This window comes from Pygocentrus nattereri, chromosome 2 (genome assembly GCF_015220715.1).
Source record: "Pygocentrus nattereri isolate fPygNat1 chromosome 2, fPygNat1.pri, whole genome shotgun sequence".
In the NCBI taxonomy this organism is placed as follows: domain Eukaryota; kingdom Metazoa; phylum Chordata; class Actinopteri; order Characiformes; family Serrasalmidae; genus Pygocentrus; species Pygocentrus nattereri.
The window spans coordinates 51330265-51402353 of NC_051212.1; the positions used below are offsets into that span (position 1 = coordinate 51330265).

Below are 72089 nucleotides of genomic sequence, written 5' to 3' on the forward strand. Positions count from 1 at the left end.
GGGTTACAAATCCTGATATCTGAGAAATGATTTTATGACAGCTTTGAGTAAAGGTTTTAATCTAAAATGTATAATATGGGAACGTCCAGGGTGTCGTAAGCCAAAGTGCCCAAAGAAAACCTTTTTTTTCCAGATTTATCACTATTTTACCATCATCAGTGTTACATTTACGGCATTTGGCTGATGCTCTAGTCCAGAGCGACTTACAATTTTGATCATTTTTAAACAGGTAAGCCAAGGTAGTGTTAGGAGTCTTGCCCAAGGACTATTATTGGTATAGTGTAAGGTGCTTGTCCTGGCAGGGGATTGAACCCCAGTTTACAGCATAAAAGGCAGAGGTGTTAACCACTACACTGTCCAACCACATCTGCCTATACATAAACCGCATATACAAATTCAGAAGGCACGTGAAGGTTCACCAGTCATTCTGGATAGTAAATAAAATGGCTATATTTGTGTTGCAGACATGTTTACCAAGAAAAGCCTAATTCAAACCAAGCATTGTGAACTTTCTGTTTGCTGGTCTCACTTAAAAGGGAACTCCACCTATTTTTAAAAATTCTGTGTAATTCAGTGGACGAGATGTAAACAGAGGCATTCCGAGTGGTTTGATGTAAAACTGTTCCTTTACAGTGGTGGTGATAGGAACCAGACGTCACCATGTCTGTAAACTCAAATACAGCCATTTTATGTACTATCCAAAACCGCGAATGAACCGACACGTGTCTTCTGAGTTTTTTATGTAATGCTGTAATGGTAAAACAGTGGAAAATCTGAAAAATACTTTTTCTTTGGGGATTATTTTGCCTCAGACGACCTCTCATGTATTCCTCCACTGTGGATTGATGAAAATAAATCAATTAAAATGCATTTCAGACAAAAGCTTTATCATAAAACTACTGCAGAAATGTTGCACACATCAGGCTTCGCATTCATGCAATAACTTCCTGTGATGGAGCTTTTAGAGGTGGACGTCTGGTTCCTATCACCACCACTGTGAATAATTCTCTGCACACAAGTTTCTCTAGAAGGGAGCATTTCACACCAAACCACTCTGAACGACTTTGTTTACATCTTAAACACTTAATAATGCGGAAATTCTGAAAAGCGGTGGAGGCCCCCTTCATTCCAAGGGTCTGCATTTTCACCGCTTCTTCGTGGCCGCCACTAGAGGCCGCCACAATCCAAATAAAGATACAGCGTTCGCAGCCCGCCGGTCTCGGTCAGGAGCAACGAGATTCCACAGCGTCTAAATACACAGCATTAAACAGAACAGTTATACAGGCTTTCTACTGTATTCCTATCCAATAAATATCATTATTAATTATATTATTTATTTATATATTATTAATTATATGAATTATAAGTATTCTACTTTTCATCCAAACAAGACGAATAATTGTTCAAATAATGATTTGAAATGTAATTTGACATTTACAAAAAAAAATAATAATAAATAAATAAAATAAAATAAAATACATGCAGGCAAAATGCTCTTTACTGTTTTATTTGTAGTGGTATATTTATAGAGTTTATGCTATGAATGAAACATAAATTAGTGTAGCTGAGCTGTGAAACAATGTAAATCATTTCCTTTTCATGATCTTATATATATATATATATATATATATATATATATATATATATATATATATATATATATATATATATATATATATATAGTCAAAGATCATTAACTAAACATACATTGCCAGGGCTTGAGAGGAAAAAAGAAGGGGGTGCAGATATTATTGGACATTTTTTAAGGAAAGTCAAATAAACAAACAAATAAAAAAATAAATAAAATAAAGAATGAATGAATAAATAAATGAATGGCTCATTTAAACGTGCAGCCCAGCTGTACAGCGCGTTTACTGTAAAATAGTGAAATGAGTGGGAGGGGCCTGGGGGCGTGGTATGCGAAAGGGCGGGGCGTAACCAGCATCACCTAGTAACCAGCAGCTCACGTAAAGGCGCCGAAAGAGTCGTAATGCACGAGAGTGGAGCGGAGGAGTGTGAGCGGGAGGGGGGGTCTCCTCGCGCAGCTGCTTCAGGAGGACTGAACTCGGATTAGAGGGAAAGCAGCCTCCGCTCGACCGGCCCGAGGAGTAGAAACAGAGAGAGGAATAAAGACGAAAAGGAGTTACACTGAGCCGAAACAATAGAGGAGAAGAGGGACGGACACGTCGGCCTGCAGACAGACAGACAGACAGAGAGAGAGAGAGAGAGAGAGAGAGAGAGAGGAGTTGAGAGAAGAGCGGAGAGCGAATGTTTGTTCTCCGAGCTGCCAGCGGCGGAGTTTCCCCCCCTCAGACTCGGTGTGTATCGGCTGTTTTTGGGGCTCGTCCTCAGTCCATATAAACCTTCTGCTTTGCGTTTAATGCTGTGTATGCAGTTCGGGGCGCCCGTCATGTACGAACGGACCTGTTTTGCGTCGCTTGTGTGAAAGCGAAGCGTATTTTTTTCAGCACAGTTCAAGTTAAACTGTTTAACTTCGGTCGCGACGTTGAATTTCCCCTCACGTTTCTGCGAGTTGACCGTTTTTTCCGTTAGCGTTGAATTACCTTTAGGTTAGCTCGGCGGTGCTGAGCTCTGACAGACTTTGCGCCGTTTCTCCCGTGTTGTTTTAGCACTTTTCAGCAGGTTTTCTCGTCGGAATCTTGTTTTTAAAGTTGCTGTGCTTCTCGTTTACACTTTTTACCTCAGTTTCTGTCCGTTTGTGAACTGGTTTTGCTCACAGAAGGTCTCTTTTCTTTTCAAGCGTTTAACGGCGACGGTAACTTGGAACGGGTTGGCGTTTATCCGTATATTTATTAAAGAAAAGGCGGTTAAAATGTTGGTTCTCAAGCAAAAAAAATGCCTGTTCGTAATGAAAAAACATCTCAAAAAGAGGTAAAAGTGCCAACAAAGAAGTATCAGGTTCAAAAACTCCTCCAGTCCAGTGCTGAATTCCCTGTAGGACTGCAGTGGAACTTCTTCCCGAGGCTGAATTTGGCTGCTTTATTCGGATTTTCCGTTCCACCTTAAATAGTCCAGCAGTAACTGTCCCATTTAAGGTGGAACGGAAAATTCGAATGAAGACGCCAGGTTCAGCCCTGCGATTTCTCGCCGTGTCGGGTAGCTGATATTATTCCGGTCCTGTTATTGTGTGTTTGGTATGGTTTTATTCTGAAACAAAATGCTGAAGCTCAGCAGTCAGATGTGTGAGCAAGAGCAACAGCCTAAACTACGTTATTTGGACTAAAGTAGAACTCAGGACTGGCTTTTTATACATGAATAGAAGTAAATGTATTGTATAAGTATAAATCAGCCAAAAGCAGTGTGTGGAGGTGGGTAGGTGTACCTGGACAGGCCTGTCTTGTGTCCTAGGGGTGGGCAGTATGGTAGAAATGTAATATTAAGCCAAGTTAAGCTGTTTTTAAGATGCACTGTATTTATTTTTTGGACATCCGATCAGCTGGAACAGAGGAAAAAGAACCAGTAGTACTGTGTTTAAAAAATAAAATGCAAATAAAACTGAACACAATGATTTTTATCCAGTATTTGACTCTAAATCCAGTTAAACTGGACCAGTTTTGCTCTCTTTATGCTGAAACGGGCAGTTGGGCAGGTACTCACGACAGCCACAGCATTAAAATGTGGTATAATTTAGGACGATAACAATATATGTTGTCGTGTTGCCCATCCCTACTCCAGTCTGATCATGTCCCTGATTGTGGTGGTGCTAATTAAACTTTGTGAGTCATAAGTTGGGCAGTTCTGTATGGCGGAGAGTTTGGCTCTAACCCTAATCTGCTATACCTGCTCGAACTAATGAACGTCTTCAGTTGTGCTTTCTAGGCTGGATGGGTTGCAGTACTGTCGGGTGAATAAGGAGCTCATCCAGCTTGTTAGATGTGGTTTGAAACCAAATTCTGCACAATTAGCGCTGTGGTCGAGCGTGTCCTTCTGTTCTACGAATCACTGAGACTTCCTCTGTCGCAAGGAGCAGTCAGAGACTGAGGAGGAACGCAGGTGATAAATATGTAAATATATCGTCTGACAGATGATACTGTAGCTCATACAGCCAAACTAATATGGTTAATCTAAATCAGACTGTGGAAGAGGTTGCTTCATTAGAGCCGGTGGCAATGTGAGATTTGTAAGGTCATTTTTTCTCATGGTTCTGATCCTAGACTTCAGATTTTGACTTCTAAGTCTTTTTTAAGTGCGTGTACAGCTTCCTTTTGTTGTTGCCGCAAGCCTGAGGTTTCTTAGGGATTAATAGTTTCTAATCCGCGTCTGCCGTAGCTAGAGATGGCGTTCCGTATTGATCGGTATCGGGATGCTATCAAGCAAAAATGCTGGATTGGATATCGAAAGGAAAAAATAATCCGAGCCAGACGTATCCAGAGCTGATCGGTCCTGAAACAGCACACACTCTGACTGTAACGTGATATGGTAAGCTGTGCATTTCTTCCTGTGGGGCTCTACAGTGGTGGAGTAGTTTGAGCATAATCGACTACTTTTAGACGCTTTTACACCTGGTTATATTATGTGTCTGGAGTATTGTGATTATATCCAGCTAGAGATAATCTAGGTGTTAAACCACCAAGGCATATTCAAAGCAGAAGCACAGCCAATTGGTTGTTGTATGTGAGCTGATTTCCATATCGCTGCTGTCCTATCTCCAAACTGGTAACTTTACAGGAGAAGGAAAAAGCTTCCTTTACTTTTAATGCAAGTCAATGGAACCAGATTTGTTTTCCAAGTCATTTTGTGCCGTTTCTTTTAGTCCATTCATCGTGAAATTTACACTCAATCCAAAGGGTAATGGGCGTTTTAAAATGGGCAAAAACAGAAAAATGACAAACGTGGAGATACAAGGTTTTGTCCTAAAAACAGCGATATGCTGCACATAGCAGTTGGGTTGCAGTCTGACTAGCTGGTAATGCATTTGACTGCCAAGTGAACAGACTGAAAGGGAAATTTCATTGATTTCCTAATTCTGTTCAAGATCGTTCCGAGTGGTTTGGTGTGAAATGTTTCATTCTTGATCAACACAATCAGAATTGTCCACAGTGGTGGTGATAGGAACCAGACGTCTGAAGAGACGCCCAGACGTTTAATGCCTCTAAAAGCTCCCTCACAATGACGGTTATAAATACGCTGTCTAAAGGCCCAAGACCTCATTAAATGATGGTTTTGAGGAACATTTCTGGCTTGGAAAAATATCCATTTCAAAAAGTCCATTCATGGTCAAGGGACATGCAGGAAGTTCGGTGGCAAAGTAGTTCCCAAGAAAAACTCTTTTGTTTCTCCTATTACATCATTATCAGCAGGATGAAAGGCCAGACAGCACATATGTAGCACTGGAAAACGAAGTCGGTTTTCCCGCAGTGAGCCATTTAACATCAACTTGCTCTTAACAACTTTACGTCTCAGCAGTGGAGTTGAACAATCAGTGAAACTCCTGTTTGTGTCGCTTTGCTGTTTTGAAAGACGAAATACCAGATCGGTACTCAGGCGTTCAGTGTGAGTAAAGCAGTTTTGTGCCGTCTCTAATTGTAGCCTTTAGTTTTTCTTTATTTTCCTTGCTTTGATGCACCTGACTGCTCTCAACAGCTCATTACGAGACACTTTATGAGGTTAAAATGATGTATTAAGGCAGGGAAAGCACTGAAATGTGTAGTGCAGAGGCGCAGGATTGGGAAATACTGCACCAGCCTGCTATATTTTACGTATTAGATCCGCCTGACAGACAGTGAGTGGGGGTCATGCTCTGGCCTACATACAGACGCATTGTTTGCATTGAGAGCACTCGGTGGAAGTTCCAAGCGCTTTCTTGGAAGTCATAACTCGGCCTGCTGCACATACAGAGTAACTTCAGAAAGCGGTGTAATTATTTCTCAGCTGCGGGAGATGAATCGCTCTGCTAGCTCTGTTTCATTTAAGACCTAAGAGGGGAAAAACGCAGGGAAGGTGTGCCGAGAGTTGTGAGGGGGTTTTAAGCCAATTCACTGCACGTTAATTGTTAGTCCTGCTTGTGCCTAAATGCCCCAGCCATGGACAATAGAGAATAGTCTGTTCTCCTGGTGGCTGACTGTTGTACTGGCAGCGTAATGCTGGTGTGATCAAACATTATTGACTGGAGCAGTCAATAACCATGACAGCTGCGGTTTTTCATTTTCAGGCCGAACTCCAGAGGAGCCCAGCGCAACTCGAGGCGATGCAAGATGCAATAAATGTTCAGCCACTTAAAACACCGTCTTTTATGTGCTACAGCGGAATAATTCTTACGGGAGCATGACTCTGGAAATCGCATTAAGGAGTTGTTTTATTCATGTTCTCCAGTCATTATGCTTACACAGGGGCTCCTTTTTGTTATGCTCTAATAAGTGGTGGCTTTCAAAAAGAAAATCTGGCTGATTGGGCTTGTTTTTTGTGGTTTTCTTTCGGAATTTCCCCTTCATTTCGCCTTCAGAAGAGTACTCCATGCTGGAGTTTTCTCTGGCGGAACGGGAGATCTTGGAGGAATTTTGCAATGAGGACGGTAATATGTTGGGCACACAAGTTTTCCAGTGCTGTCTTTTCTACAGGCTGTGTCGAGAATCGTGTAGCCTACTTTGGGTTTTTAAAGTTTGGACGCAGACTTTGTTCTACGTGTTGCTGCCCAGTTTTCAGCTGGAGCGTCTGAAATCGGTTTTGATGAGTCATCCTGAAAGCTGTCACCATCTGCCAAACTTCAGTGCTTTAAACACCACAGACGTGTCTCACACCCTTTGATAGAAGTCCTAGCTGTCTGTTCTCTACCTGCAGCAAACGTCTGCAAGGAGACTGAGCTTAGTATGTGGTGGTAATGAAGCGAGCTTTCTGTTTTGTTCAAAGAGAAGAGCTTTGCTGTTTGAGTTCACTTCCTCCACTGTATTAGACTTTCTTTTATTGCTCATAAACCTTTGTGGTTGAAGAGGGACAGCAATGAGAGCCCATTCTGGTCTTCCTGTTGAGCTGTGCCAATGATTAATGGTGCACTTGGCCAACCCAAGGTGTTAGTCATCAGTCACAGTTTAGTTATGCATATTTTGTGGCTTAAAATTTAAAGAGTGATCTGTTTTCAAAAGTTGCGCATAGTCAGGTCGCTAAGATGGAAACTAAGTCCAGAGTAGTTTGGTGTGAAACGCTCTGTTCCGAGTAGGGCTGCACGATTTGGGCAAAATATCGAATTGCGATTTTTCCACAGAATATTGCGATTGCGATTTAAATTGTGGTGATTTTTAATCCGTTAAATCCTAAACCTTTATTAGTGTTTCAAATATCTATCAAATATAATTATAAACCTCTACATAAAAAGATTTTCCCAGGGTTGTCCGATTAAATGCAGTTGTCAGTTTTATTTTTAAAACTCAGAAATTCACATAAAGGTTTAACTGCAACATCAGTAACTGACTAGTCAGCAGTGGACAGCCATGCATCAGTAGAAATGCTGAAATAAGCAAAATATCACAGCTATATGTTAAAATCTTTAAGTTAAAGATGCATTTTTACAAAATAAACTTGGCAGTAAATCACATTAAGTGTAAAAGTAGCATCATCAAATGTTTGCATGTACAGACGGAAACCAGTGATCACAGGTTTCTTGCCAAAAAGATGAGCATGTCCACCTTATGTGGGTTGAGGCATGAACGCTGACAGTGCACAATGTTGCCTCCTGCACTAAAGAGCCTTTCTGAGGGTGAACTTGTTGCTGTTGCACAAAGATATTTGCGGGCCTGCCTGCTCCGTCTCGGAAAGTTCACTTGGTGAAGTTTCCACCACCCCAGGGGATTTTCTTCTCCATCAATGGTGGGTGTTAAGAAGTGGCTGCTTAGCTGTGTTTCAATGGCATCATTAAGCTGAACAGATGAGTCCGGAGACATGGTAGTACTCTTGAAGTAGCTGCCAAGCGACCTCTTTGGCTTTTCAGGTGAGGCTGTTAAACTCTGTATTTTTTAATGATACTGGAGAAGAGATCACGTGTTACAGAGACACAACCAAATATTTTTATATTAATTTTGAAAACATGCACAGATTATGATTGATAACTGTATTTGGTAGTATTACTTCTGTAGAAGGCATCATCTTTACAAACCCCAACCATCTATTTACCTTCCTTGCTCCTTCTTCCATCTCTGCCTTCATTCTTGCTTGGTCTTGAATCGGGGGTCTAAAAATGATGCAATATCAGGCAGTTCTTGTGTGATCGGATCGTTGTATTTATCCTGGAGGTAGCCAGTGACTCTACATTTGATTGACTTTGTCACGTCTGTGTCCTCTGGATCCTCTGCCAGGGTTTTTGTCTTTAAAAGATGGAGCACTGGCTTCAGATATGAGATACTGACATACTCTTCTCCTAAATTCTTGGATAGGATGCAGTGCCTTGTGAATTGACTCTAGAACCTCTTGTGTCTTGCCAGGTGAGCAGTAGGTGGCACGTCCTCCTATCAGCTGACAGCACATGAATTAGGGCCTTACTTTGCTCCAGAATCCTTTCGATCATCTTCTCTTTGGTTCCCCATCTTGTCTGGCACTCCGTAATTAGTGAATGTTCAGGAAGGTTGAATTCTTTCTGGGCTGCTGTCAGAGCCGACTTCTTCTTCCAGCTGGCAGAGAAATGGCCAACCAGCTTCTTACAAACACCAACTGCTCGGTCAACTCTGTCATCTTTAAGTGCATTTTCTGAAAAATAGTAGTTAAGGGGGGAAAATTATTTGAAAAATACTAAAATGTAATCCATAATAAAAGCAAACAAAAAGTGTCGTCTGTCTTGATTACTGTTATTCATATGAATGAATTTTATTTTCATAATAATCTTTAAATCACATTTATCAAAGTGTCACAGCTTTTATTTATTATTGGACAGAACTAAATGATAAAGCACATATTAAGACATTTTTTCAGAGTAAACTAACATTCTTTTTGTCTTCACAGCATAATCAAGATCACATAGAGATCGTTATTTTAAAGAGAGAGAGAGAGAGAGAGAGATCTTTATTTAATGTGACACCGATCATCTAAACCCCAGTTGGCCAACGCGTCTTTTAATCCATTCGCGATGTTCTCTCCCGTGTGGTCAAGAGGAAAGTACGACGTCTGTAGACAACGGCTCTTTAATTCAAAATGTTCATTTACGAATTGAACAGTGAGGCTTTGGTAAGGTTCAGCGGTTCGGCTCGACCACATATCTGTCGCGTAGTACTCCACACTTCTCAGCTCCGTTTCAACTTTGTTCCTATCTAGTGTACAGTTCTGGAATGGCGACTTGGCTGAAGGGATGCGGGATGGAAGCTGGTATCTTTTGTCAAGAGTCGAGAAGGTTTTGAAAGCCATTTTTGGACACTGTGTAAATCGGTACCATGTCTTTATTTTTATCTCGCGGTTATCTTGCGGTGCCTTCGCGAGCTTTTTTCATATGGCGCAATGCGGTCGAACGCCTGTGTAACAGAAGTTTGCCTGGCCGTGGTACCGGATAATTGTGCCTGAGGTAGGGATTCATCCCTGGACCGTTTTAACATGCACTCATCGTACAGCTGTCGATGATGTTTCTTCAGGTGTTGATGGAGGTTAGTGGTGTTACCTCGTGAGGTTAGCACCGATGCTCGACACGTCTTGCACAGTACCTGTTTTTGGCCAATGTCAGTTTTCCTAAAACCAAAATGCTCCCACACACACGATGTGCCATTCATGGCAGGTTCATGGTCCAGTGCAAGCTGTGGACTGGTATATGGACGGGTAAATGGATCAGCCCTGTCCATCCCATATCTGATGAGTGAATTACGTCAATATCAGTCCCGATACCGATATTGGATCGAATCGATCCTGTCTCTAGCATGTACCCTTGATTTCTCGCAGCAGTATAACCTGGATGTGTTACATTGCCCAACTATTGTGTAGTGTCTGTCTTCATATAGCCAAACTGAAAAGGCACCAGACTAAATAAAGCCAAAGCCATCCTAACCTGAACATAACACCTAACCAACATCTGGCAAGGTTGAATGCTGTAGTTCAGGCATTTTGCTAACTTGTGCTACAACCAGCCACCAATCAGATTCATCGCTTTCAGTTCCAGAAAAGCAGAGATGGTAAGATGAGTGATTGTACTGTGTTGACCAGCATAGATTTAGGTAGATATGAAGACAAAGCAGTTCATTCCATGGAGAACAATACTACACATTGGAATACTGACGCAGTGCCTGAGAAACGATTCGTTTCATTTGGATGAAATGTGGTCAGCATGCCAGAGTTTGCCTTCAGTCGCCAGCCTGAATTGCTTGCTCAGTTTGTCTACCCTTTTTTTTTTTTTTGTTTGTTTGTTTCTCTCAAGCATTATTTTATGTGACGGCAGCAAACAGACTGTTTTCTAAGAAGTTGAAGTCTTTTCCAAATGGAGAACTGAGGCAGTGTGGCGTGAGATGGATGATGACTCATTGGTGTGAGGCAATTACACAGTAGCCCATTTAGATGGAATGTAGGACTAATTTGTAGATGTGTAAAGTCTCTTTGAGGTGTGTGTAAATGGTGGTGAATGGAGAACAAAAGCCGTCCCAATTGTTTTTTTAATGTAATTAAATTTCCTTGTCAAGGAAGTCAGGACAAGAACGAGATATGTACACTATTGTCCGGCCTTATCAAATTGCTCTTGGAACACATCCTAATATCCTTGGGGTTTCTCGTTATCTCGCTAATTATTGTACCCAATTAAATTTAATTTTGAGGGATCATACAAATGAGATTCGCCAGGGCCCCGTTTATGCAGTTGACTCAGCTGAATTCATTTAAGACTTAAAATAAAAGGAAGCGGAGAGTGATAAAGGACACCGAAGCGGGCAGTAATTTCCTTGTCATGCACTGGGCCTTTTGTAGGGTTTAAGGGGAAACTTTGCATAATTAACTTTTAATTGAGGAATAGTAGAGAAGCTGTCTTTGCTGTGCGTCTAATGACTTGTCAAACTCGGAGAGCTGGCGTTTTTCGCTTCTCTTCTAAGAAATTCTGTTTTTTATTCTTCATTGTAAAATGTGAATAATGTGCTGCACAATCAGAATCTCCAGATATTTGCTCTAAACAAGGAACTGGCAGTCAGGCCATTTGTTTTTCTTCTGTTTTGGCTAATTTGTGTTGCACTTTTATGATGTAAATAAAGTGAGTGCGCTGTGTTTGAATGCTGCTGCACCTATGCTGAAATGTGGTAGCATAATTATGCATGACTCATTGTGCTAAATAGCCAGCGGCCTCTTATCTTTTATGTAGCCCTTTATTTGATTCATGCAGCAGATTTGCTTATGGCTGATTCCAAAAAGTGTCTCTTTCTGCCCTTTAATCTGTTAAAAATGAACATTTTAAAATAACATTTATTATCACAAACTATTTAAACAAGAAAATTCATAAATAGGAACATGTCACGTGTCAGTCTTGTCGTAAAACTACTTTGAAAAACACGACGCATCCAACAACAAAGGAAGCCTCTTGCATCTTTTATACAATAATAGAAAACATGGTACACAGGAAGCTCCAATTCTACACGCTAAACTTTATAACACGATGTTGTTGCAGACTTGCCGTGCAGGTTCTGTAGCTCCTCTGGCAGCATATTTAAAAGAGCTACACCCTTTTTTTTGTGGGGTGGAGCTCAGTACTGTTCCTGTCAGGTTAATAGGATTAAAAATTTTTAAAAGCAGTTTGGCCCATTTAAAGACCAGATAGTGTTATCTGTATTGCAAGGTTGGCTAATAGAAAGCACCGGAGCACCGTAGCCCACATTAAATGTGTGTCACGTATTTGATGGGATCAGGACCTTTTGCTAAAACTTTTATCAGATTCAACTGATGCATTGCTTTCTCTTGCAAATGAGGCATATCAAGTATTTGTCTGGGTCTCCAGATCCTTGTTCTTCTTTCAGCAGGCCTACTTATACTAGTCTCAGTCATTTGTCACAGCTTTTTTCCATTTAGATGGATGTAGCCTAATTTCTTCTTAATGGGCTCCATCTAGTTCCTGCTTAGGCATCCATTCTGTCAAATGAGAGATGCTGCTGACAAAGACCTTAGAGCAGCTCTGTGGGTGTGCACATTTAGCGTTTCTCTTGGTCAGGGCGAATGCCTGAATGTCCTAAAGGAGTTTCGTTAGGCATGAATCATGAACGTATATCATCTTTCTCAGGGAATTCATTCAAAATGAGTTGGCTTGAGTGCTCTGCTTTTACATGCCATGTGCATCTTCTGCTCTCATTTAAATCTATAGTGCTCCGTTAATGTGTAGTGCTTTGATTTATTTGTGAATCTTAAGCCTGAAATGTCATCTCTCTTGTCTTTTCAAGGTGAAGCCGACTCCTAAGGAGGAAGATTGATATGAAAGCTTGAGAGACTCAGCACCAGACATGGGGACAATGGCTCTTGTGCCTGACGGCATAGGCCGACAGCTGGGCTGTCAGCGTGGATTGCTCTAGGTGATGAGAATGCTCATGACGAAGCAGGTGACGAGGATGAGACGGTGGCGTTGAGGAAGACTGAACTACCCTGATCGTCCTCGTGCCACAGGATGTTGCGTTTCGTTTCACTGAAGTTTGCCCGCGTCTACCGGTGTGGCAAATTCCTCTTCATCGTGGCTCTGTTCGTCATCCTGCTCATGAACACCCACAATCTTTTTGCCTCCTTCCAAAGGAACGAGCTCACGGATCGCCGCTTCATCGGCCTCAACAAGTGCCCGGCCTGCTTCGGGACCAGCTGGTGCCGCAAGTTCATGAACAGCCAGGTCACTTTTGAGACCTGGGGCCGGCTGCGCTTCCTGGACTTCTTCAACGTGAAAAACGTCTATTTCGGCCAGTACGGAGAGCCCCGGGAAGGGACTCGCCGTGTGGTGCTCAAGCGCCTGGGATCCAACCAGGAGCTTGCAGAGATCGATCAGAAAATATGCAAAAGAGCCACAGGAAGGCCTCGCTGTGACCTCATCCAGGGCATGTACAAAACTGAGTTTGCTCGACTTAATGGCAACGTGAGGTTGCTGACCCCGGAGGTGGTTGAGGGTTGGTCGGACTTGGTGCACTGCCCCTCCCAGAGGCTTCTGGACAGGGTGGTAAGACGGTATGCAGAGACCAAGGACTCCGGAAGCTTCCTCTTGAAGAATCTAAAGGACACTGAAAGGATGCAGCTACTCATGACAATGGCATTCAACCCAGAACCTCTGGTCCTGCAGGTATGTGTGCTATTAATTGTTTTTTTTGCCAACGTTTTGATTAATTGGTTGGGTTGGAACAGTTGGTTTGGCAGGGTGGAGTTGGATTGGAATGGATAGGGTTGGGTTGGGTTGAGCTGGGTAAGACTGGGTAGGGTTGCTTTGGGGTGGTTTACTCTTTTTTTTTTTTTTTTTTTTTTTTTTTTTTTTAATAGTAGCTAATTTCTAAAGTCCTCAAAGCATAGAATAAAGTGCATTTTGTTCCCTAATTTGCAAACTCAAGTTAGGCAGTTCTGTGCAAAATCTGCTTTAGATCGGAAAACATCCACAGGTGTTTCTGTCCGTCCTTCCACTGTGAGAAGACCACTCAGCTCTATGGGTCTGAAGGGATGTGTAGCAGACTGTAACAGTGGACTGACCACCCCAGAGTCCAGACCTCAGCACCACTGAATGTGTTTTATAAGCTGCAGAACTAAGACAGAACTTGGGAGGTGTGTCAGCAGATTTCTTGAAAAGCTGGATGTGAGCTGAAAAGAATGGAAGCTGTAATAAACAGTGACTCACTATTGATACTCTATTTAGCTGTTGAGGCTTTTGTAAAATTTCCTGTGAAAGCCGTTTTTGTTTTGACTGGATAAATGAGTAAGGGTGGTCTCTGATTTTGTACAGTACTGTATGTGCATTTAATTTAAAAAACATACTACATCTGAGTAAGTGTGTGCGTACGGATTGAATATGCTAATCCGATGTCCAAATCACTTTCACATTATTCAAAATTGGGCTTAAACTGATTAAACTGGACATCTTAATGATCAAAAATCTGCAGGTAATTAACACTTCTATTTTGGGAGGTTCTGGATGAACAGGAGTGTAATTATTTGGGTATTAATTGCAAGTGTGAACCTAATTGGCTTATCATATAGGTTCTCCTTTTATCTGTTTCCTTTGGGTTCTTTTCTGTGATGGACTTGAGTAGATCTTTCCTCCTGATATAAATAAATGTTGTTGTAAATCTCTAATGCCAATCTAGGTGGATCTAGACCCAATTTCTGCATTCTATGAATATTAACGTATTGGCATTGGCCTACAATCCCACATCAGTTGATCCATACGCTGATAGAAATAAAGGTTCTTTGCTGGTACGTTTTTCATTAATCAAGGTATAAGCAACGTGAGTGGACCCTCAAAGGTACAAAAATGGTTTTAAGGACCAGTTGTGTAACTTAAATAATTTTTTCCCAGGGGAAAAGTATGTATTTCTACCTTTTTATAACCGAATGATTTAAAATAGCAATAAAATAAAAAGGCTGGATGCAAGACAGAGTGTGTGGGGTCGGTACGATTTGGAAAATATCATTTTAATGGATTATGGTACAGTCATGTTCCCTGACTAAAGGTACTGAGATGCACCCTTGAGTACCACTCCAGAGACAAGAGGGGTCCTGTAAACTGTGACCATTTAGCACCTTATTTTTCTGAGTGTAGTTGTTGTTGATGGCCTCTGCTTTAGGACATCCAGACATCAGCTTTCCACCTGGAGATTGAGTTTAATTCCAACGCACATCTAACATACTTGCATAACACTGAGTGTGTTTACATGCACTAAATAATCCGATAACTGCAGAAAATCAGATTTCGTCAGTAATCTGATCGTGCTAACATGCACTTGGGTAATCAGATGACGGAGGAAATCCAGGTCTCCACAAGTCAGACAGTAATCAGATTTCTGCTTTGCAACCCGCTAATAAACGTAAAACTCACACTTCATGTTGCGGCTTTTTTTTTTTTTTTTAAACATTACCCGAAAACATGAACAAACATCATCTACAAGATGAAGAATATTAAAATCCTTCATTTCATTAAGAATGTTGTTTCAGCGTTGCTCCTTGCGGTGGCGCTGCTCGCTTATTTCCGGTACCGCTGTCTGTTTTCGCACAAGCTCAGACTGAGAAATCAAAGAAATTAGAGTAAGAGTTCACAGCACTGAGAAAAATGAGAGAGCTAAAAATCCAGTCTTAATCTGATCTTCCAGACCTTAATCCAATCTTTAAAAATCAGGTTACTTTTTACATGACCACTTGAATAATAATCAGATAACTGCATAATCATAAAAATAATAATAATAATAATCAATCGGGTTATTGAGCCCATGTAAACGCACTCATTAATGCACCTGATCCAGCCACTCAAGCACTTCTGAAGTTAATTAGCTGGAGCAGGTGTGGCAGGTTGTGGATGGAACTCGACTCTAGGACAGTAAATATCCAGGAGGAGGGTTGGTGACCGCTGTCCTAAAGATCACGGTCATGAACGTGTACGGTCTTATTCAGGTAGTTCAAGGCGGGTTAGTTTGGAAATCTGTCTTCAGTGCTCCACTTTTCTGCGCTGTGTGCATTGTCTGTCCTCATTTAAGTCCATGGTGGTCCTTGTCTGTGCTCTGTTGCTCTGTTTTCAGCTCTGCCATTGATTTTTGTTTTTGAAGCCAGCTAATCCATTTCAATTTCTTATGTGATTGACCTCAGTTGTCTAAGGCCTAGACAAACATAAGGACATCTCTGTGAGGCCAGCCGATATCTGCTCTGACCTCACATTATTCACTCGCTCTCTGACACCTTGAGCATTTTTTGTGATGAAGGCGTTCGGAGTGCTCAGTGGAGAACAATGAGATTTAATTAGGTTTATACAATCCAGTCCTTTGCCCTGCAACCTGTGTCAACTCCATAATCATAATGAAACGCCGCTGATTTGCACTGGAAGCCACTAATGATTGGACACTTAGTCGATTAATGTGTTTATCTGTGATCTTCAGGAGGGGCGGTTCCTTCCTCCCTCCATGTGTTTTCTGCTTGTCCTCTGTGGACATGAAAACACATTGCCGAAGCTAACAGGCATGTGTCTCTCAGCACGCTTTAAATCATTTATCATCCACCCCGGAGCTAAGAAAAGCAAGATATTCCAGTTTGCCACTCGGTGAGTCGGTAGCCGCCCCTGAAACCCCTCCATTTTTAACTGGGATTTTCAGACAAAACTCGCCCTCCCCATTTTTGACGGCTGCTGAGCCAGATGAAGAAATCAAACAGCCTGTCAATTTGTCTCCGCTTCTGAATCACGCCACTCGCCCTGTCAAGCCTTTGACGTTGATGTGCGGCGGCACGGCCTCCTCCAGTTCCCCCCACAGCATGGGTCCCATGCTGCTCGTTTCCAGTGATTGTGGTTCAGGTATTTTTAGCTGAGCAGTAGGAAAACAATTTGCTGTCCCGTAATAGCCGAGTAGTTCGGGGCAGAGGGGCCCGGCGGCTTCGCTCAGGGGGATACGCACTTCTGGAACAGGAGAAAGAGCAAGAGAACCAGCGGATTGCTTAAAGCAGCTAAAAATCAAATATTACTCTGGTCGTTCTCACAAAACGGCCTCAGAACATGTCCATAAACATTTGCGTATTAGGCAACACACAGAACTGAACTATTTGTATAAGTTACTAGATCCATTTAAAAGTATTTTTACCCTCTTTTATTTTCACATTACTGTAATGATGTATCCACTTACCCGTTTCTCGTTATCAATATTTATCCTTTTTTATTTATTTATTTATTTATTTATTTATTTATTTATTTTCTGTGTGTGTGTGTGTGTTTAATACTTTTTCATTACGGTTTAGGTTTTTTTTTTTTTTTCTTTTTTTTTTTTTCTTAAAATTTTTCCTTGTAAACTGGATTTCAAGCAAGTGTGTTGAGGTAACAAGATAAAATATTATATTTGTATTTTTTACACATTTATATTTGTCTTAATATTTTACTGTGTTGCTGTAGTAAAAAATTTGGTCACTTGTATTGGAAAATGACCAAAAAGCAATTTAAAATCTTTTTTTTTTTTTTTTTAATGATTTATATGATCTTCACTGTGTTGCTGTAATACAAATTTGGTCACTCAAATTGGAAGATGACCGTTTAAAATCAATAATATATATATATATATATATATATATATATATATATATATATATATATATATATATATATATATATATATATATATATAAAGATATTGGGTATATATATATATATATATATATATATATATATATATATATATAAATATCTACCCAATATCTTTTTTTTTTTTAGCAGTTTGACATAAACAAATGGATACCACCCAACTATATATGCTATACTATATATACTATATGCTTCTGCTACTTGTTTTTTTGTGTGCACCATCGTTTTAACATTATTTTCTTTCCTCCCTGAAAGAGGTCAGGAGCGTCATCCGGTCCCCTTTGCCCAGCGTTACAGCACAGTTGTAGCGTATGTATCCGCTGGAAAAAAGCCGCTGGGTTTGACTTTGTGCCTGCATTACTTGTGCCTTCCTTGCTCTATTGAGAGTGTGGCCCATCTGCTCAGCAAGGCTCAGAATAGCACAGGCAGCGTCCCGGGGGTCACGCCCATCACGGCTCTAATGTAGCACACAGCCTCTTTCACCTGACGCCGAGTTTGTGATGCCCTGGGCAGCGTCCTAAACACTCCCAAAACTGACGTTTTTATATATATATTTTTAAATGTATGTGCTAACAAGGGTGAACCTGGCATGGCTGTTTTTCCGCTTGTTGCTCAGGAGCCCAGTCGGAGCTGTTGGCATCATGAGCTGCCTCCTTGAGCGCAACGAAGCCTGCAGTAGCGTTTGATGAAAATCATTCTCTGAGCGCTGGCTGCCAGGATTAGATTATAAATTGATGGGCAAACTTTGATATTACACTGATACAGACGCCATTTAATCAGCAGGCTTCAGTTGATGTGCTCCTGAATGCACACATTCCATATGGCAGTGCTGGACTGGAGCCATTCATTTGGAGTTTTACAGGATTTTAGAAACCCAGTGTTTCGGGTAAAATTGCTATTTTTAAACGAGCTGACTAAGCATGAGGACAGAAAACTTAGTATCATTCAAAAGTTTCATCAAAGCTAGGAAAGAACAGATGGACTCACGCAGAGATTAAACGATGTTAAACAAATCAACTTTCTACTGCTTTAGATTCATTTTTAGAAATTAGACCTTGAAGCAGCTTTACACACTCATGCTGTTCTCCCAGGCAGTTTCATGAGCAACCACCTGAGAATTGTTTCAAACAGGTTATAGAAGCTCTACTTGCTGAGGAAAAGGTCCCTTAACTTCTAAGGTGTTACTCAGTTAAGTATGAGGTACAAACGTAACAAAGTACTTGGTATTTATTTTTACGTAAAGTGATAAGTTCCAAAACAGTCTAACTAAACTGCACTGTTGCTCTGAACTGGTTGTATTTACTGGGTAAATGTAAAGTACAGACTCCAAAGTACCTAGGTAGTTATTTGAGATAACGTGATGGTATCTAATCAAATATCGCTGCAATGCCATATGTTTTAAAAAGTGAAGTAAATAAGGAAAAATTTCCAGTACCAGGTGGTTATATGGGGTAAGAAGTCAACCCGAAGACATCAGTCTGTATCTTTTTTTTAAAATATGGTTGATGTAGTATGTAAATGTTAGTTTGAATTACAAAATACATTCGGTCCATAAATGGAAGCTAAAAAAAGCCTGTTTACATTCACATGTATTGCTGTTGTCAGAAGAAAACCTCGTCTCTCCAAAGTGAGAACTTTACAGGACTTTCTATGTAAGTCAGTGGAACCAGACTTTTTTGCCCAAGTCATTTTGGGCCGTTTCTTTTGGTCCATTCATCATGAAATCATGAGAACAGGTCATTTTAAATGATGTCAAAAATGGAGATATGAGGTTTCCTTCAGACAACAGCGATATCCACCAGCCTACAGCGGTTTTCAGCCTGGATTACTTTTTGAAAGAGGCATAATACAGGGCAGCCAATCAGAAAAGAGGTCATTTACATAGGTGTGTCTCAAATGCACAGTAACCAGAACACCCTGTTTAGTTCTAATTAGACTCTAAACGTGATTTATTTGGATGACAGTAAACAAATTTGAGCATGACTACATATTTGGTATCTTCACACCAAACATTTTTTACGGCGGTGAAAATGCAACATTTTACGCTCGTCTCTGATTTTTGCAAACCTTTGCAGGCGACGCTAACTGACCGATCGCAGTCACCTCCGCTGTTGACATGGCAACAACCAAGACTTATCAAAGGGATTAGAATATCCAAAACTCGCCCATAAACTGAGCTACAAACTTCTGAGTTATACTGCAACTCAAAGGCACAGTAACCAAAACAGCATGTTTAATTCTAATGGGCTTTACACTCCTGAGCAGGATTTATTTGGATGAGCATGTCCACATATTTGGTATCTTCATACCAGAAATGTTTTTTCAGGGCGGAGAAAATGCTACATTATTTATTCGCTCCTCTCTGATTTTTGCAAACCTTTGCAGCCGACGCTCACTGACCAGTCACGGTCTCCTCTGAGGTTGACATGGCAACAACCAAGACTTTTGTGAACATCAGAAAGATTAGAATCTCAAACTGTACTCAGTCTGAGCTTTAAACTTCTGAGTTATATGTGGAAGCACTCAAAGCTCTCCACGGTACCTCCACTTTCCCTAAAGGAGAGTAGCCTGCCCTCTGTCACCGTTTGATTGTTCTATGACAAGAAAAGAGTATCTTACTTGCACTAGAAAACATTCACCCTGTTTTTTTCTCCAAAAGCAGCTCAAGCTCAGTTATGGAGTTCTGAGCTGTGAGTGAAAGAGCTCATACAATTTTACCTCCTAAATGAGGAGAAGGAACTTATTCATTCTCCTTTTGCTTTTTCTAAGCTGGAAATCATATTTCACAGAACCACAGTTTGATAGATACTTCATAACACGACAAAAGGTATTGTGAACAACGCTGTTAGAAGTAGAGATTCTGTGGGGTTTTTTTTTTTTTTTTTTGGTTCATCAAGGTACAAACAATGTAAATGTTCCCTCAAAGGTACAGCAGTGGTTCTAAGATCCAACTGTGAACCTTAAAGACGTTTTCCTCAAGCGAAGGAATTTTCATATTTGAAAAATTTCATAGCCAAATGTTTTAAAACAGAACAGTAGAATAAAAGCCTGGAGGCGAGGCAGGGGGTGTGGAGTCAGTACAGCTTAGAAAATATCATTTCAGTGGATTATGGTTCAGTTATGTTCCTTGACTAAAGGTACTGAGATGTACCCGTGAGGGTCCCGCCCCAGTGACAGTTTCACACCTCCTTTTTTTTGTCATCTTGCCCCTTGGAACTGAGTTACAAGGGGTAGTAGTTGAAATCTTCCTCTATGAAATGGGACCCTCATTACTTCATTAACAGGCTACGAGCGCTGGTCTGTAGAACCTGAGGGCATTTCAGTGTAATTTCGTTGGAACTTGCAAAAAAATCAAAAGTACCATACATTTTCCTAAATCTCTTGAAATGCTGAATAAATGGACGAATAAGTTAATTAATGAACCTCAAACATTTCTGTCGACACACTTGCCACATTTTCTTCTAACCTTCACACGTTTTAATCAGTCTGAATGTGGCGTTTCGTATTATGAGTAGAAATTGGGAGTGAAAGTTAGCGGTGAGCGTGTGGGCGCTCTGTTCCGTCATCTGTGCACCTCTGCTTTTCAAAACACTCACCCACAGACATACTCATGTATAGAATTTATGATGCAGGCCAAGTTTGAACAGCGGAAAGTGACCTATTAAAGCTGGTGGTTCTGCCGGTGAGGTTTACAGTGAAATAAATCATTTCAAAACAGTCCCCCCCCACCCCCCACCCACACCCCCCCAGTAACGAGGTCATGGTTCGAACGTCTTCATGCTAATTGTGAAACATTAGCAAACTGGACCTGCCAGTGCTTCGCTTCCTCTCGGAGGCCCTGCAGCACTTCTGTTCTCTTCAACCTTTCCCCTGAAACCCACCCACGCTCAGCCTTTTGGCTCACGCGTACATACATGCACGTTCCCCGCCTGTCTGGCTGTATGACTTCCCTACAGCACCGAACCAGTGTTGTAACTGACTAATCATTTCTATACTCTGGTTATTTATTTTATATGGTAACACTTTACTGTAGGGTGCTGTTCATAACAGGCTACATGACACCTACGTGAGGTATAAGGACAGAACCCTACATAAACTTTTTATAAATGCTCGTTCCAATGAACGTCAACAAGCATTTAACAAGCATTTATAAACAGTTATGTTTGTTTGTCAGTTGTAATGACAACCTTATGTAGTAGGCATGTAGCCTTATGAACAGCACTCTACAGTAGTGTTACCTTTTTATTATTTTTTTTAAGGTTAATGGACTCCACTTGCAATTATGTTCCCAGTTCAGTGAGAAATACATTTAAATCATGGCGCAAAAATCAGTCAGAACGAATATTAAATTGCTTTTACATTATTTTGTTTTTTTCTTGATAAATATTCTGCCGTACTGTGAAATCCCGGGGTGGAAGAAGTGCAGGACTTCTGTATTTGAGTTAAAGTAGAAATACTGGTGAATTAGTACTCGAGTAAGACTGCAGATATTCTATTTGTATTTCTACTTGATTTAAAAGTACGAAAGTATTTGCTTGTGAATGTACTTCAGTATCTGTACCAAGTGCTTGTGCTCCTAATATTTTGCCAGGAGTGTTTTTTTTTTGTTTTGTTTGTTTTGTTTTGTTTTTTTTGCTTTTAAAGCTTTTCATTATTAACTAAAGTTTCCAAATGGTTAGTAAAACTTTGCATATGATTTACTGGCTTTTACTTTTCAGCTTGCTATGTCACTGCTATGTGGTTTTTAATGGGACGTGTCTCAAGTGTCTGGGTGACACTGATGGACTGTTGACTGAAGGTTTCTGCACTAACCACTGCTGTATTTACGACGGGCATGAATGGCACGTTTATTTTTTTATGATGACTGTTTGAGAATTATGCATTTTCAGAGATTTCCACAGCCCCTGAAAGTACAGCTATGAGGATTGGTAACTTATTGAGAAACCGGTCTTATTCCTACCCGCATTATTATATTATTGCATCTGATGCTGTGTTTGTTATACTGTGTTTTTTTTTTTTGTTTTGTTTTTTGTTTTTTTTTGTTTGTTTTTGTTTTTTTTAACTATTCCTTAATGTGAGCCATGTGGGTCAAGGACGTTTATGATCACATTGGAGATTGATCTTAAAAATAAAAACATTTGATCACAGATATTTCCACAGCTCCTTTAAAGCTAATATCAGCTAATCTGTCTATGGTCTAATCTGTCTGTCTGTCACCAAGCAAACGATGGTGAACGTTCACTTTTCCACACTGGCTTTAGTATCATATCTGTGCGTATTTGTCCTCTGAGATTATAAGAAACATGAGACGTTTTGTAAAGGTGTGCGGTTCATCAGCGTTGCTGTGATTTGTGTTGTAATCAGACGTTTAGTTCAGATGATGGAGAGATTATTTCTTTCTCTGTTTGTTTTGCATTGTTGTGCTCACCCTTTTACCCTCCGAACCGTCCCTCTCATTTTTGACCATTTGAGAGTTGAACTAGTGGTGGAGATACCTGAAATTAGAAGGGCATTGATCTATAATGAAAGCCATTGGGCCTTAAAACGGTTTATTAATCATGTGTTTTACCCCAGTGTGACCACAACCTCCCTCAGCTTGCTTCTTCCTAGAAATGACAGCTATTGAAAGTGAACTATGATGAATATGATTTCTTGGAGAGAGGGAGAGGGAGAGGCAAGCTCACTTTGTCAGTGTTTGCTCTGTTCTCGTAAATGGTTTAATGTGATTCTGAAGGTCATACAGGCACATTGCAGGCTCAGCTTGGTGGTGGAGGAAGTGGTTTGTGCACTAAGTGGTGGCTGTCAGTTGTCAGAGCTGCTCTAGGAACCTTTGAGCATGCCAGACGATAGTAACCCCGGTGCTTAATGGGCGGAGAAGCTACAAAAACAATGCATGTAACGACTTTACCGGCAGACGTGTTCAACCACGCAGCCTGCGTTTCTCTGGAATTCGACCAGGACCTTTCCCACCATTTTCACTACGGTGTAGACAGAAACTTTTGTGCATGTATTTTAAAAAGTAGGTTGTAAAAAAAAAAAAATCTGAAGCTGTAGATCGCTGTTATTGGAAGAAAACCTTGTATCTCCAAAAAAAAAACTACAAGAGAAGGAAGAAAACTATTTTACTTTCTATGCAAGGCATGGAATAAAAGACTTTATTCCAAGTCATTTTGCGCCGTTCATGAAGGGCAACAGGCGAATTATGCCAAAAATGTAAACGATGGAGATGACGGCAGTGACCTGCTCATGTTCGAAAATTAAAATGCATGTTTACAGTGGCCACCACTGTGGAAGTAATGACAATTTTTCTGACATTCCCATCTCACCAGTTCACCTCCAATTTTATTTTTCCCGCTTTGTACATGTTTAAGAGGAATTTCCTCCCATTTTTCTGCATAATTCAGATGTTTACATGTTTAGATGTCTGAAGATCTTAAAGCTCCCTCACAAAGTTGTTAGATAAAATTGTTGCCTGATGGCTGGGACTTTATTTTATGATGGTTTTGAGGTTAATATTTGGCCTAATGCTTTATTTTTGTAAACCAATTCTGGTTCACTGGTGGTTTTGGATAGTACATATAATGGCTACATTTGTGTTGTAGACACGGTGACGTCTGGTCCCGTCGCCACCACTGTAAAGAAACCCATACGTTCCTCTACAGTGAACCATTTCACATCAAACCACTCTGAATGACTTTATTTACTCTCAGCAATTGAGTTATGCAGAAATATGTAGAATAACATGAATCTACAGTCCCATTTGCCTTTTGTGAGGTTTTTTCTCGTTGCAAAGAAGCTGACTTTTCTAAAAAGGGAAGCACTTCAGCATAAGCTGAGATGAATGATGGGAATGGACCTCAGATGCCATTTCGCACTTTTCTTAAATTTCCAAGTACTGCTCCATCTATTGAGTGCACGCTCTGTGCAGGGCTGGTTTTGCCAGCCTCTGAACTGGAACAAACACCGCGCGGCCCTTTAAAAGGACGAGTTTTACAAGCGTAATGTGTCGTTGACATTCTCGCCTGCGAGAGCTCAGAACGTCTGTCATGCTCTACGTTGTTTTGCACTCTGACTGCCTCGTCCTTGTTCATTTTCGGTGGGTAAAAAGGGGTGATATGAAAAGGCTATTTGAATTCTGCTCCATCCAGAATTTCAAACGTTCTCATCCACATTCCCCTCTGTCTTCTTTTAAGCTGAAGAGAGCATTTGAAGAAAAAAAAAAAGAGAGATTTCATCTTGAAACCAGGCCAAGATCCCTGGCCACTTGAATCAGGTCAAATTAGAACAGCTTTTCTTTCGAAAATAACAATGCTCAAGTACAGTATTTCAAAATAGAGGTTGTTTAATAGGCTCTTGGAACAGCTTTTAATTGCTGTAGAACCTTTTACATTATATGGAGGTTCTTTTAAGCTTCTAAAAAGGTTCTTGACACTCACACATCTCACTTGACCGACGGGCCCAAAGTTTTACTACACACGACTAGAACACGTCTAAAACGGCTCATCTGATTTTCACTGAAGTCTGCCCAAATTTATATCCTGCACTTCTGTAGCATAAGAACAGCTCTAAAGCCATAATAATGGATTGTAGGTAATAAGCCTGGGGTTAAAATATCCGGTACAGTTTTTAAGAACTGCGTGTGAAACGGACGCTATTAGAAACAGGAGATGAGCCGTTAAATAGACACAATGAACAAAATTAAACTTTTTAACAGAAAGTGTTGACGCAACCAAACAGCAACGAAAACCTGTCACTTGACGTGTTATGCAGTGACCACAGGTGGATGGACAATTAACTCCGCTTCAAAACGCACTTGGTCATGTTCTTCATAACGTTCATATTCCATAAGCTCCATTCAGAAGCTGGGCGTCGTGTGAGGCTGTAGCTCTTCTCTCCAGTCTAATAGACGGTGACGTCATTTCAAACCCTTATAATAAAAGAAGCTGAACTTTGTTTTTCTACTGAAAGTCGACCCGTTTTTCCCCAAATCTGGGCTATAAACTATAAACAGACGGCGTCTCTTCAGTGATCTGCTCTGAAAAAAAATTATGCAAAATACAAAAATAATACTAAGAGCTGTATTCAATCAGATTGGCAAAAAAAACCAACAAGCCTGTGTGTTACATGACGTATCGCTTTGAAATGGACAAAATACTAATTACATGTTGTGCAGCGTGCAAGACGGCCATTCATAAGGGCATGTACTGTAAACTGTGAACGTGACCCAGGTCAGTGTTTGTGGAGGGGAGGGACTGCGTTGGCAGGCAGAGAACCTTCGTTATGGTTCCTGTATGTATTTGATGTAGAACATAAGCCCCAGACAGCAGGAACCTTTTCACGACACGACGATTCAACCCAGCATCTGTTCAGGACAGAAGAATCGGGCAGCCACCGCAGGCACTGCAGTTGATCAGCGGAGGCACCGCCTTGCACTGTTGTGTATTTTTCACGTTGAGCCACCCAGATTAAAGTTTAATAGCCGTGCATCCATTTTTAATAAGCCGTCTCGAAATGGCGGAAATGTGATATCCAGAGCACTTAAGCAAAGTTTATGGCTGCTTTGGTGACCGCACGGTTAACTTTACCCCATTGTGTCTCCAGCTTAAAACGGGGAACAGACTGTGTACACATTCCTTTCACAAAGCCCAGGTCTTGGGAACCCTGTTGTAATTCCTTCCACAGAGATTCAGAACGCAAAGCTTTAGGCTTTAAAGGTTTGTCTGATAAACACTTAGTGTTTCATTCAATTATTTCTCAGGCTTTGTGGAAACCCCTGCTAGGCATTGCAGACATTGTGAGCCTTTAATCACAGGCAGTAACAGCAAGTTGTTGTTTTACATGAATTATTTCTCACTTGTATTCGGTGGAAACTACAGTTCGTACTGCTTTCATGACTGTAGGTAGAACAGGAGATATTTTATGATTTGAAATTAAAGATATTCCTTTCAGTTTTCTCATGTTTTTGTCACTTTGACCCGTCAGTTCAGAATGTGAGTGTAATTTATTATGTAGCATAACTACATAATTATTACAGCTTAATCAAACAGCGTTTTACAGGCTTCAAACACTTATTAATAATAGTCCTGGAATACATTCACCCCTCAAAACAATGGCCATGCGACAGAACAGATATGCTTCTGTTTTTAGTGCTTCGATTCACACCGGACGCATTTTACCTCCGTCAAAACATGAGCTTTTTATTTTTTAAGCTTTTACTCAGTAAAGATCCAGTTAAATCGCACTTTCTGTACAGCGTTCTGAAATACGGAGATCTGCTGTGAAAAGAGAGAATAATCTTGCATGAAGCGTAGATTGAACGCATTCTGGGATCTGGATAAAGATCACTACACTTATTTATTTGAGATGAACCAACCTTTTATTCCAGATTTTGCTTTGAGCTTGTGCCTTTTTTCCCCCCTCTTTTTTTTTTTTTTGTTTATTTTTGTAAAGTCTCAGAGACAAGCCCGTCATTCAGCTAAGCCAGCTATAATTTATTTAATTTTAGTGTTTAACAATAAGTGTTCTATCTGAAGGCCTTCAATGATGAAGTTTATTTTAGGCTACAATTCATGTGGCTTAAAGACGAGGCTTCCAACTGCTAAACAGAGAAGCGAATGCCAACGTAACAAATGAAGAGCAAAGTATTTATATTTTTTGGCTCAGTTCTGGAAATTACAAGCAAATAACCCAACAAAATGACAGTAATAACTCTCCCACTCCCATCATTCGTTACAGCCATGAATAAGCTGTTTATACTGTACGTACAAAAGTTGGTAGAGACCTTCTCGTGCAAATTTTCCAGATAATGCAGCTCCATAGCTCCACATCGCAAAGCTGAGGGGCTTTATCTCCTAGCAGTGCTTTTCTGTAGAGGTTATTAAAGCTGTGTTAAATATATCAGAACAAAATCTCGTATGTCCAAAATGATGAGAAGGAAAAGACCTTCTTTACTTTTAATGTGCGTCAGTGAAACCAGACTTTTTTGATCATTTCTTTTGGTCTGTTCATCTTGAAATTTACACACGATGTAAAGGGCAACAGGCATTTTCAGACTGTCAAAAACTGAAAAGCGCAAAAAATGGAGAGATGAGATTTTGTCCCGACAGCAGCGATATGCTAAAAATAAAACTCACCAATAATAGAATAATGCAAATAAAGAAATGTGTGTACAGTGTAATTTGATATGTGGGATTGTGTTGGCTTAACCACTGCAAATTCTCTCTGCTTGAGGAAGTCCAGTATTTACAGTTAGTGTCCAGTACCTTGTATATCTAATCAGTTCATCATTAAACAAATCCATGCAGTGGCTGAACTGCACAAACCTGTTCTGACCAGCTCACAACACAGCAATAACTTCACAGAAAACAAGGCACTTTTTTTAGACATTTTTATTTGCAACACGCATTTACTGCCCAAATTTATATTCATTGTCTTTCTGCTTTCCACAGTACGGGAGGTACAGGAGCGTAGCGTGTGAGTGAAAGTATGGAAAACCAAGAAACCTCACCTTGATTCTCTCTCTCTCTCTCTCTCTCTCTCTCTCTCTCTCTCTCTCTCTCTCTCTCTCTCTCTCTCTCTCTCTCTCTCTCTCTCTCTCTCTCTCTCTCTCTCTCTCTCTCGACGTGTCTTGACAGAGTTTCCCTTCAGATGAGGGCTGGCCGTTTGCCAAGTACCTGGGGGCGTGCGGTCGCATGGTGGCTGTGAACTACGTAGGTGAGGAGCTGTGGAGCTTCTACAACGCGCCGTGGGAGAAGCGAGTGGACCTGGCCAAGCAGTTGATGGACATCGCCGAGCAGCTCACCAACAACGACTTCGACTTCGCTCTCTACCTGCTGGACGTCAGCTTCGACAACTTCGCTGTTGGACCCCGGGATGGAAAAGTGATTGTCGTGGATGCGGAGAATGTCATCGTGGCAGACAAGAGGCTCATAAAGCAAAGTAAGAGTATGATGATTGTGGAGATGTTTATTTGCATTTGGAATGGCTGGAATCAACATTTACATTTTATATACATCTTGGCTTTCTTGTGGAAGCAGGCCTTTAATTCGGTAGTTAAGTCAGCAGGTGAGAAAATATCACTGCTGTGGAATAAAATCTTGTATCTTCATTTTTGTCGTTTTTCAGGTTTTTTTACATCATTTGGAAAAGTCTGTAGTCCTTTATATTGTATGAAAATTTCATGATGAATGGACTAGAAGTAATAGCCTAAAATGACTTGGAAAGAAGTCTTGGTTCCTTTGACTTCCATTTAAAGTAAAGTAGGTTTTTTGCTTCTCCTGTAAAGTTATAATTTTGGAGATATGAGGTTTTGTTCCGACAGCAGTGATGTACAGTATTTACAACTTACCATGGCTAATGTCACAAACAAGTTTTAGAGGCGTATACCCCATCAGTTTGATTTTTATAGATTACTCTAAAGATCTCATACAGCGTCAGAAGCTACGTAAGCAAGACTCTGAGATTTTTCAATAATCTAGTAAACAGTTCAGTAATCCAGCACAGTCAGTTCTTAATTTTAAGGGCCCATATGACAAAAAAAGCAGATTTTTCTCTTTTTTGAGATAAAAGTTTGATTTAGTGTGTAAAAACTTGGTTTGACTCTCCATTCCCTATATTTGGAATTTAAGCTGGAAAAGTTTTGTAATGTCACAAATGCAACACATCTACATAAATCTGTCTATTCAGACAACAATTAAGCCCCGCCCACTCACACCAAAGTTGGAATGGAGTGGAAGTCAATTCCTCGGATATTTGTATTAAAATACGCAAGTAAAATTCTTTCATTCAAAATACAATTACTGCTTAATTTCAATATTTTTAAATTTTAATTTAAAGAATTTGAGGGGGAAATGAGGTGAATGTGTTTTTTTTTTTTTTCCCCCACACTAAAAAAGGTTAATTCTAAGGAATAAAGCTGAGTTGGAAAATAGAAAATGGTCATGTAAAAGTGAACTGCTGTGTTTAGTAGATAAACATAACTACATAGACCTTATAAATTATTTACTAGAATAAATGTAGAAAATGGGCTCTTATTATACGCAGTTTTAGTGTTGTGTTCTTCACTGTTAAGCTGTAACAACGTCAGTACTTTTGTGTTCAATCCAGTTACCATTGGGCAGTAATCTGTTTTTATTTTTTGGCATAGTATTGAGGATCGTGGTGCTATATTAAAGTCAGAGTTTTGGGATTATAACAGCCCTTTTTTGAGATTACTTAGTGTTTTGTGGTCAGCATGTGATGCAGGGATCCAGTTTGCACAGCGCTGATTGGTCGGTTATAAGCTTCCATGTTTTTGGGTTAGCTTCGTTAGTGCAAAATTTAATGAGCAAACTAGAGGCACAAAAAATGTCTTGGGTGTCTTGCTGTGTTTGAGGTCAGAAGAAAGTTCTTCTTTTGCCATCTCCTCCAAAGCGTAAGACACCATATTCAGGCATAGTTCTCTGAACGTTCTGACCCATTTTCAGTTTCTTTTTTCTCCCTCAAGCTCAGTAGGTGCATCTTTATCTTTCCTTTGCTTTGGCCCTGTAGTACTGTCACAGATCACTGTGAATGTACTGCCGACATTTCAAGCTGTAAAATTGTAGGCTGAAACCCCCTGTGGACATCCCACTTTCTGAAACTCTCAATTAAAGTCTTGCCGGTGCTATTTTGAGCTTCTTCAGAACATCTCCTGAGTTAAAGCACTTATCTGCAAACGTGCTCCCTGCTTTGTGCCGAAATGACCGGGTGTCTACTTCTTTTGGATTTCAGAAGTCTTGTTGTGGTTTTTTATCAAAACGTGATATTGATGTCTCCTCAAATAATGTCAAATAAAAATAATCTAAAAATAAAGTCTGAGGTAGTAAATGAGTTCTCTTCGCAAATGATAATGACACAACTGTCAGGACTGATATTGTGGTCTGAAGCCACTTCTTGTCCTGTAGGTTTAGCTTTTTGGCCAAATACACTTGAGCAAGCTGCTAAGTTAAATAACACAAGTTACATTAAATTACATAACATATTTAATGAAATGGTGAACTTTGTGATGGGAACATTTTATTGTTTTTGTTATTAAATATAATTGCACTAAATATATCCGCTTCAAATTCACACACAATGTCTGTTCACTTTGTACTTACAAAATATTTATCATTTTAATTTTTATAATATATTCAAAAACAAAATTAAAAGGGAAAAAGTATCTACTATAGTAGAATGCACATATATGTAAAAGTTAATAACATATGTAAGTACTGCATATTCAGCCTATATATATATATATATATATGTGTGTGTATGTTTGTGTGTGATATATATATATATATATATATATATATATATATATATATATATATATATATATATATATATACATATATATATATATATGCAAATTGCACCTGGTTTCAATATAAAAGATGTCATTGGGTTGAATAGATTTCATGCAGCAACTCGCAGTTTCATGGTGATGCACAGCAAAGACCTTAAACATTCCTGTTAAAACAATAGGTTTGATAATGTGCAGTTGGAAAGTTTGTGGAAGTTCATGGACAGATGAGCCGTACAAGATTTCTCTCAGAATCTTGATACGCAGCGATGAACTGGACCACAGTCGGCTCCGTCCTTACAACCCACACAACTCCTTTCTGAGAAAGAAGCTCAGAGATGCACATTTACAATTTATACATGAGCGTTTAGACTAATTGTTACTCTTTCGGAACAACGGACCCTCGTCAGACGACACAAAAATAGAAGTATTTGTTAGTAATTCAGCTCGTCATGGTCGGACAGTGTTCACTCCAGTGAAGTAGGAAGGTGGGAGAATCATGCTGCTCTTCAAAAGTTACTGCAGTGTTAAATGTCCATGAAGGAAACGTGAATGTGATGTGCCGGGAAATATTAGAGGAAAATTTAATCAGCATAGATATAGGAGAAGATGGATATTTCAACAAAACGACCCCAAACATACGACCATAATCACTCAAAACTGGTTTCTAAAGAAGGCCAAGGTGCTTGCATGATTTTCTAAGTGAAACACATCCTTAATAGGGTGGTGCCATGGGCCTGACTTGGCCAGCGGGCCTAGAGTTTGACGCATGGGCTGTTAAGGACGGATTAACTTAAAGGTTGAACTGGTAGTTTGACTGGGGACGTTCAGACCTTTGTATGCTGCCAACATAAATGTCAATATTGTCTGAAGGTCTTATTGCCACTTAAACTGCGTGTAGAGGAAGCTTCGGTGTGACTTTTCTCCAGTCAAAATAGTTACTACACAAGACATTAATACTAGATCTCAAACACACACACACACACACACACACACACACACACACACACACACACACACACACACTCAATCTGCCAGCCCAGTTGGGATTCTCAGAAGGGCGCACACTCTCTTGCTCCATTACTCTGAGGCACCTGCCAACACACCAGCCTCCAGATTTTGGACAGCAGTTTGGACTTTGCAGCACTGCACGAATAGGCCTGTTCCTGTACACAGTGCTGTGTCAAAGTCTTGGGCAGCCAAGAACCCACTTGTTTTAAATATTTAACAGTTATTGTCTTTGTGAAGGCCAGTGAGGTGAGCTTGAACTGTAAGGTGCTTTACAAGCTGTTCATCTTCTCTCTGACCTAATTAAGAAAGCTTGTGATGGATAGATTCATTACCAAAGGAACGCTTCTGTGACTCATGTGCCGACTGTAACATGAATCTTATTCCAGACCAGAAACATTGCCAGTCTTCATCAAGTCTGTGGTCTGTATCGTTAGGAATGATCGAATGAGAGAGCTGTAAGTTCAGAGGTGATTTACTAGTGGCCTAGTGGGCGAGACAACAACTACATTGATCTTTACCGTGATTCTAACCATATTGTGGATTTAATCAGTGCTTGTGTTTCTCATTAAAAAGAGAACCTGATTTATTCCTGTTTAATGGTGAAACGCTGAACAAAAGTCGTGGTGCTCATGGTTTTTGATCTTTTTATATAGGAACTCTCTAACCATTCATTTAATCTCCACGTCGTGGTGTTCAATGGTGGTGCTGTAGAGGTTATTAGATTTAAAGACTAGGAAACTCCCCTTCGGATTATGTATGCTGAAGGTAGAAGGACCTTATGAAAAACCGCAACTACACAGGTGGATTTTTGGGGGTGGGTGGGTTGGTTGGTTTGTTTATTTATTAATTTAGGAGGGCAGATAACTGGCTAACTAACTGACTACCCACCCGCTGACTGCCAGGAAATCGGATATTTCATTGTGTCCATATAGCTGTAGTTACTGGCTCCAAACCATCACTACAGTGCAGAGAACTGATATCTGAAACCCCAAGAATGACTGGTCAGAAAAACAGGACGACAAGCTAAAAGCTTGGTAGCTGGCTATTTATATACTTTACCTCAGTTTGACTTCTTTTCTCTGTCAAAACGTGTCTGTTCTGAATAAAGGTAAAATGGTTTTCTTTACAGTTTTGTTTGATGTCTGAGGTAGAAGTGGGAGACGTGGCAAAAACGTCATCACAATGCCTCAAGAAGTTTTCACAATATCTGATATGTTGGAATATTTTTTTCTTTTCTGATGCCTGAGAAGGCAGAACAGATCCAACTAAACGGGGCTATTTACGCTCTCTTTAAGCCGACGAGCCCCTGGGAGGCGTTTCAGTACAGATGATCCAGGATATGCTTAGAAAAAAACTTGTGATGTAATTTCACAATAGATATCATAATAATTAAATCTGATCATATTGCGCAGTCCTACTTGGGTGTATTTATTAGTCAGGACACCACAGGGATCATCAGTGGTTGTACGACGAATTTACGTAAAATGTAGTGAGAGAACATTAATGAATGAAAATATGAAAACAGCCTAAAATCAGCCTGATGAGCCTGAGGTGTCCAGTACGTGAGAAAGGGCATTAAATTCTAGTTTTTGGGCTGGAATGCCTGTTTAAATGGTGCCTGTACCAACAAATCAAACCTCAGAAGTGTGAAATGCAGTGACGTGTATTGCCTGTCGCAATTTTTGCCTTTTCACCCAGCCCTACATTGGCCATAATGACTGGAAGTGAAGGAGATCTTTCCCATCCAGTGCAATTATTTATTTTTTTTGATATGCTTCAGTTTTCCTGAGCTGCATGTCCACTTGACCTTCAGCAGTGCTGAAGTTTGTCCTACGTGAAGTTACATGACATTTCCTCTATCAGACTTTACCTCTGGATTTCTGCAAATAGCAGCATGGAGGTGTGTGTGTGTGTGTGTGTGTGTGTGTGTGTGTGTGTGTGTGTGTGTGTGTGTGTGTGTGTGTGTGTGTGTGTGTGTGTGTGTGTGTGTGTGTGTGTTCGTTCCTGTCATTCTGAATGGCTGTTCGGAGTTGCCTCCTCCGGTTCTGCTCGTAATTGGCTCCCCGGAGGGTGATTGGCAGTGCAGTGACTTCATTTTCTCTAATTAGTTATTGGCGCACGATCGAGTTGTGTCAGATGACCAGGAAAGCGGATCTGCCCTTCTTAGTGCCTCTGTATGACTGAATATAGTTCTGCTGATGAATTGTCGTTGCACTTTGCTGAGTTGTCGTGGCCCGCTCTTTTCCGGCTTCCTGCCCCAGTTACTAAATCTTGGAGATGTCGCAGAGCCATTCATGACTCCAGATAGGCTGGGCGTACCTTACTAAAGCACATTTAAAGCGGTAGTTTGGCAGAATATTGAATGTACTCAGTTTATCCCTCACCACAAATTCAATTTATAAGCCAAGACACATTTTTGGCCTGAAGATCACTTCTTTAGTTTTGTGCTGGAGCAATGAGGATAATGCAGCTGACAAGTAATGATGGCTTATACCACACTTATGATCACACGCTTCCCTCAAGCCACTTTGCGTTGTTTAGTAACCTTAAACCTCAAATGGTGTGGTTTTTGCACAATTGTGTCACACTGTTATCTACAAAAAATGGCCAAAAATATCCATTTTAAATCCGGACCTTTTGTACTTTAACTTTCTGTTAGTTATCAGAGGATTAGCTTTGTTGCTCCAGAGCAGAACAGATCTTGGCTACTCCATTTCATTTTACACAAAGCTGTAATTCTGATATTACTGATTCAAGACAGAAGCAGAATTTTTACTGCTGTGTGATTACTTATACAAGAGATCACAGAAGATAACGCAGCTGTCAGAAGAAAACCTTGCATCATTTTTCAGTTTTTGGCATAGTTTGAAAATGCCTGCAATGCCTACATTGTGTATAAATTTCATTAATAAAGGACCAAAAGAAAAGGCCCAGAATGACTTGGAAAAAGTCTGGTTCCATTGACTTACATTAAAAGTATGTTTATGTTTGTGAAGTTACCATTTTGGAGATACGAGGTTTTGTGCAGACAGCAACGCTATATATAAAATATCAGATTTAGGTCAGTGTGTCCACCCTTTCACTACATTACAGCCTCCATTCTTTTCAGCAGACTTTCCGTTTTCCCTGCACATCTGAAGTTCAGTCTTAGAAGTTGGTTTTACATTTTTTGCTTCTCGTGATCCAAATGATCCCAAACACATTCAGTGATGTTGGGGTCTGGACTCTGGACTGGTCAGTCCATTGTTCTGAGAACCCCAGCAGCTTCTTTGGTGATAATCTGTTTTCTTTTCTTAGTGATGGCATCTTGACAGCTGCACATCCTAAAGACCCATAGTGCTGATTTTTTTTTTTTTTTTTTTTTTTTTGTCAGACCTGAAGAGACGAGCATGATCTCCTCTGAAAGTTGGAAGCTTAGCTGACGTGCTGGTGTTTTGGTGATCTATCAGGTCTTGTGTGGTTATTAGAAACTGGTCCTTTTCCCCCACTTATTTCTAAGTGGATTATCTCATGTCTTTATATTTATACATACACGTGTGTGTGTGTGTGTGTGTGTGTGTGTGTGTGTGTGTGTGTGTGTGTGTGTGTGTGTGTGTGTGTATATACAAAGCATCAGATGACAAAAACATAGCTAGCACTGTATTCAGTTCAGTTGAAAAATGACCACAACTAACAACAAAGATTTATTGAGCCTCATTCATCGTCTGAGTCATTAACCGCACTCACAGCCTGTGACCTTCTTTCTCGCTCCCCCTCTCCCCCAGATAAACCGGAGAACTACGACGTGTGGTACGAGAGCCGCTCCGAAGAGTGCGACAAAGAGGCCTGCCTGTCTTTCTCCAAGGACATACTGTGTTCGCGGGTCACCGTGGACCACAACTACTACGCCATCTGCCAGAACCTGCTTTCCCGTGCTGCTACGTGGCGCGGCACTACGGGGGGCCTCCTGCATGACCCCCCTGCCGACATGGCCAGGGACGGGCGCCTCGCCTCTCTGCTGGACGAGTGCACCAAGCCTCAGAAACGCTTCGGCCGCTTCCAGGCAGCTAAGGAACTGCGAGAGTACCTCACGCAGCTAACAGAGCAAGCAAATGCTAAAAGGTAGTACACGCTGAAGAGGTGGGGGTGCTGGACTTCCCCTCCCTTTCTGATACAAACTGGGCCTAGTAAAGCAGCAGGAGGCACTGGAATATTCTGTTAGAGGTATTCTTTATACTTGTTTTGCTCTGTTTTTCTTTTACACCCAGACCGGAATGGCGTTTCTGCCCATCAGACACGTTCCTAGCTTTGAAAGAGGCCTTATCTGAGGCTAATTAAAGGAGTTTGCACATGGACTTGGATGAGAGGGTGGGTGAAGATTCACAGACTATAAGCAGGGAAGTTGTATGTGCGAGTGCGTGTGTGTGTCTGTGATGCCGCTGAGCCGATGCTAATGCAGAAGCCTTGTTAGCAGTAATGGGCATGATGCGACTGGGCTTCAGTCAGCCCGTCTGGGCTCTGATCAGGATCCTCTAATGAGGTTTATGTTTAATTTATCGAGCCTCGTGCAGCAAAATGACCCAAAAGCAGCAGCTATGTTCGTTACACACTTTTTTGTTTTTGTTTTTTTGTTATTGTGTTTTGTTATTGTAAGATTTCTTAGTCCTTTGTAGAAAAAAAAAAAACTTTGAGTATTGAAAGGACCTTCAGTAGGATGTCTTACCAGTTTTCTAATACTGTAACAGCAGATTTCTCCTTAAATGAAAAGAGCAGTAGTATTTGGACAACGGGCCTTGTGCGCATAGGAATATCAAATATGAAAATGTGCATAGGAGAACACATTAGGGCAGCATTGCAAAGTATGCAAGGACAGATACCAAAGAGTACACTGCAAAAAAAATGATGGCAAGTGAAATCATCTTAAATCTAGTTGATATGTTTCTCCTTTTGAGATCGTTTTTTAAGAATATTAAAAGATTATTTAACTTTTTTTTAAAATAATTTGTCTATACGTTTTCCATGTTTTAGTTGTTTGATTTTCCCCCCTACTTAATGTTAAATTATCAAATTCCAACCTTGCTTTATCTCTTATAATTAAACAGAATGTTTTTATTATTGTGCCCATAGGACTGACATATGTAAATGAGCTCTGTTCTGATGGGCTATAGGCTGGATAGGTGAATATATGTAAAGTTGGTTTTGTGACATCACAAAAAGTTCCTTCAAAATGGGCTGGCCATATATGGACTGATGAATGGTTTTTACAGTGTTTACATCAAAAACCAAACTCTTATTTCTAAAAACGGAGAAATTTGTTTTTCTACTAAATGGGTCTGTTTTGTCTGTGGGCTTTTTTTTTTATCTGAAATTGCCTTTTTTGTATGTTGTACTTTGTTCACTTAAGATATTATTTCTCAAATTATCTGTCAGTAGAATTGGACCATTTCTCTAGATACTTTATTTCTCTAAAAATAAGTTGAATAATCTTATAAAGCTCTCTCAGCAGTCTCTAAACGAGAGGCTGACCTGTTCAGTAGGTTTAAAATGATTTCACTTCCCAAGATGTGGTTTTTCACAGTGTACTATCTTCATGATTCAGTTTTCTTTCTCTTCTTTTTGTATTTTTGGCCAAGATCGGTCAAAAAGTTAAGCACAGCCCTTTTTCCAAACTGCTTTTCATATTGAGTTTCAGCATACTAGTCCTTCCCCCCCCCCCCCCCCCCCCCCCCCTTTTGTTTTGGACCAATACAGTTGAAATGTTCATGTGTGGGCTCTCCTAATTTAATTTGTCAAGTCGCACTTGCACTACAAAACAAGCATCGCGTTTACAGAAACGAATTGCACTACATGTCAAAGACTGTCAATCCTTTCATTACTGTCTCCTTCAGAAACTTCAGACGCATCGTGACTGTTTTCATTTTTGCTCTAGAAACATGTGAAACGTTAATTTTGTGGGCAGCAGTTTTGGATTCATAACTAGACAGTTGGACTTGTTTTGTCATTCATGCTCTTGTGCATCTTTTTTTGGGACTTCTTTTCTCCGTCATGTGTTTTTTTAGTGGAACACCTTAATTCTTTGTTTATTTGTGTATTTCTGACATTTTGTTCGGTCTTTGTCGCTTTCATTTGAGGCTACTCTGTAGTCTGGTCTTACTGTGCCTTCCAGTATGAAAGTTGTATTTACAACTGGGTAAGAACTTCAAAATATTAAAGTATATCTATATTTACCTGCTCTGTAGTTGATGGTGTTTTTCATTCTGGATTATACGCAGAAAGTGTTGAAGGATTTTAAATCCACAGCATTAAAAATGGAATTTTTATCTGTTTCTTTCCTTAGGTGTGTGTGTGTGTGTGTGTGTGTGTGTGTGTGTGTGTGTGTGTGTGTGACTCTCGTATAGATTTTTCTCCTGTTGGAGAGCAGCCAATGCATACATCCTCTGGCCAAGGCCAAAGGAAGGAGAAGAAGGCATCTGTACGTGGACTGTACGAATCCAAGCGATCTCCAGCCTCCCTCTTTAGCTAACTGTGTGGAGTTAATGAAAGAGTTTAACTGCACCGCCTACACTAAAGGTGAACGCATAGTGTAAATGACTTAACAGTAAACCAGTCTGTTTTCAAAACGTCCGGTGGTGAGCAACACGGCTTCAGTTTCACATTTCAGTCGACGCCTTAAACCACACAGTGTGGGCTTATGACTTGGTAGACCTCATAATTCATATTAATATTGGGGCTTTGAGTTAAGCCCAGATTTGCCTCTCTTGCAGAGTTCTGTGGTGATGAATGGGGTGACTCTAGGCTAAAGTTAAACACATTCACCCATGCCACCTAAATATAGACCTCTTTTTCCTCAGTTGCAGTACACAGTATTCCTGAACTCCGGTTCAGTGCAGCAGCTTTACTGGATCAGAAGACATTTGATATTTAAAAAAAAAAACAGCCATTTATTTGTATTTACATTAGTATTTCACCCAAACATGCTGGGGTCGATTCTTGTGATGTTCGAGTCCACACCAGTCATTCAGTGCTCTGTGTTAAGAGATTGAAGTGTAATTGTTTTCATGCTTGTGTGTTTGATTTTAAGGTTCATCATTAACAGAGAGCATCGTTAATATCTATATTTATGATTCTAAAGCCTTTGAACTGCACGTATCGCTTTACGATGGCTTGTGTGTCTTATTTAGGTGCTGGTGCCGTTCTAGACTGTCTAAGATTACAGGAGGTGCAGAACGTCCACAGCATTCGAAACCTCAGCCACGTCATTCAGCGCAAAGTCCATGCCATCATAATTTCCGTAGTACTTGAAGGCTGGTCACCAAGCCATGTGTACACGTTTGATCAAAAGATCAGTGTGTTGTAAAGGCTGAAAGGAACAGGTCAAGGGTGAGTGATTGGCTGCTGATGGGTTTGGCTAAGAACAGTTCACACATGAGCAGATACATTTATTCATGCACCGCATCACTCTTGACATCTTAATTCTAAATCATATTGTAGCATCCAACTACTGTATAATATAAACAATATAATGCTGAGGAAGTCGACATCTTTTGGTGATGAACTGTTTCACCTTGCATTTTGTGATATGAACCTGTGCATTCATGTGCTCCTGGTGTGGGTTCATGACTATTCATGGCAGTTTCTTCTCTTTAAATGAATCAAACAAACGCAAATTGCATTGCTAGTAGCTCCCCCTTGTGGAGAAATGTCTGACTGCTAAGCATGTGCGAGTAAATGTCCGAGTTTCAAAGCCACGTCCATGTTGTGACACATTAAAAAAAATGTTTTTATTGTTACAGCTCATCCAAACCATCAGGACACTTAAGCTATGCCGAAAATAAGGAGAATTTTCCTCGGACAGTCTTACACTCAGACATTGTTGGGCGGGTCTGCACTGTCCAGAAACACTAAAACATAACATCTGACCAATCAGAGCTCCATTGTTGGGCCATTCTATCTTTACAAGTGTGACATTGCAACAATAGCAGAACCCTTTTTCAAAAGGTTCTGTATAGAACCATCTGCAGCACGTTCTCAATCAGTCTGAGGTACTATTTCACAATGCAAGGAACCGATTACTCATGCAAAGGGTTCTTAGAGTTCTTCAGGGGTTTCTTGAGAACCCTTGAAGAACTGTCTTTGAGTGTAGGTTTTTGTTTTGTTTTTTTAGTTTCAGTGTATCCTCGTCTCTTCATGCCCGGGAACCACAAACTATTAGCACCTCCCTTAATGAAACACTTGTATTAGTTTTTTGTCCCACTTTCTCAAAACACACATCTGACTTGAAATCTGCTGTTAAACCTGTGTTTAAACAGTGAAGAGGACATAGTTATTGTTGTTATTCAGTAAAGCTGTTTAAGGTTAGGATTAGGGCCAGGGCGAGGGTCGGGATTAAATTTTGGCTTGAGGTTAAGGTTATGGATAGGATTAGATTTTGGTTAGGATTAGGGCCAGGGTGAGGGTCGGGATTAAATTTTGGGTTGAGGTTAAGGTTAGGGATGGGATTAGATTTTGGTTAGGATTAGGGCCAGGGTGAGGGTCGGGATTAAATTTTGGGTTGAGGTTAAGGTTAGGGATGGGATTAGATTTTGGTTAGGATTAGGGCCAGGGCGAGGGTCGGGATTAAATTTTGGGTTGAGGTTAAGGTTAGGGATGGGATTAGATTTTGGTTAGGATTAGGGCCAGGGTGAGGGTCGGGATTAAATTTTGGGTTGAGGTTAAGGTTAGGGATGGGATTAGATTTTGGTTAGGATTAGGGCCAGGGCGAGGGTCGGGATTAAATTTTGGCTTGAGGTTAAGGTTAGGGATAGGATTAGATTTTGGTTAGGATTAGGGCCAGGGTGAGGGTCGGGATTAAATTTTGGCTTGAGGTTAAGGTTATGGATAGGATTAGATTTTGGTTAGGATTAGGGCCAGGGTGAGGGTCGGGAGTAGGTTTTGGGTTGAGGTTAAGGTTAGGGATAGGATTAGATTTTGGTTAGGATTAGGGCCAGGGTGAGGGTCGGGAGTAGGTTTTGGGTTGAGGTTAAGGTTAGGGATAGGATTAGATTTTGGTTAGGATTAGGGCCAGAGTGAGGGTCGGGAGTAGGTTTTGGGTTGAGGTTAAGGTTAGGGATAGGATTAGATTTTGGTTAGGATTAGGGCCAGGGTGAGGGTCAGGATTAAATTTTGGGTTGAGGTTAAGGTTAGGGATAGGATTAGATTTTGGTTAGGATTAGGGCCAGGGCGAGGGTCAGGATTAAATTTTGTCTTGAGGTTAAGGTTAGGGATAGGATTAGATTTTGGTTAGGATTAGGGCCAGGGTGAGGGTCCGGAGTAGGTTTTGGGTTTAGGTTAAGGTTAGGGATAGGATTAGATTTTGGTTAGGATTAGGGCCAGGGCGAGGGTCAGGATTAAATTTTGGGTTGAGGTTAAGGTTAGGGATAGGATTAGATTTTGGTTAGGATTAGGGCCAGGGTGAGGGTCGGGAGTAGGTTTTGGGTTGAGGTTAAGGTTAGGGATAGGATTAGATTTTGGTTAGGATTAGGGCCAGAGTGAAGGTCGGGAGTAGGTTTTGGGTTGAGGTTAAGGTTAGGGATAGGATTAGATTTTGGTTAGGATTAGGGCCAGGGTGAGGGTTGGGATTAAATTTTGGCTTGAGGTTAAGGTTAGGGATAGGATTAGATTTTGGTTAGGATTAGGGCCAGGGCGAGGGTCAGGAGTAGGTTTTGGGTTGAGGTTAAGGTTAGGCATAGGATTAGATTTTGGTTAGGATTAGGGCCAGGGCGAGGGTCAGGATTAAATTTTGGGTTGAGGTTAAGGTTAGGGATGGGATTAGATTTTGGTTAGGATTAGGGCCAGGGCGAGGGTCAGGATTAAATTTTGGGTTGAGGTTAAGGTTAGGGATGGGATTAGATTTTGGTTAGGATTAGGGCCAGGGTGAGGGTCGGGATTAAATTTTGGGTTGAGGTTAAGGTTAGGGATGGGATTAGATTTTGGTTAGGATTAGGGCCAGGGCGAGGGTCAGGATTAAATTTTGGGTTGAGGTTAAGGTTAGGGATGGGATTAGATTTTGGTTAGGATTAGGGCCAGGGCGAGGGTCGGGATTAAATTTTGGGTTGAGGTTAAGGTTAGGGTGGGGATTTGGGTTGAGGTTAATCGTAGACGGACACATCAAACAAAGAAGAACAAAGGACTGACCACCCCAGATTCCAGACCTCAACACCATTGAATGGGTTTGATTAATTCAGAGAATGATCAATCAACTTCTGATACTGAACTCTGGAGGTGTGGAAAAACATTCCTGCCGATTTCTTTCATTATATTCAGTTGTTGAGGCTTCTGTTAATTATCTGTTAAATACGTTTTCTGCTTTTTTCCTTCTGCTGTTTCTTGGACTGGAATCAAAGAAATTTCAGGTGGTCTCTGGACGTGGACTGTACCACCTACCTTGTTTCCTAGAAGCCTTTTTCAGATGTGACTGTGTCCTGTTCCAGTACAGACAGAAGAAAAGTCTGATAATTGCAGCTAAAATGACAAGCTAGATCGGAGCGATAATGACTGCAGCTGTTCCGTGTCGGCCGTCATCTCGGGCCTCAGATGAGGAATCATAAACACGGCGTGGCATAGATGCTTGTGAGTTGGCCCATCTTGCGAGACGGCCACAGGCGCGGAGGTTAAAGAAAGGGAGAGTGCTTGGAAAACCAACACAGTGGGGTGGCAGAACAGCTGTGGCCCCATTACTCTCACAGTCCGCATGGCTGTCCCGGAAAAACGTGCAGAGGATGTAATTACTATTGACCTGACTGAAAGAGAGAGGGCACCATCACCCCCTCCCCCTCCACCACCACCACCACCCAAGGGGCTATTAAAGCCTAGCTGGCACTATGATTACTTTTGTGTGAGTGTGTGTGAATGGAACCTCCGCTGGGCCTCACGCTGACCCCTCTGCCATCCGTCTCCATAGCTGACAGAAATAACATTTCATCACACGACTCGGACTCAAGTAGTGTCACATTGGTCTTGTCCTTGAAATCTCACCTCTGGAGTTTCCATTTTCTGTGGGGGTACGGTTCCATTTTAGTCGGTCACCAGCTCCCGCCGGAATGACAAATCCCAAATCCAACTGCAGATTCGATTGGCTAAGAGCAACACACTGATAGCTACACAGTTCATGCCATGTCAGTGTAGAGCCTCTCGTGGGTGCATTAATTAGTGATTGCACATTACAAAGGAACACTATTTTCATCCGACAGCTCTTCTTATTATTGTCATTTTTCTGCCCAATTTTTGTCTGCAAACTTGCAGTTTTTGAGATATTGTGACACCATTCTGACACCGCAATGTTCGGTCTGATCAGGAATAGTGTGCTTATACAGCTTTTCATTTGGAAGTACGGTTTTCGTACAGTCATTGTTATATATCTTTTTTTTCCCCCTTAGGAATGAATGTGGTGCAAATATTGTGGATGTAGATACAGATCCATTAGTAACACCCTGTTAACCATGTGGGGAACCATAGCAACCACCTAACATACTAGCAACCACCTACCCACAGCCTAGTAACTACTTGGGCTACCACATCAACCAACTGGGAAACAATAACTTTATCAACATGTTGGCAACCACCAAGAATACCATAGTAACCATTTGGCAGCATCCTAGCAACCGTCTGTCAGCTGTTCGATGTTGATTGGGCAGGTACTAACGGTTCATCTACTGGATGGAGCTTCATTACTGCTCCACTTGAACTGTTGATGTTACTGATTGGCCACCAAGCATCATACCTCCCAGTCATTACAAAATCCAGGGCCAGAAACTAGAATCTGGAGGTCCAGTGTCCCAATGGTTTTTCAGCGGAGATTATGCAAATTGTGGGTCAACAATAGACTTAAAGTAGCTGAAAGAATGAATTAGAATGGGGTTCTGGATACTTTTGCGCATGTCGTGTATTTTAGCTTGTTACATAAATGTACATTGTTATCTGTAGTTATTTCAGGAATGTATAGAATAGAAGAGAGTGCGCTTAATTATGGACTACATGAAACATCAATTGACTACATGTGTACATATTTAGAAGACCCTTTGGAAAGATTATAATGGAGATTTTCAGTCTAGTGTCTCCACTGTACTCTCTGGTAGAGAGTAAAATAGAGCTTGTCCAGAATAAGTGCTAGCATGCTATTGTCATCTGTGCAGAATGTGGGGTGATTCAAAAAGATTCATCCGATTTCAAAGCGCCGTATTTTTCACAACCGCCTAGGAACCAATCACAATCCAATTGGAAGAAGGAGCCGTAGAGTTTCTGACTGTCACCAGAAGATAGCTCCCTTCAGTCTGCGAGGAGGTGCGACCCGAGCCGAAAGCGCTCTGCCTTCTCCACTTCGATAAGAGTCAATCCGTTATAACTGACGTGACTTTCGTTGGCAGTGAACCTCCAACAGCTCAGAGCATCCGCTGTTCGTTCCACAATGCTGGATGATCTCTGAAATCACATGGAAAGAGCTGTGAGGTGCAGCGACACCCGACACGCTCAATGGAGTATGGGGAGAGTTTGACTATGGCCTTGAAGTTGTCCGTACAGCTGGAGGAGGTTCACTGCATTGCTCAGTAATGATTTACAAGTGAAATAAATTTTCATTTTGAAATCAGATGAATCTCTTTGAATCACCCAGTATCCTTATCATAAGAAATATTAGCTAGAACAAAGGAGAGCCAGCCCAGTTGATAATCAAATGCCAATTATATTCAAATTAGATCAAATGTAAGCTAAAGAGTGAGGCCGTGTAACCCTCACGTGGTACTTTGGAAATGAATTTGGATCAAGAGGTCATTTATTGCGATAATTGCTTGTCCAAATTTAGCTTCTTCTACACTAGATGCTACAAATCGGCCCTGCAACTGACTGACAACCAGGAAGCTTGAGTGTCAATTCACTGAAACTCTTGTTTTCCAGTTTTATGAGTTGACTGAGTTGCGGACCCAGATGCGCTTCCAGATCAAATGCATCGACTTGCTGACTCAGGCTCCGGATGCTCTGGGCCTTCAGTCGCTCTTTATCAGCGTGACAGGATCAATAGACAGTTTCTTGCGATCCAGAACCAAGTCCTCCTTGTTCCGCACCAGGAGCGCCATATCGAGCCAACCAAAACACAATGTGCTCTCTGCCTTCGCCTTTTGATCAACATTTTGCTCTGATGAAGATCAGTAAAGGATCAGTGGAGCACAACATGCTGCAGACAATAGCATATTGCTTGGCAGTCTCTTTTGAAGATAATCACCAGCGGGCCCTGGGTTCTGCATTTGGCCAGCTTCGCATATTGCTCGTTCAAGTTCGGAGCACAGGAGCCTCTCACGAGGTCAGTCCATAAGTCCTGAGTTTGGCGTTTCTCCTAGCGAGCCTAAATGAAACAGCTGGCTGGCAACAGTATTTGACACAATGATGCCGAGAGCTCTCCATTTGTAATGAAGATTCAGTTTGTCTGAGGCTAAATCGAGAGAAGCCACTCAAGCTACACTAATTGAAACACCTCAGTTCTCTCTGAGGGCTGGGCCTTAGTGTGGGCCTAGCAGCCAGCTTCAGCCCTGGCGCTTAGTCTCTAAATAGGACTTGCATACGATTTGATTGGAGGTGTTTGCCGCATCCTGTGGTACAATTCAGGTTCTAGCACTTTGCTCATAAGATGTTTAGCAGCAGAAGCTTGTGTTACACATGCCAAAGGTCACCAGTTCATAACTGATTAGCGTCCTTTTGAGCCTTATTATTGCTTTTCTTAACCAGAGGGAAATATATATGACCATGTTCCTGTCCAATATGTTGGCAACACAATGTCAAGTAGCTCATCAATGTTTGAGTGCTGTTAACTGAATGTACAGGCTAAGTGCGCTAACCATCCATGGCCACGTATAGCACAATCTCACAAAGACCTTCAGCCCTTAATTTTCAATTTGTGCTGTACGTTTTGTACCTTTAAGTATATATATATATATATATATATATATATATATATATATATATATATATATATATATATAGAGAGAGAGAGAGAGAGAGACCGTTCCAGTTAATGGGTTCATCTATTTTGGCTACACTCATATATAGGTGTACAAATCCAGGTGTACAAAATTAAGAATAATTGGGGGAATAGGTAAAATAATAATAGGGGTAGAATGGATTATACGGAAGGGGTCATTGGACACTTTCTCAGCATCAGTTCTTCAAATGTCTACCTAGCTAGAGCTGCCCTAGACATCTGTAAGTGCTGTTATTGTGAAGTGGATATGTCTAGGAGCGGCAACAGTGCAGACATGACGTGGTGGGCCACACAAGCTCACAGAATAGGACCACCAAGTTCTTAAGTGAGTAGGACAGTTTTTACGTGCTAAGTTGGAATATCCACTAGTGAATTCCAAACTGAAAGCAATGTCAGGAAAAATGCTATGTAATATTTCTGATTTGGAGATTTTTACTTAACCAGCTTTTTAAATTTTCAGCTACTCCTTACATGTTAAGTGTTTTTTTTATATAGGTTAATTGTCTTATTTTTATGACATTGCCTTATAATTTCACTTATTTTATGCATTATTTCTTGAAGGAAAAAGAAAATTATTTGCGTTTTTTAAAAAAATGCTATTTGCTAATGGAATGAGAGACTTTTTTTGACTAATCTAATAATATTCTTTCAACAATCTCAAAGTGAGAAATATTAGCTATTTAGAGTACATTTAAGATCATTTCACTTGCCAAGATGTTCATTTTTCCAGTGATGGATGGGCTAAGCAGCCATTCACAAGCCTAAGATCAACATGCACAATACAAATTGTTGGCTCGAGTGGTGTAAAGCACTGCCACTGTGGAATTTGTGGAAATGCATTCTCCAGAGTGATGAATCACACTTCACCATCTGGCGGTCTGATGGATGAATCTGGGTTTGACAGATGCGGGACATCACTGCCTGTTGTAATGCATAGTGCTAGTTGTAAAGTTTGGTGGAGGAGGGATAATGGTCTGGGGGTGTTTATCCATGGTTTGAGCCCATTAGTTCCAGTGAAGGGTGATGTTAATGCTACAGTGACGTTCTTTGTGGTAACAGTTTGGGGCATGATGAGCCCCTGTGGACAAAGCTCCATAAAGAAATAGTGTGCAGAGTTTGGTGTGAAGGAAATTGACTGGCCTGCACTTCAGCTCCTTCCAACACCTTTGGGATGAACAGGAAAGCCAACAGCAGGCCAGGCCTTACCACCCAACATCAGTGCGCGATCTCCTAATCCTCTTGAGGCTGAAAGGAGGCGAATACCTTCAGTCATGTTCCAAAATCTAGTGGAAAGCCTACCCGGAAGAGCACAGGCTGCAGAAAGAGCAATTCCATATTAACGCCTATTGGAATGGGACGTTTGAATGCCCACATACTTTTGCCTTAGCCAAGCATTGCCCTCTGTGTGCATGCATCTGTGGTAATTGCTTGAAATGCAAATGTTACTCTTTTTTAATTATAAAATCAGAACTGCCCTGAAAAATAGATAAGTGAAGCTCCCCTATGCAGGGGTCCTTCCATCTGCTCTGAATTCTCCCAGGCAGCTGGAAATGGCGCTTTAAAGGACCATAATCAAGTGGGTTTTCTCTGTTCCTGCTTCAGCGCTCAGTCACCGTAAAATGCCAGCCAGTCGGCTGTGATGCTGAGAAAACTCACACAATCACCAGTGTGAAATTGAATGAGAGGAGCCAGAGCACGTGCTTCTCATTCCACCCACACCGAACCGAGCCCAGTAAATTAGAGGGCACGCAGCTTAGCGGGCGGATGCTAACTGCACAAATGGGTTTTGTTTGCGAGTTTACCCCATTGCTTTAAGTACGGCTTCCATCACAATAGGAAAAGCTTGATCTTAAGAGGCTTGCAGAGCTGGAGTTGAACTCATGCAGAGTTTTAACCAGGGGCTGTGTTTAATTGTCTAAGCTTCAGCAATTGAAAACGAATGTGTGCGCATTTATCATGTTATGATATCATTGTATGATTTCTAAATAATTAATTTGCATTTTATTGCATGAAATAAGTATTTGATACAATAGAAAAACAGAACTTAATATTTGGTACAGAAACGTCAGACGTTTCCTGTAGTTCTTGACCAGGTTTGCACACACTGCAGCAGGGATTTTGGCCCACTCCTCCATACAGATCTTCTCCAGATCTTTCAGGTTTTGGGGCTGTCGCTGGGCAATACGGACTTTCAGCTCCCTCCAAAGATTTTCTATTGGGTTCAGGTCTGGAGACTGGCTAGGCCACTCCAGGACCTTGAAATGCTTCTTACGGAGCCACTCCTTAGTTGCCCTGGCTGTGTGTTTCGGGTCATTGTCACGCTGGAAGACCCAACCACGACCCATCTTCAATGCTCTTACTGAGGGAAGGAGGTTGTTGGCCAAAATCTCGCGATACATGACCCCATCCATCCTCCCTTCAATACGGTGCTGTCGTCCTGTCCCCTTTGCAGAAAAGCACCCCCAAAGTATGATGTTTCCACCCCCATGCTTCACGGATGGGACGGTGTTCTTGGGGTTGTACTCATCCTTCTTCCTCCAAACACGGCGAGTGGAGTTGATACCAAAGAGTTCTATTTTGGTCTCATCTGACCACATGACCTTCTCCCATGCCTCCTCTGGATCATCCAGATGGTCGTTGGCGAACTTCAAACGGGCCTGGACATGTGCTGGCGTGAGCAGGGGGACCTTGCGTGCCCTGCAGGATTTTAATCCATGACGACGTGGTGTGTTTCCAACAGTAATCTTTGAGACTGTGGTCCCAGCTCTCTTCAGGTCATTGACCAGGTCCTCCCATGTAGTTCTGGGCTGATTCCTGGCCTTTCTCAGAATCATCCTTACCCCACGAGGCGAGATCTTGCATGGAGCCCCAGACCGAGGAAGATTGACAGTCATCTTGTGTTTCTTATCATTTTCTTATAATTGCACCAACAGTTGTTGCCTTCTCACCAAGATGCTTGCCTATTGTCCTGTAGCCCATCCCAGCCTTGTGCAGGTCTATGATTTGGTCCCTGGTGTCCTTAGACAGCACTTTGGTCTTGGCCATGGTGGAGAGGTTGGAGTGTGATTGATTGAGTGTGTGGACAGGTGTCTTTTATACAGGTAGTGAATTCAAACAGGTGCAATTAATACAGGTAATGAGTGCAGAGAGCCAGAATTCTTGCTGGTTGGTAGGTGATGAAATACTTATTTCATGCAATAAAATGCAAATTAATTATTTAGAAATCATACAATGTGTTTTTTTTTTGATACAATGTGAATGTGTGTATGTGTGTGTGTGTATATATATATATATATATATATATATATATATATATATATATATATATATATGAAGACACGTGTAGGGTCACTGGTGCTTTTGGATAATAAATATAATGGCTATATTTGTATTGTAGACATCATGACGCCTGGTTCCCATCACCACCACTGTAAAGACACCTGAGTCTCTACAATTAACCATTTTACACCAAACCCACTCTGAATGACTCCGTTTCAGATGCTCTTCCTTTAAATATATAGGATCACCATGAGACTCTTCAAGTCCAAATTCCTCCAGAATCTGTGTGGCAAATGACAGTTGTGGTAGAAAAAACAGCAGATTAGTACTTGGCATAGTCACAGTGTAGGCGCAGCATCGGGGCCTGGCATCAGTGTGGTGTAGCCTCAGCATTGTGGCCTGGGAGCAGGGACGCATAGCATAACCACATTGTTACAGCCTTTCAGCGTGGCACAGCCTCAGTGTTGTAGCCACATGACATGGTAGTGTGTGTGGTGCTGGTATGAGTGTATCAGACGCATCGTAACTTCAGCGATATGGCCTGGTGGGAGTGTGGCTTCAGTGTTGCAGCCTGGCAGCAGTGAAGTTACTGTTACTAATCACTTCCCTCTCATTACTTTACTCCTACATTACTCTTTATAACCCACCTGTATCACCTTTACAAGAGGAGGCCCAGTAGTTCTTTTCATTAATGTATTTAGAAAGAAATGACTTTTAACGTCAGTTAAAAGGCCTGTCTAATCCCTGCCTTTGATGAATGGGTGATGCTGTTTGAAACCCGAGAAACAAACCAGTAGCAGCGGATTCAAAAACAGCGGCCTTGAAATAAAGTCGAGGTGAAGTTGGTCCTGTTTGTTTTCTTCAGGATTTTTCTCCATCAGTTGCATATTAGAGCGACTGGATGCTTCGGCGTATCATTCCTGCGCTCATCCTGCACTGCTTATATTCACTCTTATAGGTAGGAAACATGAATAATACATCACATGTAATTGATTTTGCTCTCTTACGCTGACCGACACTAGAAGACTTTGAAAAGACTTTTGAAAGATTAAAGTCTGACACCCTCCACATCTAAAGACAGTGTCACGGTTCTTCGTCACAGCTTTTGAGACTCTCTCTCTCTCTCTCTCTCTCTCTCTCTCTCTCTCTCTCTCTCTCTCTCTCTCTCTCTCTCTCTCTCTGTCTGTCTGTCTGTCTGTCTGTCTGTCTGTCTGTCTGTCTGTCTCTCCCCCTCTCTCTTTCTCTCTCTCTCACTCCCTCTCTCTCTCTCTCTCTCTCTCTCTCTCTCTCTCTCTCTCTCTCTGTCTGTCTGTCTGTCTCTCCCCCCCTCTCTCTCTCTCTCTTTTTCTCTCCCTCCCTGTCTCTCCCTCCCTCCCTCTCTCTCTCTCTCTCTCTCTCTCTCTCTGTCTCTCTCTCTCTCTCTTTCTCTCTTTCTCTCCCTCTCTCTCTCTCTCTCCCCCTCTCTCTTTCTCTCTCTCTCTCTCTCTCTCCCTCTCTCTCTCTGTCTCTCCCCCTCTCTCTTTCTCTCTCTCTCTCCCCCTCTTTCTCCCTCTTTCTCCATCCTGACCACCTCACACTAAACGATCGAGATGACGCGAACATCAATGGTCATCAATGGTCAGTTTCTGGATATCACCAGCATCGCTGTATCTGATATACTTCTATCAACATCACACACACTACCATGTCAGTGTCACTGCTGTTCTGAGAATATCTGGACAGCTCAGCGGCCCTGTGGTCACTGAGCGTGCATGGTGTTGCCATTATCTTCACTGCCATGCTCTCCCATTCATTCCACTGTCATGTCTAATATTTCCTTACAGGAAAAAAAAAAAATCAATGAGCACATCATGCTGAGTGTGCAGTGGTGTTAACAAGACCAGCGCACCCAAGACTGATCGCCCTCGACTCGCCTACAGCACGAGTGTGCACTCCTGTCTTGAAGGCATGTCCACTCAAAGTCAAGGAGAACGAGGCCTTAACAAGCCATCTGACCCGCTGGATCTGCACAGCTGCCTTCAGCACCTCTACCTCAGTGATGGAAATAATGACCTCTGTTTTATTTGCCGCACATGTGTGATGGTGTGGGTATGATACCAACACACATCGGCTTTAAGGGCCACTCACACTGACATACGGCGGAAAATGCTCGCAAGCAAGCTTACGTTCATTCAGAAGATATTTGCTGCAGTCTACACTACAAAAAAGCTAAAATACAAGCAATAAGCACTGAATTTGAGGAGGAAGTGACTTAATTCAAGTGAATTGATCTGTTCATGCAGCAAGATCATTCAACTTCACGAGAAATGTTCAAATAAACTGGTTCCAGTGTTGCAAGCTCTGATGAGTGTTCCAATGTTTGGAATATGTAGAAAGTGCTGGTTTTTAGCCCTGCAATGGACTGGCGACCTGTCCAGGGTGGGCTCCAGCACCAATCATCAGGAGATTGTGAGTTTGATCCTCAGGGATGCCGCAGCCATCCATGGCTGGGACTCCAAGAAAGGCCTCTTTCTCTCTCTCTGGGTGGGTTGGAGAACCCTTGAAGAACCATTTTAGCATGCAAAGAACCATTTACATTCGATATAATTTATCTTCTGTCCTCACCAAGTTTTTGAGTCACCAGCTGCTCCTGCTGTGTGTATGAGTGTGGTGGGGTTGGGGGGGAGGTGGGGGTATGGGAGGGATTCTGTCCCCCAGCAGGGAGTCGTGTGGCCACTGCTGTCTCCGGCTCTGACAGATGGACCTCTCTCTAAGAGTTTATAAACATTCTCTCTCTCTCTTTATGTCTCTCTCTCTCTCTCTCTCTCTTCCTCCCTAATCGCGGGAGCAGAAGGGGGGAGGCCGGGCCATGCAGGATAAGAAGCTTAACGACAGCGCCTTGGCTCCCTTCTGGAAAGGAGAAGATAAAAGTTGTTTAAGGGCTTCCTGTGACCTAGAAAGGGTGACTTAAGGTGCTGGGAAAAGGGAATGAGGAAAGGGGGGGGGGCACGACAGGGCAGTGGCAGGATGAAGCCCTCAGAAAAGTGATGAGTGAGAGACATGCGATGAAAGCAGCGTGTCCTCAAAGGAGGCCACAGTGACTAGGACTAGCCTTGTCTTTCTCCACTCTCTATGTCTTTGTGAAAGATCTCCCATCACCTGTGCTGCTTGTACAGTGAGCTGATGTCTTCATGCTCGTATACCTGCCTGAACTACCAAACAGTGAAATAAGACACTAGGGCTGTCAATCAATGGCTATAAATAGTGGTTAATTGTTATTGGAGATGCATCGTTAAAAAGTGCCTATAGCGCAACTTTCAAGATAGCTGATCACCAAAAAATGGAAAAAAAGAGGAAAGAATTGATATTTAAAATAATTCAGCCAGAGATTTACAGTTGTAGGCTGAAGCCTGGGCAACCTGGCCAAATTACGCATAAAAGGAAGAACGTCACTTCTGAAACTTAAATATGACATTTTCCACATAATATATTGCGAAAAACACATAAAATGTGGCATGGACATACGTTTGGACACCCTTTTGGCTGCTCCACTACAATTTTTTTTACAAGGTCTTACAGCCTATTTCACTCATTAGGCCTTAATCCAAGTCAAGTGTCGACAATTCCAGAGCTTAATCAATTCTGTGACCCTTTAAACCTCTCAGAGTGTCGTGCTTACACTCAACAGCCATGGGCTCCTCTAAGCGTCTGACTGAGGAGCTCAAACTAAAGACAATTTACCCTTAACAACTAGAGAAGACTTTAAAAACTATCTAAAGAGTTCCTGCTTACACTTTTCACTGTCAGCAGTGCCATTTAGAAATATAATTTCAGGAAAACTGTTGAAGTCAATCGAGAAATGTCACTGTCAGAGCTGCTCATACTCTGGTCAGGTGTGCAAAGCAAAACCCCCACATCACTGCCAAAGACATATGGGGAGATTTGGCTGGCACAGGAAAAATGATGCACTGGCCCACTGGGTGTAATGTTGCTGCATGGAAGAGTCATAAGAAGGTAACGTTAACTATGATACAATCCCAAAAGTCTACACCTGACGTATGAAAAATAACATTTACAGAGGCCAGAGACATTTTGGAATCGAGTGCTGTGGATTGATGTAATAAAAACGGACTCTTTGATCACCAAAGGTATGTTTGGAGAGAAAAGGAGCTACATTTAATGAAAAGAACCTTGCTAACTGTTAAGCACGGGGGTGGATCATTTATGCTTCTGGGTCGTATGGCAGCCAGTGGTAAAGAAAATGCCGTGTGGATAGACAGAAGAAAGGTTTCTACTAAATATCAACAAATCCCAGAAACAAATGTCCCACAGTCAGTGAAGAAACTAGAGAAGAAAGTAACACAATGAAGCAAAATATACATACTATATCCAGTGGAGAGTCGCATGACATAAACCACTTCAGACTAAGAAGAACATAAAGGTTCGTCTCACATTTGCCATAAACACCTTGATGAACCCCAAGCCTTTTAGAATAATGTTCTGTGGACAGATGGGGTGGAAGAGTGAAGTCCCATTACATCTGTTACAAAGCTTAACACACCATTCGACAGTAAGGACCTCATACTAGTGATACAGTGAAACATGGTGGTGGTAGTGTGGCGATGCTTACCAGAATATGAAGTGCAATTGGGTTATGCAGCAAGAAAATGATCCAAAACACCTCTGAATTGTTCAAAAGATAAGTTAAGGTTTTGGAGTGGACTAGTCAAAGTTGTGGCAGGACCTTAAACAGGAAGCTCATGCTGGGAAGCCCCCTGATGTGGCTTAATTAAAGCAAATAAAGCGATGTGAAAGACTGTTCTTCTGTTATGGGAGGCGTCTGGTTGCAGTTGTTACTGCTAAAGGCGGCAGAACCAGTTATTTAAGGGGCAACTACTTTTTCATGGGTGTTGCAAAACGTCTATCATTTATAAACTGCACTTTGTGCTTCTTCATGTCGCTTGTCTAGGGGGTAAATATTTTTTTGCATCTGTATATGTTGCTTAATCTACCTCATATATTTCTCCTCATATATTTTTGTGAATAATTTATCAAAAACATACATGTGTTGTGTCCTGTTCTCTATTTAAAGTTGGATTCGCCCTACAACGTCTTCTAATGTTCATACAATACAAGTGGTCATTCAGACAGATTGCAGTACTGTACAGCATGTAAAGGGGGCTTTTATAGTTTCATTACACCATAAAAGACGAAACTGCTTGTAGCATAGATGGAATTTTGAATGAAGTCAGTGCAAAGGGAGTCCTAAAAATCCCAATCATCGTTAGTTTAATTGACTCTAAATAGTTGTTAGTTGAATCCCTATAGGACAAACCAACTTGTACCTTCTTGCTATTTCTTGCTGGGGTTCTCAGCCCCAACCCTTACATAAAATTCATTCTTTCTCTCTCCTTTGAGGTCAGCTTCTTCAAAGATTTTCCCCTCAGCTATTAGCAATCGAGCTCTTAATACTTAATGTTGACCTCCGGCCTCGAGGAAACCCGGCAGGGATCTGAATAAACCCCCCGGAGAGGTCTTGACCTTGACAGAAGGTGAATGGAAAAGTGAAATCAGGCCGCAGAGCTTAGAAGACTTTCGCTTTCTTGATCACGTCTCTCAGCTCAGCCGGAGCAGGTAACCGGTGAGGTGGAAAGACGTTCCAGTCCAGCTCCCCAAAGCTCCCTTCGCTGACTTGGAAAGGCCCTGGGCTTCCGCTCCGTTTATGGATCTCTATCGATGATTAGGAGGTGGAAAAGTGTGAAACATTGTCATCTGTGGGCAGAAATCGGTGAGACCTGGGCAGATGTCCTATTTGTCAGGAGACTGCGATTGGAGAGCAATCTCAGGCCTCGTTGCTGCTTTGCGCCGCCATCTGTCCGCCATCTGTGTACGAGTGAAATATTGCAAGTCTATTTAATTACCCGTGCGGGTGACATCAATCATGCCGGTGGTATTTCAAGTGCATACAGTGTGAACTTCGGCTAAAGGTGGCCAAATATTTTGCTTTAAGGCAAGAAGCTGCAGATGGGAATGACAGTTTTGGTCACTTTTTAATATGCTGCATAATTCTACACATCATCTCTTCAGCTTTGATCATAAAAATGCCAAAGCTCAATAGACACGTGGTTATTTCTGCGCATTCCACTCGCGTCCATCAGCTTAGCTCCGCCTGTGGTACCACAAATATGTCATGTTATACACCACGGAAATCCCTGGTTCCTTTTGAACCTTAGTACCATATCCAAATATGTCTAACCCTATTCTGAAGGATTTTATGGAAGGATTTGCTGATGTACTGCTCACACCCAGATTTATGCAAACTTTTGGGCTATGTATGCAAATGTATGCATATTTAATTCCATAACAATTCATGTGCATGTCAAAATGCATATCATACCAAAATTACCTGTGTATCTGTGAGTTTTTAGAGGTGGATGTCTGGTTCCTATCAACACAATTTTGAACAGCTCTGACTCTGTAAACTTCCCTGGATCATTGCATTTCAAACCAAACCCCTCTGTATGGCAGTTAACATGCTATCGATTTAATTACACCGAAAATTTGAAAAATTGGTCGAGTTCACGTTTAATAAAAATGGAAGATGAAATGTAACATACGCTAATCGAAACTGTGTGAAACAGACTGGACTGTGACGAAAGTGGCATAAATAGGAGACACTGCTGGACAGTCTGAAAACTTTGGATAGACGGCAGAAAATCTTATCTGGCAATGTCGGGTAAATTAAGGTGAAGTCTGCTACCACATGCATCATTACGTGGAGTTGCTGGCAGGATGTCTAAAGAGAAAGATTTTAACATGCAACTTTTGCTGTCTGGACAAGGAGGTCAAGCAAGTCTACAAGCAGTCACAGTTTCATGCTGTCATAACTTTTAAACAGGCCCAGTTAGGAAGCAGCACAGCTACAGGCAGGTGTTACACAGTGGGCACCTCTCAAGGCCTAATGATTTCTGAGAACCACAAAATGAATATCTGTCATTTTTTAGTTCTTTTGCAGTTAAAATAATCACAGTGCTTGTTGTATTTAAAATCTCGGACATTATTTTTTCGAATAGAGCTCTCCCATTGGTTAGGCCTTCAGAAGCTCAACTGAAGGCCTTGCACAGTACAGTAGATTAACTGCAAACATAATCAGCGGAATCAACCAATTGCTTTTTGACTTACAGTGGATGGGATTTAGTGAAAGGCCTTCTGGAAGTTCTAGATATGTCAAACATAGTCTACCTAGGGTTCAGTCAGATGTTAGAAATGGAAAACAGTGGGCTCTTAACTGAAGGAGTAATTGTAAAACTGCAAAAACAAAAATGATCTAAAATAATTGTAAAAAAAATTGTAAAAAAAAATCTTTTACAAGATTAAAATGTCTTTTTAAAATCTAGAACATCCAAAAATGCAAATTACATGCTAGCAATGCTATTAGATTCCCATAGAGGTGCTATCAGAAGTTAGATCTGAAAACTCACAAATAGAACTTTGCATGCTGGTGAGAAAGGCAAAGCAAAACCCTCATATGACAAAGAACCTGAAATGATACACGAGTGGTGGACTACTCATCAAAAGGAAACCTTTCCTGTGACCTCATCACAAAAGTCAGTGTCCAAAGTATGCAAAACAGCATCTAAATAAACCAGAGAGTTTTTGGGAAGAAGTGCTGTGACCTGATGAAATGAGGCAGAAAAATGGAACAGCATTTGATGAAAAGAACGCCGTGCCAACTGTTGAATATAGGGTGGATACATTATGCTTTAAGGCTGTGGAGCAAGGTGGATGGAAGAAGGTATCCTAAAAAAATATAAGGAAATTCTGGAAGCAAATATAAAACATTCAGTCAAGAGACTGGCTTCTACAGCATGACAATGGTCCCAAACATACCTCAAAATCCATGAACTACTTCAAGAAATGCTAGCTGAAGGTTTTGGAGTGGTTCTCACACTTGGCTGTCTTGAACCTCAGTGAAATAGTGCAAGACAGCCCAGGAATATTGTAGAACTAGAAGCACTCTGCAAGGAAGAGTGGGTGAAAATTCCTAAAATGAGAAAAAAGTGTTAGCAAGCTGTGATATCTGAGGTGTAAGTATGGACTTAGCAGCGTCAAAACTTTGCCACATTTATTATTTGTCCATTTTTAAAGTTAAATGTAAAAGTGAAGATTGTGCTCACTTCTTTTCACTTTAAGAATCAACAAAATATGCAATTTGGCCAGGAATGTCCAAACATTTGCATACAGCTGTACAGAAAGCCACAGGAAGAGGAGCAGCAAAATGATCAGCTCTGAGCGTGAAATGATGAGAGGTTAGCAGACTTCATAGGAATCACAGTGCAGAAGTAAAGAATCCCAGATCGTTGAGTGAGTCACTGCCCTCCAAAACTTCTCCAGAGCAAGCTCCAATGCTGCCAACCTGCATGCTAATGCAGCTAGCGGCTTCTCCAAAGCCTGAATTAGCCACCCATCCAAGCTTGATGATCCACTGAAGAGCAGCCAGCGTATGTCACTGAGAACGCGTGGGATCAGGTACCTGCTCATCTGGCATTCTCGGAAACAAGGGAACCATCCTGCTCAGTAAACACCATCACCGTTTATTGGAAACGACAGGCCTTCAGTGGTGCCCGCTTATGCCATTCCCTTTGTACCAGCTTGTCTCCGTGAACAGAAGATAAAACCAGTGCTGCACTCTTTCTGAAATGGTAATGCGTCCTCATTAGAGGTGACATCCATGTGTGGATTTGACTAAATTTATGGAAATATATACGCACAAAAAAAAATGAGAGGCACTCCAAACACGGATTTGAAAGCGACGTGTCGCAAAGCAAAAGGATCAGTTCTATCGTATGTGTTAATAAAATGATGTAGTAAGAGGGATTATGGTAGAGCAATGTGATACGATGAGCTTTTGTCTGGGGAGCCAAATCTTGGAATGCTACCTTTTGTAAGAAAGATGACAGACAAAAGCAGATGGAAGAAAGTCCCTCTAGTTTGGGTGTTTATCGCTATAGTCTCAATGATTTTCCAATCACAGAAGGATTTGAATGCTGGGTGTGTTTCAGATCCTTAAATATGACATCTACTCCATATTTACCACAGTTCTGCTGGAAAGGTAGAGCCGGAAAACATAGTGGGCGACCTACTGATCAGTGGATTTTGTCCAGTGCGACCCTTTTGTTTATTTAATTTCCAGTCAAAACGGCCGTTAAGCGCAAGTTCTTCAGTTTTAGTGTCAGGACAAAGCAGAAGACATATTTAACAGGAAACGGCACAAAAGACTCCCAAACTCCAAAGTCACACCTATCAGTATTCCACTTTGGCCTTGGTCAGACTCCCAGCTCCAATCTCACATTTGGAATATTCAGATTGTATCCAGATTGATTTTTAATACTCTGGACAACAAAAAATCAGATCCAAACCACATTTGGAGGTAAATTGAAATGTTCAAATCTGGGTTTTGCAGATGCATCTCAGTCTGGATGTTCTGGCTGCTCAAATCAGATTTCACAGTAACTTGCATCACTTGCAATGCGGCAAACAACAACAATGGCAAATCCAGAGTGATAGAAGTGCTGGGATCCAGGAAGAGTGCCAGACTATCATGCTTTCTGAAGAGTTTGGAGGGTGAAATGATGCACCTCCATCTCTTCTACATCCAAGCTTGAAATCCATGTCACCAGCGTAGGTACGTAGTCGCTGATGCCTACGTCATTACCACAACAACACATGCAGATAGGCTGGTGATGTCTGGACACATAAATCCGACCTGATTGCTTCCAAATAACAGAGAAGACAGTCATCTTAAAAGACCTGAGAAACAAATCTGATTTACCTGCAGTCTAAACGTAACCTTTAACTCTTCAATCCCTCCAATTTTAAAACAGAAGGGTTACAGCTGTGAACCCCGGACAGAAAGTTCCCACAGGAGTCACTGACATTGGCCCTTATTCATCAAAGTTGAGTAAAAAAGATTTGACGGCCTTCAGTGACTATGAGCTGCTCTGTGTCTGATTCATGAAACTTCCATAAAACCAATGGAAACAATCAGAGATTTGACCGCAAATGATGAATCAGCCTCAGTGCGTGAAATGAAGCGCAGACCTACCAGTACCTCATTTACATATCATTTGCATGATTCGTGTTCTAATTCATGCAGGTGTTTGAGTAGAGAGATAACAAAAGGTAAGCATTCAGCAGCTCATGAGCCAACGGCTGTGCTCGTAGGTGGAGTTTAAGGCGGAGCAGTAAGTGCACTACTCCCCCTACTGACCAACCTATAAGTGTTCAAATTACCACAACTGAAAAAAATAATGTAGTTATGTTATAACTAAAGTTTGGGAGGAGGAACATGGCTGAAACCACTCCTTCTCCCAATCTAACACCCAATAAATTCACATCCTCACCTTCAGTCAGTCCTGCATCAGTCCTACTACAGCTATGGGGGGAGATCAAGTTCTCAAGAGTTCTCCCCTCCCTCAATCAGTCTTCTCTCATACTACCACCACCATGTTGAAGACACTGCGTTCACAAAATGTGAAATAACACGACTCAACTCTATGGGTCTGAGATGTGCAGCTGACAGCAAGTCCTTACAGAGAGAAGAGAAAGAACATTTGAACTAGAACACCAAAACTGGACAAGATCTGGAGTAAGGTTTTATAGACGAGTCGATATCTGTAATTGGGATCATTTGGATCGTGAAAACCAGAAAATGCAACCGACTTCTAAGACTAACCTTTGGAGGTGTAGAAAAATATCCCTGCTGATTTCTATGAAAAACTAAGAGTCTCCTGAAAAGAATGGAAGGGTGGACAGACTAAATACTAAAACGCCTAACGTCCAATTTTAATTTTCTGTTAAATGTTTTTTCTTTTCTTTCCTGGCCCTGAAAAACCTAATGGCTATTTTGACTGGCAATTAAATAAATGAAAGGGTGGTCTACTGTATCTGCGTACTTGAAGATATGAGAGTACGCAGACCTCCCTGCTAATCTCATATCATTGTGCCTGTGCCAGGAGGACGCCTTGGAGCTGGCTCATTAGCAACAATGCTAACGCACGGCCATGTAATCAGCCCTTTCCCGCCTGGGAAAACTAAATCTAGCCCTTCATCATTGCCTTTAATGAGGTATGGGAATTCAATCAAGTGCCTCAGTGATTGCTCCGCCATTGAATGCTGTCAAAACCGAAGGCCTGCACTTTGGAGATCTCATTTAAAACGCTGCGGCGCACGTCACGGTCGAAACGTGGCAAGGGAATTTTGAGTTTACTAAACATAAAATTGCAATTACCCATAGGAGTGCAGAAGTAATGAAAACATTAAGGACAACTGCATGACACATCTTCAAATCCAATGCTTTCACGGTAGCAGTGACGAAATATTTATTCTTATTTGTTGTGAATTTCTACACTGAAGTAGTTTAGTGTTGAGAAACTGTTTTGCCTGACAAGGCCCTACATGTGCACTATATAGCCAGTAGTATGTGGACACCTGACCATCACACCTTGTTGAATGCCCTGTTCCAAAACTACAGGCATTAATATGGATTTGCCCCCATTTGTGGGTATAAAGGTGTCCACTCTTTTAGGAAGGCTTTTCACAAGATTTTGAAGTGTGCTTGTTGGAATTTGTGTCAGTCAAGGGCTCAGTCATGCTGGAGCAGTTCCCCAAACTGTTGCCACAAAGTTGAAAGCACGTAATTGTCTACAGAGCCTTTATATGCAGTAGCATTAACATCACTCTTAATGCAACTAAGGGGCCAGTTTCAAGAGCGATGCAGCACATTTGTGTGGTCTACTGCTTTGTAGCTGAGCTGTTGTTGCTTCTAGACACTTCCATTTCATAATAATAGCACTTACAGTTTACTGGGGCAGCTCTAGCAGGGAACAAATTCAGCTAACTAACTTGTTGCAATGATGGCGTACTATGACAGTGCCACATTTAGAGTCCCTGAGCTCAGTTCAAGCCATTCTACTGCCAGTGTTTGTGTATGGAGTTTGCTTGGCTACATGCATGACACCTGTAAGTAATGGGTGTGGCTCAAACACCCGAATTCAGTAATGAGGAGGGGTGATCAAACTTTTGGCCATAGAGTGTATGTATGAATAAAAAAAAAACACACATTTTAGGCCAGAATCTTATCTCAGAACTATGTTTAAACAATGCCCCATGCAACAAATTAGTACATAGTTTATGAAAGAACTTTCTGTGAGGGAACCTTTAGAGGCATTAAGCTCTTTACTTGTCTGTTTTCCATCACCATAGTGAACAATTTTGACCCTAGAATGGAGCATTTCACCTCAAACCACTCTGAATGAGTTTGTTTACATCTTAACTATTGAATTAGGCAGACATTTAGAAAAATCAGTGCAACTCCCCTTTAAACCATATGGCAGCCTTGGCTTTGTTCAGGATTATGCTGATTATAATGATGTTCATGAGGGCATGCAGGCCCAGGGGGACCCGCCCGTAGCCGAGAGGAAGAGCATCAGATGGAGATTGGCCTCATCAGTTCTGGGTGGTCGAGCCCGGCCGAGTCCTGGAGGGATGAAAGCAGGTCAGCCAGGAACTGTCGGTCGTTCACAGAACAGGAAAAGCAGCCGGCGCGCCATGACTCTCTCCAATTTCAATACACTAAGCCCTTCAATCCATGTGTTAATGAACATGGCTGCCACAAGAGCAAAGAGGCTAGCAGTGCGGCTCGGCTGCCTCACGCCAGCACTACAGCTGCGTCCCGTAGCACAAAGCAGAGGCCAACTCGTGCCGGCTTTATTTAACACACAAGCAGTGCCTTTAAGTCTTGGCGTACGGCAGCGAGGGGCTTTGAAAAGGCAGCCGGACCATTTGGGGAATTTAGGCCAATAAGACTCCAGCTTTGTTTCATATCCTTTCATCATCGGCTTTGTTGATGTCCTCAAAGCTCCAATCAGCAGGCCCCTCGGAAGCCCCTGGGTTAGCTCGGGGTTTACACTGTAAAAATGATTGCATATTTTACATATGTGTTAGTTGCGTCAGTATTATTCAAAAGCCTCTGTTGTTGCTGGAAGCTGGTCCTGGATCATTTCTGATTGGGACTCCCATTTTACTGTAATTGAAATTCAGCTCCTGTTATTTCAAGTTTTTCAAAAACAGCTTTATGACCAAAGAAATCTGTTGAGCCTTAAACCAGCCTGAGAGAACTGCTTAAATTAGGGCCACTGGTCTCAAAGTGGTGTATGAATAAAACCTTTGGTTCCTTTAGTGTGACTTTGCCGGTGCTGGCTGACCATTTTGCGTTGTGAGAATTTCGAGAACCCAAAATTTGACAAATGGAGGATGTTACTCACTATGTAGCACAAGAAAAAGCAAGGGAGGGTGAATCCTCGAGATTAAAGAAGTGAAGACATGAAAAAGCAAAATGAAATTGGGACAGGTGATAGCACAAACCTGAAAGCCTACATAGGTTCTGCTATATGCTTGGAAAGGGAGGGGTGAGGGAGGCGCATTTCACCACTGGATGCCACTAAATCTTACATATTGTAATGTTATGATGCAAAATAGCTTGAAAGCATGTTGGCATGTAGTTACCAAATATAATATAGCTAATTATAGCTAAATATATACCTAATATAATAGCTATTTTAGCTGAAGTTGTCCACAGAAGGATAGCAGCAAGAGTGAAAGGGAAGGTTTACAAGACAGTAGTGTGTCCTGCTATGATGTATGGTTTGGAGACTGTGGCTCTGTCTAAAAGACAGGAGGCTGAGCTGGAGGTGGTGGAGATGAAGATGCTGAGATTTTCGTTGGGAGTGACGAGGCTGGACAAGATTAGAAATGAGCAGATCAGAGGGACAGTGAAGGTGGAGCAGTTTGGAGATAAAGCCAGAGAGGCCAGGTTGAGATGGTTTGGACATGTGTTGAGGAGGAATAGTGGATATATTGGGCAAAGAATGTTGGAGATGGAGCTGCCGGGTAGAAGGAGAAGAGGTAGACCTCAGAGAAGGTTTATGGATGTAGTGAAGGTGGACATGGAGATGGTTGGTGTGAAAGTAGAGGAGGCAGTGGATAGGGCAAGATGGAGGCAGATGATCCGCTGTGGCGACCCCTAAAGGGAGCAGCCAAAAGAAGAAGAAGCTGAAGTTGTCCACTTGTCTAGCAGAACCTTTAGTAAGTTAGAGATGACATTCCTCTAAAACTTTTGGCTGGATTAAGTACTATGCTAGCTAGCATGCTATTTACAGGTTAACCAACTGTTTTAATTTGACTCTTTCCTTTAAACTACGTACTTGTAGCATGTGGTGCTTCAGTTCTGACATTCAGACTGAAGGTTTTTCCATAACAAAAGGCCAAATCATTATTTGGGTGGTGGACCATTTTAACCCAGTCGTGATATTGACTGACATGGCAGGTTCATGGTAGTGTGTGTAGTTCCAGTCGCGTAGCCAGAACGGGCGAAAAAGGGATCCACCTAAAATCCACGTATGAAAGCCATGAGACGTCTAATTACAGTGTCTGGTTTTCACACAAAGACACAACAATATTCTAAGGAAATCAACCTTACAATTACAAATACTACGCTGTGATTACATGAGCCTTTTGTTTACTCCTGGCTTATTTGGCTCTTATTTTTAATTGCATTGTATTTGCAGTGACCCTCATCATTAATGTCATAAACTTATTAAAAAAAATTAAACTGTTCTGGGGACATTTGGTCTCACATCTCCCTCCAGTGATTTGAGGCAAGGGGCACAGTTCATGAATCTTTAAGGGTCCCGAAATTCCTACCGGCACCTCTGTATCTGCATACTCTGGGAATCAAACCCCAGATGGTCTGGATTAAAAAGTACGGAGCCAGCAGTTTTATATATAATATGACATATAATCACATCATCTATAACCCACTCCAAAGGCCCTGAACTGCTCACACTGTTTCCTCTGAGGTCACAAAGCTCAACCAGGCCCACAGAATCAGACTAAGAACCTCAGTGATGACACACCGCTACTGCGAGATAAGACAGCTTAACTACAGCCAAGAACACGCTTAATGACTTCATTACTACTTTGAACACAGCACTTTATTTATTGAAGGGAAATAGCCCTACCTGGCCCTGTGTGAAAAAGTATTGTAACAGCTATTAAATCAACCATTTAACCAAATTCAATTTGACTACTGGGTTTAGTTTCACTGGTCACACCCAGGCATGATTACTGACAGACCTTTCAAATATAAACATCACATAAATATAACCTGTCTGGCAATGTGGCGCAAAACAAAGTCACTGAAATCTACCAGACTGGAAAGGCCATTGCTAAGGCTCTGGCACGCCAGTGGACCACACTGAGAGCCATTATCCACAAATGGAAAAAAACAGGAACAGTGAATGAACCTTCCCCGGAGCGGCCGGCCTAGCAAAATTTCCCCAACAGCGCATTGACACCTCATGCAGGAGGTCACAAAAGAACCCAGACGAACATCTAAAAAACTGCAGGCCTCACTTTCCTTAGTTAAAGTCAAAGTACACAATTCCACAATAAGAAAGACACTGTGCAAAAATAGCATCCATGGGGAGCTGCAAGACACAAACCGCTGACCAAAAAGAGCTCAAAGTGTCGGCCCTAATTTGCCAAAAAACACGTAGATGCACCCCCAAAGACGGTTTGGATAATATTCTGTGAACTGATTAATTAATAATTAGATAGACAGACAGACAGACAGACAGACAGACAGACAGATAGGTAGATAGATAGATAGATAGATAGATAGATAGATAGATAGATAGATAGACAGACAGACAGATAGACAGAGAGATATACAGACAGCCAGACAGACAGACAGACAGACAGACAGATAGATAGACAGACAGATAGATAGATAGACAGACAGACAGATAGATAGATAGATAGATAGATAGATAGATAGATAGACAGACAGACAGACAGACAGACAGACAGACAGATAGACAGAGAGATATACAGACAGCCAGACAGCCAGACAGACAGACAGACAGACAGACAGATAGATAGATAGATAGATAGACAGACAGACAGACAGACAGACAGATAGATAGATAGATATACAGACAGACAGATAGACAGACAGACAGACAGACAGACAGATAGATAGATAGATAGATAGATAGATAGATAGATAGATAGATAGATAGATAGATAGACAGACAGACAGATAGATAGACAGATAGATATACAGACAGAGTTAGACAGACAGACAGACAGACAGACAGATAGATAGATAGATAGATAGATAGATAGATAGATAGATAGATAGATAGATAGATAGATAGATAGATAGACTACAGCTGCACACCAGCAGGGTGGAGCTGGAGCAGAGGGTTTCTGATAAAGTGTCATGTTACAGTATTGAGTCTGATGCTGCTCAACTTTGACTGTACAAATTGAAAGTGCATCTCCTTCTGAACTGTTCTGAGACAAACGCTGAACTTCCTCAGAAACTAAGCAGCAGTGAGGGCTGCTGCATGATGACACTCAGAGCACAGGCTACATGTTGAGACAGAGATCATCGCTCTGGGGAAGGCCAAGCGTCGCTTTTCAGAACAGCTTTCAACATGAAAAGGGCGCAGAGAGCGCGGTGTGAAACTGTGAGGTCTCTCACTTCGGCTTTATCACCACAATTAAACACAACGTCAGCTCTTCAAGCGAGCGCATGTTCAGTTTTCCCGTCTAAAAATAAAATGGAATATAGGCTCTGACAATCAAATCCCTCGGAAGATCATTAGGCGAGTTACACCCAGAGCCTCGCCGTAACAGATTCTGAAATGAGCATGGTTCTGCTGTCAATACAAACTCAAACCTAACTGGCAGGAATTAATAAAACATCAGCTGTATTAGCTGTCAGCACCACTATGGCTGTGCAAGGACATCTGCTAAACTCGGGGCCAAAATAGCTGTTGAAATATCGGTCAAGGAGTCGTTTCAGTGCCTCAAAAATCACTCTGACATCTTCACTTTGGGAAAAGAATTAAGCCACTGGTTATATTTTTACAGACAGTGGTGTAACCAGATCTTATGAGCCCCAGAAAATACTGACGCCTCATACAACAAATAAAAAACTGACCTGCAATTTGCTTGTTTACTCGCTAATGTCTCAGATAAGCTGACTCATGCCGCTCCGCTAGCATCTAACGCTAAACCAAACCAATGGCCAGATATGGCTACATAGACTTCTGGGACCCCTTGCTGTGCAATGCTGTTTTAATGGAATCATTTTGGTCTTTTAAGATTTCAGAATGATAAATAATGAAAATATCATGTTGCTGGTTCTGAAGGACGGTAAAACCATGGATAAGATGCTTTAGTGAGTAGGAGATGTCGAGACTGTCTGTGTAGTGTTGATGGAAGCGAACTGGTGATGTATGTTGTTAAAGCAGCATTCCGGCCTAAAAACCAGCTTAAAATGTTTCATTTGTTATGCAGTACTCTGTAATGTCAACCAATCAGCGCTCAGTAGCAATAATGCCGACCAATCAGCGCTCAGTAGCAGTAATGCTGACCAATCAATACTCAGTAGCAGTAATGCTGACCAATCAGCACACTCAGTAGCAGTAATGCCAACCAATCAATACTCAGTAGCAGTAATGCTGACCAATCAATACTCAGTAGCAGTAATGCCGATCAATCAGCACACTCAGTAGCAGTAATGCCAACCAATCAATACTCAGTAGCAGTAATGCTGACCAATCAATACTCAGTAGCAGTAATGCCGACCAATCAGCGCTCAATAGCAGTAATGCCGACCAATCAGCACACTCAGTAGCAGTAATGCCGACCAATCAATACTCAGTAGCAGTAATGCTGACCAATCAGCGCTCAGTAGCAGTAATACTAACCAATCAGAACTCAGTAGCACTAATACTGACCAATCAGTGCTCAGTAGCAGTAATGCTGACCAATCAGTGCTGAGTAGCAGTAATGCCGACCAATCAGTGCTCAGTAGCACTAATACTGACCGATCAGTGCTGAGTAGCAGTAATGCTGACCAATCAGCACTCAGTAGCAGTAATGCCCCCCAATCAGTGCTCAGTAGCAGTAATCCTGACCAATCAGTGCTCAGTAGCAGTAATACTAACCAATCAGAACTCAGTAGCACTAATACTGACCAATCAGTGCTCAGTAGCTGTAATGCTGACCAATCAGTGCTCAGTAGCACTAATACTGACCAATCAGTGCTGAGTAGCAGGAATGCTGACCAATCAGCACTCAGTAGCAGTAATGCCCCCCAATCAGTGCTCAGTAGCAGTAATGCCCCCCAATCAGCAACAATGTTTCCGCTTTTTTTAATATGTCTGCTTTGAACTACACAACTGGTATTTCTTGAAATATTAAGCTAAAAACAACTTAGCAGATGAAATTGCACATTAGCTCCTTGGAAAACTGCCCTTTTCTAATGGGTTCCCAGACACTTCCTAAAGGTTTCCACCAGTGTGTCAGGCTAAGGAACCCAAAAGGAGTGTGTTTTAATTTTTATAGCGTTTACATGTGCATCAATAATGTGGGGTGAGATGTGTTCCTGCAGCACTTGGTCAGCCGCTTTCCATCAGCCTGCTGGTCGCAGGAGCCACGGTGTCGTTATGAATTCGGTGTCATGACTGAGAGAGAGTGGGGAATGTAATTTTCACAGAGAGCCAGCGAAAAGTGTGCGTAGTCGTCCTGAGCCACCAGACAAGAGCACTAATTAACGTTACTGTCAAGTTCTAGCAAAAGTACTTCCATCGCCAGATCTGGAGAGGATTCCTCGGCTCATGCGGAGCCCCGGCCTTGCTCTCACATGTCCTGACAGCTAATTATAAATAAAATATCACGTTCAAAGGGAACTAATGACGAGATTCGAATGTCGGGAGGAATTACTATGGAACACAGCTCGTGGAAAAGAAGAAGTGAGGGCTCCTTTTTTACAAAGCAAAGATGTTTTTACATTCACGGCCAAGCGCTAACAGCCTGAGAGAGGAATGGAGGAGGTTCACTGGGAAAGATCCTCCCGCTTTACTTCTATAAAGGCCAGTAAATGCTTATGGAAGGAGCAAATAATAGCAGGAACCAAGTGTGACCTTGTGTTAGATATACAGAAGCATGCGAAAAGTCTTTCAGTATTAGTCTACTATGACATAACACTCTATCACAGCAAAATGAAAGTTGTTTTCTCAAGATATTTACACAGAGGTCGGCAACCCAAATGTTAAGAAGAGCCATTTTGTCCTTTCATCAATAATCAAACCACTTAAGGAGCCACAACCTATGTCTGTTTTACCATCTTGGCTGTAAATATGTCTGGATATGTGCTGATGTGCTAATATAGACTAGGATAAATACTTTGTTCTGCTTTAAGCTTTAGCTCAGCCTTTCTCACATGACGAATGGACGTTATAATCACTTCAGCTGCTTTCCTGATACGTTTAATCTGCAACGAGAAACTGTCAAACACTAAAAAGTCACGAGGCTGAAGTCAGATTCTCACTCGCCAGCTTCTTGTTTGAATTTTCCCATTCCACCTTAAATGGTGCAGCAGTTACATTTTGGCGCCTCAGGCACCATTTAAGGTGGAACGGGGAAATTTGAACAAGAGAATTGGTGAAGGAAACTTGTAAAAAGTCGAACGCTGGGAGTCGTTTTACAAGAAACTGTTCTACTTTTGAGCAAAAGTTTCCTGCTAGAGATGTGAGAAAAGTGTTCTGCTCAAAATGAGCCACCAAAACAGTTACTGCTGAAACCTTTGGTAAAATTTCAGTACTGTTATGATTTTTTGTTTGTAAAAAAAGAAATAGAATGTTCATTTGTTTTAATAATGTAAATGTAAATTACGGCTTTAATTCTAAATTCTAAGTCAGAACTTTCAGTACAGTGGTCCATATATATCGTGTAGGCATCTCTGCAGATTGTTGCATGAATGTTTTTAATGCACAAAATCTACTAAAACAGTTCCAGGAGGTTCTGGATCTGACAGAAATTGAGCCCTGGCTAATTTCGAACTGCATGTTTAAATGATTCAGTCTTGTGTGGAGTTGCTAAGTAATCTCAAATAGACTTGCACATGTGGTTTCTGACAGAGTGTGACAAAAGTACAGCCAAAATTCAGGCCTCAAGACGAGCTCTGCTACTCCCTTTAAAATGTGTTAGCTGAGGTGGGACTTCATCAGCTCTCTCTGCTTTTTCAGAGTGCTGCCCAGACAGATGTTGGCTCGGGTGTTGTCAAACTGTGCCAGCTATCCATGGCAGAGGGATTGGCGAAGCTGTGGCATCGTGACCTCGAGGCTCCTAGCGAGCTCCCCGAGTCCCAGACAGATGCCACCCGCCGCTCCCTTAGCCAGGAACTCATTAACACAGAACCGCAGCCACCCGAGAGAGCGAGAGAGATGTCACTGTCTGAGAGAACAGCAAGACCAAAAAAGCAGCTCACGATGAGCCGAGGTGTTGGTGTGGGTGGACTGGTGTGGAGAAGCTGAAGGTCCGGGTTCAATCAAATCACAACTACAGCTACTTGTCTCTGGGGCTTTCCTGTACTCCTCTTTGATCTCCGCAATTTGACGGCTCGTTAAGAGCCCAGGCTCATTCGAATGCACCAGCGAGAGTTTACATTTGCCTTGTTCCTTTCATGCCTGCCTCATGTTGGGGTGTTGAGCAGCTCCACCATGTACGGATCGCCTCTGCAACTCTGGATCAAACATGCAGAGCATTAATGAAATGACCAGCACTTATTCTACACCGGCTCATCACTGAGGTCATTTGACAGTCCGATGGCCTGGAAGAGTCCTTAGCTGATGGGTTTTGACACGTTCCAGTTGGAATTGACATGCTATGAACTTTACAAGAGTGCAAACTAAAATGTTTAGTGGGCTTGATTGGGTTCGGAGCTGGAGGTTTGAAGTAAGTCCTGACAGGTTTGAAGTAAGTCCAATTAGTGAGTTTGAAAAGACGTCCAATTACTGCTCAACCTACAAAAATTCTCTTTGAAATGTTTGGGCCTAATCCATACACAGGTCACTTAATGTACAGTTCGGTCTGGAGATGGATCTGTGAACATGACGTACTCTAATCTACTCTAAACATGTTTTGTCCGATTTTAACCCTGATTTGCCCCTTGCGACCAATTTTCACGATCTGAAGTGATTTTCCAGGTCGGAAGCTCAATCGGAGGCAACTGATGGCGCAGATGATCTGGTAGTGTAAGAGGAGCAACGAGTGAATCTTTAGCCCTCTGAACGATCTCTGAAGTGAGCGGAGACCCTCTGATATTTTTAAACATGTTTACAAGTCCTGTAATGTGAGAAGGACAGAGATTTACTCAACGAGGGATTCAAACAACAGCCGATCAGAGCTAGAAGAGTGTAGCAGAATGTGAAGAGACATACAGGCACTCCATCTGAAGAGCAGAGCACCGAGACAGAGGTGCAAAACACAGGCAGATAAGAGCCAATATCAGGTTTATAGTGTTTGTAATGTTGGATCCAGACGTCGAGTCACTCTCTTTACAGTTTCAGCTCAGCTGCCGTTTTTCCAGCTCTCACTGTAATATCAGTGATACTATACTGAGCCCTATACTAACCCCTTAAAAGTACAATCAGGTCCAAGACGTTTAACTGCTTGTGTCGTGTGATCTAAGGAAATCTGTGAGTTTGAGTTCTTATTTGTAGCCCAAACTTGTGTTAAACTAGTCTGAGCGCCCTCGTGATAAAAAGACAAGAAATTCGGCGACAAACTGACGTTAAGTTTGGATGCTCTCAGTTTTAGAAATCCGTTAAGATTTTAAAAGTCATGTAGTGACGCCCAGCGTTAGTCTGGTTTTTTGCTGCTGCAAAACCAAAACCAACTAAAACCCTGCCAGGATTGACGAGGCCTCAAATAATGAGCCTTCATTATAGAAAACTCTTTAGTATTAAGGACAGAACTGAAGTACTGGACACAGTTAATTTGCTGTTTAAAAGAAAGAGGCAAACCTCTTGAATTTGGTTTGGATATACTTTATATTCATGTAGTGCAATAGCTAATCCAGCTAAAACTTTTATGAGTAAACATATGTGATATGAAACTTACCAGATAACCAGCATATACAGGACCGCTGGTTGAGAAGGTCGGCATGCTGTTGACTGTATACCACTGCTGACCCCCTCAGACCACCCATGTTATTGTCCTGCATACAAAGTCTAGCTAGTTTTTAATCTCCTCGAACAGATTTTAAATGCACAGTCTTTTATTTTGGGAAAAAAAGACAATTTCTTGCTGTTTTGGAATCTATGGTAGGGTACTGTTCCTAAGGCTGTATGAAACCTACATAAGCTTGTTATGACAACTGACATAACCCTACACAAATGTTATAGCTAGCTTTAACTAGCTTTGATCAAAATTAGCAAATATAAACTTTAAAGCAAACGATGCCTATTAGAACAAGCACTACATAAATATTTATGGGTTATAGGGTTACGTCAGTTGTCATGACAACGTTATGTAGGTGTCATGTAGTCTTATGAACATGACCCTACAGTAGTGTTACTGAATCTATTATGGTCACCAGTCCTCAGAGATGTACAGTAGGTTGGCGATGTGAGAGACTGATGTGAGAGGCCTGGACTGATGGTCAGCCTGTTACAGAGTCATCCATCCTTTAGAGAGGTCAGGTGAACCATGACTGGCTGAGAGCACTTCTGCCAATCAGAGGCAATCAGGGCCTCACCGCAGGAGGTCCAGGGCAATCTGAAGCTGGCGGGTAGAGGAGCCTGTCGTAGGCCGGACTGGAACCTATCCAACAGCCGGTGGGCAGAGATGAGTGGGAGCTCAGCTAGTGGCTTATATGTCACAGGATGACTTACGTGTCACAATGTCAGGAACAGCTCCAAGAAAGACAAGCGTGCCATCACACGACCTGTCGGCATGCATGTATCCCCATCTGTTTCTGTTCTCAACACAGGAATAGGAACCGCCTGTCAAAGGTTTGGGAATTTTAAGCTTTGCAGAATGTTTTAATACAAATCAAGCTTTCTTTGTCAGTTACACAAATGGGAATTCTATTCCAGTTTGCAAAATTCCTGCATAATTTCCTGAGCCCCTGTACAAAGTTAAGTCTATAAAGACATGATCTGATGTATTTGGTATGGAGGAACTCCAGTGGCCTGCACAGAACCCTGACCTTAACCCCACTGAACACCTATGGGATGAACTGGAAGTGTCACAGTTTCCCCTTGTTCTTGGGTCTGTTTCTTGCCCTGTGTTGTTGCCATGGTGTCTGTCACGCGTTGTCTGGCTCCTCCCTCTCCCAAGTGTTCCCCATTTGTTGTAACCTTTATCTAGCCCTTTGTTTCAGTCAGTGGTTGTCTGGTCTACTTGTCTCATGTCTTTATGTAGATGTTCTT

The 72089-nt window shown here is 41.7% G+C and overlaps 1 protein-coding gene across 1 annotated transcript; it reads left to right on the forward strand.

Moving 5' to 3' along the window:
* The first annotated feature begins 1986 nt into the window (after positions 1-1986).
* Positions 1987-36326, forward strand: dipk2aa (divergent protein kinase domain 2Aa). The gene is made up of 4 exons (XM_017714670.2): positions 1987-2318; positions 12330-13204; positions 27811-28114; positions 35258-36326. Exons 2-4 carry the CDS (start codon positions 12551-12553, stop codon positions 35596-35598), a joined length of 1299 nt encoding a protein of 432 aa, XP_017570159.1. The 5' UTR covers positions 1987-2318; positions 12330-12550; the 3' UTR covers positions 35599-36326.
* The last annotated feature ends 35763 nt before the right edge of the window (positions 36327-72089 follow it).

Coding starts and splice junctions, on each gene's coding strand:
- dipk2aa (XM_017714670.2), top strand. CDS start 12,551: ATGTTGCGTTTCGTTTCACTGAAGTTTGCCCGCGTCTACCGGTGTGGC. Junction 13,205..27,810: donor CAGAACCTCTGGTCCTGCAG/GTATGTGTGCTA, acceptor GTGTCTTGACAG/AGTTTCCCTTCAGATGAGGG. Junction 28,115..35,257: donor CAAGAGGCTCATAAAGCAAA/GTAAGAGTATGA, acceptor CCTCTCCCCCAG/ATAAACCGGAGAACTACGAC.